Source organism: Bidens hawaiensis, unplaced genomic scaffold, assembly GCF_021521415.1.
Source record: "Bidens hawaiensis isolate Kalapana, Puna unplaced genomic scaffold, B.hawaiensis_p1.1 tig00028565_1, whole genome shotgun sequence".
Lineage (NCBI taxonomy): Eukaryota > Viridiplantae > Streptophyta > Magnoliopsida > Asterales > Asteraceae > Bidens > Bidens hawaiensis.
This window is the reverse complement of record NW_027494681.1, coordinates 208,158-277,978: the sequence shown is the minus strand read 5'-3', so window position 1 is coordinate 277,978 and position 69,821 is coordinate 208,158. Positions and strand designations below refer to the sequence as shown.

The following is a 69,821-nucleotide window of genomic DNA, read 5'->3' as shown; positions in this document are numbered from 1 at the left end:
CAAGCTAGAAAACCCTATAACTCGTTTAACCGAAAAGCCTACTTAGACTTCTCCAACGGACCTAAAATTTTGTGTGTGACTTATAAATGTTATAAAAATATTATCTGCAATTTTCCAGAATTTTTCATGATATTTAACTATTTTTCACCATTTTTGGCCAAAACCGAGCATTAAATTCACCTAATATTCATCCTTTGTCCAAAAATTACCAAAAATTCACAGAACTCATATTTTCATATATCTAACACCTCTGTAAAATTTCATGACCTATCTCTACACGTATCACAATCTGTCCAAAATTCATAAACCATACAAAAACCGAACTACCTTGTGTTTCTAGCTTCAAATCGCAAGAATCTCACTTTCTAGCCTTTGCTAGCAACTAGATACAACACCTACAAGTACAATAACACCAAACCAAGCAAGTTACACACACAATCAAGCCATTTCTTTTATGGTTTCGGTTATGATATAAAAACAACGATATAGCCGTAAAAATTCGCTTTTGGTTCGTTTAACTCCTTTCTTGGACCAAGATCCCTTGTATAACCCGTATACATCACTTGATCATGCAAGAATCGGTTCCATCTCGGGTTTTCACCCTTTTTCACTTTGAAACCTCATTTCCTTGCAAGAAAACTCAAGAAACGAACATAAACACGTACATAACACGATCTTTACCTCGGTTTTTCTTGCTAGAGTCTCGGGTTTTAGTTCAAGAACTTGAGAGGAATGAAGATTGTTGAGTTGAATTGGATGAAAAAAGAAAATAATAATTGGGTGTGGACATTAAGTCCGATCGGCCTAAAGGGAGGGGTGGGGTGGGACCCACCTCTTCATTTCTAGCCACATATTCCGATTTCCGAAATCTGGATAATGTTTTGGATAATCTGGTTCAGTTCGTTTTTCGGTTAAACGTTTAATCTGGCTTAAAACGAGGCTAAAATGGTCGTTTTTCGGCTTAAAAATGAATTTTATATAAAACCGATTTAAAAACTTAAACCATGACGTTTATTAACTTAAAACATCATAGTATTAATAATTGTGCATCTTTTTCGGCTTGATCGATCGTCTCTTGCTTGGTTTGGTATTAAAGGTTTCGTTTAACGTACCGACGTATCATTAAATCGAAATCCTTTTTCTGTGCTTTAATTCACTTATCCCGAAGCTTTAATACTTCGCAAACATCACTAAATATTATATATTTCGTCTATAATGCAATCCCCGATCGTTCGGGCTTCAATAACCGTTAATCGGTTAATCGTATTTCCAATACGATTAACTGTATAATCGAGTATAATTCGTACTATGAATCATACATACTCGTATAAATGCATCATAATTCACATATTCATTATTAAATAACACATAAATAGTATATACCGGTTAGGGTATACCTGATTTTGCCGGAATCGTTACACTATTCACACGAATGAGATGTATACGAATGAAGCAATGACGAATGTGATCAACGAATGAATGCTACTGTTCACACGAATGAACAATAACGTGTGAGTATAGCAAATGAGGTTTTATGGCGAATGAGGAACTGTAGCAAATAGGTTTTTATAAATGTTGAACATCTGTCAAAAACAATTACAACTACTTAACGAATGAGCCATTGAATGAGCTCAATAAAAGAACACATAAGCATTCAAATCGTCAAATCTTCAAACACATTTCCAGATTCAAACTCAATACAAACCAACAGTAAATCATTATAAAATCACTCAAACCTCAACCTATTCACCTAATTAACCACTCAATCAACTCGTCAGTTCATTCCGAACATCATCGAACCAATCCAAACCACAAACACAGCCCAAATGTTGTCCAGTTTTACCAAAAGCTCATCCAAACCAAACTCTTTTCTCGTGTAAACTCAAAACATCAAATTACGAAGAACTAATATAATTAACCTCTATCAAATGTTCACAACATCATCATGAACAATCATAGAGTCCAATTCATATTGATTATGATCAATTCAATACCTAATTGAATGATTCTACACTGTTAACAGTCTGAACTTAATATTCAATACATATAAACACAATTAACAATCAAAAGATGATTCAGTTGTGTTTACGAAGAACTAATATAATTAACCTCTATCAAATGTTCACAACATCATCATGAACAATCATAGAGTCCAATTCATATTGATTATGATCAATTCAATACCTAATTGAATGATTCTACACTGTTAACAGTCTGAACTTAATATTCAATACATATAAACACAATTAACAATCAAAAGATGATTCAGTTGTGTCGTAAATAATTTCTAATCACAATTCAATCACACGGTGTCTCTGATACCACTTGAGAAACCACTGATTCTGATTCAATACCTTTATGACCTAGTCTATTATATGATTTACTATTAGGATCTGGTGATTACGTTAACTGTATCTGTTGGTGTGAGTTGAGTGAGTATTTGGACAGAGTAACAAGGCTCAATTGGTAATAATTGTAACAACTGTGTTATAGATAATGAATAATTACAGGGTATATATAGAATACGAGCTTATTCGTTAGACAGGTCTAACGATCATTCGTTAACATATATAACGAATGAGGACAAACTAAATGGGTCTCTTTCGTTAGGCAGGCCTCATGAATGAACATTTACATTAATTACCAAAATACCACTACGTATTATATCTATTAACCAAAATACGTTATACAAAGATCGAGACATAGCAAAATCGTGTATCAACATTGTTCCTTAAATGATACCAAATTATGTGACATTAAATTTGAGACATTAAATTGTTATTTTAATTCAAATACAAAAACATACAAAGACTAACAAAGATAAATAAAGAGTTAAAACATCTTTATAACGTATTACGTGAGAACAAAAAACACATATTAATTAATACTTAATCATCAGATTAAATTAACATCCAAAATGTCATGTCTCATACGCAATAACTGAAATACAACAAAAATAAACATTATGTAAATTCAATAACTTAGAAAAAGAAAATGAACAATTAGTGATAAGGAAATTAATTAATAAAAAGTAAAATCTAAATAAACATAACTGAAGAAAGCATACATTGATGGTGTTTGTGTTATCTAAGCAGTTAGGAACCGATAAATTACCCAAACCTATGAATACACACCTCAAATTAGTTACAAATTCAAACAATACCGCAAGTTATATTCTAAATTAATGCAAAATTAATAATAATGAAACATGTATTTGAATTAGTGACAAATTAAATATTTTGTTAATTAAATTGCATATAGAAGCTTTTTTAAAAGATTTTGATTTTAATTATTTCTATAAATAATTTCGAATGAATATTAATAAAAGTTTTCATTCTATTTTAAGAAAATATTTATTTTATGGTGATATTGTAAAACAGAAAAAAAACTTGTATAAAAGATATCACTTTTATTTAATAGTTATAATAAAGTCACAATAAAACTCAACTTAGAAGATAACCGTAATAAACTCCAAAACATAAAACACGATGATTCAAAATAAACTAATATCCAAACTCAAAACATGAATATTTAAAAAGAAAACAAACAAAGAAGTTCTCAATCACTAAGAAAAAAAACCGTCTCTAATTAAAAAAAAATGACAATGAAAACAAAGTCGTGTCTTTATTCATCACTAAATAACGATTAAGCATTTATTTTTCAAACTTCTCCGGCTAACTTAAGAAACAATTGATATAAATTTGTCAAAAAGATCATAAAAAATTAGAAACAAACAAAAAACAAAGATTAAAAATACTACTGATTCAAAAGTGAAAACCATTTCAATAGAGTAGTCCTCACTGGTTATATTTACAATCCTTCACGGTTCTCATATTTTAGACTCGAACCTTAATTCCTTAATGATGCATGAAGATTTTATAAGGACGTATATTTCATTATGCATTGTGATGTTTGATTCTCCATTGACATGTGAAAATGATAAAATGATTGCCATAAGAATTATTGGTATTTCATATTGTAAAATTAATATTGATAGAACTAATCACTAACTATTTGAAAAATTGGGTTAAAAACTTACATATTTGCATAGAGTGGCTTTTTAATATTGATAGAAATAATGGAATTGATGTGAAGAGTGTATTTTGACCATGTAATGTTATATATGATGTAAGTAGTAGTTTATTTTTATTAAACTTGATAAACATAGATATTATTCAAAATGTATTTAGATTTAAAGAGTAATATGCATAAGTTAAGTGTTGGGTCAAGAGTTTGACCCAAAGGAGGAGATTTGACCTAAAGGAAGATTATGGAAGATTGGAATCTTCTCAACCTCCTCAGAAACTACTAAGTATTGAATCCAAGCACACCTTGGGTTCCGAGCAAGCTTTTACTTAGCCGAGTACGAGATTTTGCCTCCCGGGCAAGGTTTACTTCAAATAGTCTTCTTAAGTGGATATCCGGGCAAGGTATGCTATTTAGTGCATTCCCGAGTAAGGATCACTGATTTGGTATCTCCGAGCAAGGTTCACTTTGTCAAGCAGGTTTGTTCTTCAAGAACAAGTATTTTACTCTTCCGAGTAAGGGTTGGTTAACCAAGTCCAAGAAGCCAAGTAATTGGAAGACCGGGCAAGGTATTTATCAACAAGTATGGTCCGAGTATACTTGATGAGTTAAGGGAATATATATCGAGTAAGGTTCAACTCAAGCAAGGTACAGTGATTCCCGAGTACACTTTGCTAATAAGTTATTCAATGACAAAGAGTCGAACAGGATCATAGAAGAACAGGGTTACTCGTAAGGAGTTGTCGGGCAAAGTCTGATAAATTCAAGAAGATTGAAGTCTACTCGGTGAGTATTTTACTTGGTAAAATATTCTTTAAGTAAAGTCTACCCGGAAACCGATCCCAAGTACAACTCTATGTTTACCAAGTCTGAAGGAAGGCCGAGTACACTGCGTACTCGGAGACTGAAGATTAATGAAAAGCCTACCCGGAAGACTTGTTTTACACTTAGTTTATTTTTGAATATGTAATTTGAATATGTATTATCGGATAGGGTTTCTAGATGGAATGACAGCTGTCCTAGGTTGACAGGCCTATAAATAGAATATTTAGGGCACATCGCCGAAAAAGGGACATGGGAGGAGAGGCAGAACACACAATACGGATAAGACTGACTTATTTATTGAGAGAATATTGTGTGACGGCTGTCTTAGGATTCCTAGAAAACCCTAAATCGATTATCCGTCTGTATGATTCTAATATGATATAAATGGAAATCCTTTGAGTGAATCCTGAGTGTGCCTTTCTATCTTTGATTATTCATTGCAACCGTATGTTTGTTATTGATTCCGCCTTTAACAAACGAATATCTTTCTAAATATAGCAACCCGTCATTAACTCTCTTGTCAACACGGTTAATCTGTGTGAGTTATGACATGATTGATTAAGATCCAGCTGAGTGTTGAGGGACCGACAAGTGGTATCAGAGCTGTGTTACTGCTATTTTAGAAAGATTGTTGCTGATTGAAGATTTGAAGAAGAATGACGTAAGCAGACCACTGTTCGATTGATTTGTGACGTCAGCAGCCCTGTTTTTTCATTTTTCTTCAAATCTACAGTCAACCGGTGTTTTCTCTTCCTTATTTCAATTAAAGTTTTAATCTTTATATCTAAATCTTGTTCTAATCACATCAGACACATCAGATCTGAGCATTCGGTTTTCAGATCTGATTATTTTGAATTTTTTTTAAGGAAATTGATTTTTAATTTTTTTAAAATGTCTGGATATTAGGAACAAGAGGTGTCTACTAACAAGATACCTAGGTTGTATGGACAGGAAAACTTTAACAAATGGAAGGTACTTTTTGAAGCAGCCGTATGCTACAATGATATTGACATGTGGAACTCCATCAAGAATGGTCCACAAACTACTGTTGAAGAAGGTGCAAATGCTAATACAACTGCTGCTGTAAGGGAAAAAATGAGAAAGGTGGATGACAAAGCCTTAGCTATGATTAAGCTAGGTTTGTCTTGGAAGATTCTGACCAAGGTGGCTCATCACACAACAGCCAAGCAAATGTATGATGCCATCCGTGAAATGTATGAAGGGAATACTGAACAAAAGAACATAAAGAAGCAAAGATTGAAGCAACAGTTGGAAAGGTTCAAGTATAGAGATGGAGAAAGGTTGAAATCAATACTAGAACGGTTTCTAAGTATTGTGAATGAGTTGAGAACAACTGATTATGTAATGACTGACTTTGATTTGAATACAAAGTTACTCAACTTAATTCCAAAAGAATGGTATACTGCCTGCAAATTCATCCTTCAGAAGCAAAATTTCAATGAATTGAAATTGGATGATGTAGTATGCTTTCTTCAGGCAGCTGAACTTGAAATGATTGAGAATGAGACGATCAAAGAAGATAGACCATGTTTCAATGTTTCAAATGCATTGATTGCACCAATGGGAAATCTGTCTACCAAGAACCAACAGCAAATTCCCATTATTGAAGAACCAGCTGAACATAATGCTGTCACTCCAAAAACTTTCATTGGGGGTAGCACAAGTAATCAAGGAAATCAGCAGAGGTTCAATGTGCAACTGATTGATGATTCTGATTCTACCTCTATGTAAAGTGGAAATGTTCCTAACACTGGAACAGGACATAGTCAAAGCAATGAAACACAAGCCTTGTTTTCTATGTTTACTGAGTCATATAATGCATTTGTTGCAAAGAACCTAATTCACACAAGTGTGGTACAAGATGATTTGGAACAAATTGATGCAGATGATTTGGAAGACATGGATTTGAAATGGCAAGCTGCCATGTTGGGTTTGAGAAGTAGAAGGCTGTATAACAGAACTGGTAGGTCTCTAGTTTCAGGTCCTAATGACAGGATTGGTTTTGACAAGTCAAAAGCAATATGCTACAATTGTCAACAACCTGGTCATTTTGCAAGAGAATGCAATCAACCAAGAAACTTTCAAATGAATCAATTCCAGAATCAACAACCAGGAGGTCAGCATCAATATCAACAGAATCAACCAAGAGGTCAACAGAACTACCAACAAAATCAACCAAGATTCAACAACAACAGCAATCAATTGAACAACTTCAATAACAACAACTACAACTACAACCCAAACTTCAACAACTTTCAGCCTCAAATGAATAATCAACTACAAAGTATGCAACAGAATCAAGGTTTTCAAATGAATAACAATCAAAACCTTTAAGCTGTTCAAAATGTTCCAAACAACACTATTCCAGCAAATCAAAATCAGATCAGAAATCAAGGAAATGTAGCAGTGACTACACAACATGAAGGAAATTTTGATTGGAGCAATCATGAAGAGGACATTGCAGATGACATCAGGAAAGCAAATGTGGCATTCATGGCCATAATTGATAAAGAAAAGGGATCATCATCTCAGGTACACTCTGCTCCTACAGTTGATTTCAGAAAACAAAGTATCAAAAATGAGTATGAGGCAAGTGAGATGATCAGTGATGAAAAGATTAAAACCCTTGAAGATGATTGCATGATCATTTACAGAACTCAAACCAGATACATCACTGAGATTGATGGATTAAAGAAGATGTTAGTCGAAGAAAAGGTGCAAAACACAAGACTAAAGGTTGAAACTGAATTTCTGAAGAATTTAGTCTCAACTGGCAACATTTGTGGTATACTGAATCAGGCGAAAGAACAAGACAAATACAAAACAGTTCCACCTCCATTCAACAACAATTTTATACCAAAAGTTGACAAAGAGAAAAGAGATGCATACTTTCAACAATTCAAAGATGTCTTTCAAGACAGGGAAGAGGTTGTTGATTTGTACAAAAAGGTAGAAGTGAATAAAGAAGGAGAATTTGTGATTAAGAAAGAAGTAAAAGAGGATAAGTCAATTGGAGTTCAAGTCTCTGAGGATGACTTTGATTCGGTTGAATTGGATCAAGATGATTTGAGTGATTTGAGTGATCAAATTACTGAAAAGGAAATCAAAGCTGCTGAAAGAGGAAGAAAATATAAGAAACCTGAATCTGTTGATAATCTTCCAAAGTATCCACCAATCCCACCAAAATGGAAGAAACAGAATGACAAAATGAAAAGAGAACATGTTTCTTTTGATATTTGTGAAAGGAGGAAGATAGACTACAATGCAGTCAGACCTCCAAGCAAGGCTGTATTGAGAAGGATAAAACTGAACAACAAGAACAAGAAGGTGAATAAAAAGGTTGATACAGAAAAATTTATCCCAGTTTATCCAATCTTTTCTAGTCATGAGGTGCTTGATGTTGGAGAAGTGGAAACTATGAAAGAGTATGAGAAAATACTGACAAGGGTTAGAGAAAGAAGTGATGAAGAATCTATGATTATGAAGGAAATTTTCTTTGTCAAAGGCAAAGTTGAAAGACAGGACATCAAGATTGAGGAATTTGTTCCTTTTTCAATTGATTTTGATGGTTTAAAGAATCAGAAGACTCTAGGAGTCAAGACATCTAAGCCAAGTGAAAGATACAAGAAACCAAAAGAACATGAAATATTCAAAGAAAAGGTTTGGTGCAAAAGGTGTGATGAATATGTTCACCACACAGATTCATGTAATGAAAGATCCAAATTCAAACCATTTCATGTACCAGATGGAACAAAGTATGGGCAAGACTTTGTCCTGTACAAACAGAAGTATGATGAATATCTGGGAAAAGGAAAGGTGTGTGGTAATGAAACCATGAACAAAGAGAAGAAGAAACCTGATGGTTCTCAAGGATCATCAAGCAGTGAGAAGACAAGAAGAAAAGATGCACATTCTAGAATTAAACCAACAGAACTCACTGGTGATGAGAAGTTTATACTAAGACATGGATATGAACCACATGGGTTCCTTTGGAAACCTAAGACTGAGACTAAGGTTGAACAAATTGCTGATGTAAGAGACTACTCTGAGATGAATGACTATGTGATACAGGAGTATGTCACTGACTCAGCTGAATACCTGTGTCCAACCTCACTTGTCAAAACTTCAAGAGAGTGTGATTATGTAATTGATCATTCAGACAATTTAGAATTGGCTAATGAAGATCATAAACCAACAACACTTACTTCCCAAGCTGTGACTAAAACTGAATCTGATGAGATGCAAGTTGATAAGACTTGCACTTCATCACATAACTAATCAAATTTTCTCTGTATGTGCAGGAACAGTCCACTCCTCTTAATGACATATGGTATATGGATAGTGGTTGTTCTAGGCACATGACTTATGTCAAGAGGTCTCTTGTCAACTATGAAGAGAAGTATGAAGGTCCAGTAGCTTTTGGGAGTGATGAGAATGGTGGAAAAGGAATCTTAACAAATGGGAAAGTCTCATTTGATAATGTATTTCATGTTGAAGGTATTCAGTACAATCTGCTGAGCATATCACAAATGTGTGATAAAGGTTACAAAGTTAGTTTTGATGATTCACACTGTTTAATTTTAAAACTTGAGTTTGTAATTCCACCTGAAATGATTATGATGATGGCACCAAGAAATGGAAACTTGTATGAGTTGAATATGAAAGAAGCCATTTCAAGAGGAGGAGCATGTTTTGTTTCCAAAGCCACTAAAAATGAATCTAAATTGTGGCATAGGAAACTGTGTCATGTAAACTTGAAGAACATGAACAGACTGGACAAAGGTGAACATGTGATTGGTTTACCTACAAGAGAATTCAAGTTAGATGATCATTGTGAGTCATGTCAAAAGGGAAAACAACACAAGTCTACTCATAAGACAAAGCTCATCAATTCAATTGATCAACCACTTATGTTACTTCACATGGATCTCTTTGGTCCTGTGAGTGTGCCAAGTATTGGAAAGAAGAGATATTGTCTGGTGATCATTGATGACTATTCAAGATATACTTGGGTTTATTTCCAAAGTACCAAAGATGAGACTGCTGAGTTGATTAAAGGTTGTGTCACAATGATTGAGAACAAGCTGAATAAGAAAGTCAAGATGATGAGAAGTGACAATGGTACAGAGTTCAAGAATGGAGTTATGGAAGAATTTTGCACACAGAAAGGGATATTTCAGCAATTTTTAGCTCCTAGAACTCCTGAACAAAATGGAGTGGAGAAAGAAGAAACAGAACTTTGATAGAAGCTGCCAGAACCATGTTGGCAGATGCAAATTTGCCTGTCACTTTTTGGGCTGAAGCAATCAATACAGCATGTTATGTTCAAAACAGGGTGCTTGTAAACAAAAGGCATAACAAGTCTCCATATGAAATTTTCAATTATAGAAAGCCTTACATAAAGTTTTTCAAGCCCTTTGGTTGCAAATGTTTTCTTTTGAACACTAGAGATTATTTGAACAAGTTTCAAACTAAGTCACTAGATTGTTTCTTTGTTGGATATTCTACTCACTCAAAGGCATACAGAGTATATGTGAAAGATCACATGAGTGTGATAGAGTCTTCTGACATCATTTATAATGAGAATCAGTTCAACACAGTCAGTGGTGCAGAATGGCTGTTTGATCATGAGAAATTTATAAAGTCATTCAAGATTTATTCTGAAGACTTTGATGATTCATTCTACAAGACCAGTGTACTTGCAGAGAATAAGAAGAAAGAATTGGACTTAGAAGAATTGTGGAAAAAGGTTGCTAGAAAAGAAAAGGAATACACTTTTGTGAACAGCTCCTCCAGCAAGGTCATTGAACAGGATCAGGCTATGAACAATCAAGACAGTCCATATGTACAGAATGATCAAGTTCAGAATGAGAGTGACACAAGCAACCAATCAAATGAAGAAGCTGTCACCACAGAAAGATTTCAAGACTTATTCCAAATTTGAATATGGGAAACAATGGTGCATCTACTTCTGGACAACACAATGAGGAAGCACCACAGTTTCATGATGCATAAGCTGATTTGATCATTGAAGAACCTGAACTCAATGAAACAAATCTTGACACAAATTTATCTACAAATATGATAATACAAACTCCTACTGTTGAAAAGAATCATCCTGCTGAAAATATCATTGGTGACTTGCATGAAAGAGTTACAAGGAGTCATTCTGAGATAGCAAACATCTGTCTGTACTCTTGCTTTCTATCTCAAATAGAACCAAAGAACATTGCTCAAGCTTTAAAAGACAATAGTTGGGTAGAGGCAATGCAAGAGGAATTGGCACAGTTTAGAGATCTACATGTGTGGGATCTTGTAGAAAAGCCATATGACAGATATGCAATTGGAACCAAGTGGGTTTTCAGAAACAAAAGGGATGAAAGGGGTTTAGTGATTAAAAACAAAGCTAGACTTGTAGCACTGGGATGTCTTCAAGAAGAAGGGATAGACTTTGAGGAAGTATTTGCACCAGTTGCAAGACTGGAAGCCATAAGAATTTTCCTTGCATATGCTGCCTCAAAGAACATTAGAGTATTCCAGCTTGATGTTAAATCTGCATTCCTAAATGGAAAGATTGATGAAGAGGTGTATGTAGCTCAGCCACCAGGTTTTGAGGATCCCATGTATCCAAACAGGGTGTACAAGTTAAAAAAAGCCCTTTATGGACTGCATCAGGCTCCTAGAGCATGGTATGATGAGCTATCTACTCATCTACTTGAAAATGGTTTCACAAGGGGAGCCATTGACAAGACACTCTTCTACAAAAGAAAGGGGTCAGATTTGTTGTTTTTACAAGTCTATGTTGATGATATCATCTTTGGATCTACAAATGAAATTATGTGTTTGGAGTTTGAAGGGGTGATGAAATCCAAGTATAGCATGAGTTCCATGGGTGAAATGAACTTCTTTCTGGGACTGCAAGTTCTACAAAAGGCTGAAGGGATCTTCATTCATCAAACTAAATATGTGCAGGACATTTTGAACAAGTTCAACTGTCATGATTACAAGACTGCTTCAACTCCAATGGACACCAAATAAAAGATGATTGCTGATGAAAAGGGGGAGTCAGTAGATGAACATGAATACAGAGCCAAGATTGGATCTCTGATGTATCTGACTGCAACAAGACCAGATATCATGTTTGCTGTGTGTGTATGTGCAAGGTTCCAGTCAAATCCAAAAGTCTCCCACATGAATGTTGAGAAAAGAATATTCAGATATTTGAAAGGAAGACCAGACTTAGGAATTTGGTATCCTAAGAATCAAACCTTTGATCTGCTTGCTTATACAGACAGTGATTATGATGGGTGTAACATGAGCAGAAAGTCAACCTCAGGGGGATGCCAGTTTTTAGGTGAAAGGCTAGTGTCATGGCAATGCAAAAAACAGACTATAGTATCAATCTCCACTGCAGAAGCTGAATATGTTGTTGCATCTGCCTGCTGTGCACAAGTTCTCTGGATTCAAAATCAGATGCTGGATTATGGTTTGAATTTTCTAAACACCCCTATTCTGATTGATAATACTGCTGCATATTTTACTGTTAAGAATCCTGTGCAACATTCTAAGACTAAGCACATTGAAATCAAACATCACTTCATCAGAGATTGCAGTGAAAAAGGTCTGATTGAAATGAAAAGAGTTGATACAAGTGATAACTTGGCTGACCTATTCACCAAACCACTTGACAGAACCAGGTTCAACTTTCTTTTGAAAGCCCCGGGGATGATCAACTCTGATGAAATCTGATTAAGGATGTGTGCTTGGTTGTGTACCTCTATGTGCTATCTGAAAAATTTAGAAGCGGTCACACTTGCTGAATATGTTGCTGAATATGTTACTGAGTACGTCACTGAGTATGTCACTGAATATGTTTTGAATATGATTGAATATGTTCTGAATATGTTTCAACTGAATGTTGATTGAATATGTTTTGAATATGTTCTGAATATGTTTCAACTGAATGTTGATTGAATATGTCTTGAATATGTCACTGTTTTGAAGTTAATTGATAGGTGCTTAAGTAAATATTTCTGCAATTTGTTTGAAATTGATGATAATTCTTGACTACCATGTTAACTGATCTGATGTTATGATAAGTAGTTTGATCTGTTTGGGTGAAATTAAATACTTATCTGATGTCATAAGTAATTACATGTTTATGGTTACTTGAATATGTGCTTCATCTGATCTTCTGATGTTGTTAAGATAGGATAGACATTGAATGTTAGTACAGTCTGTTTTCTTGATGATGTTAAGAATGATTAGATTTGATTATGTGATTCAACTGTTTATGCCAAAATGTGTTTTATGTCAAAATTAAGTGATTCAATGAATTTTATAATGAATTTTGCATAAATACTTTATTTTGATCAAAACATGAGCAAGTTGATTAATGGTGTTGAGATATGATAAGATTATTCAGTTCAAGCTTTCAAGAAGCTTAAAAGAATGATTTTTTTTAAAAAAAAGTCTCAAGTAGTTGTTTTTGCTGAAAACTATGTCATTTGCCCAGTTGGAAGGACATGCACTTGTGTATGTTTGGTCCTTAAATCTCTATAGATTCAAAGGATAGCCATTGACCTGAAAACTGAATGCATTTTGGGCAATTATGACTTGTTTCTTATTCATTCACTTAAAACTATGTCAATAGCTTTGACTTTGAAAGGACATATATTCACATGTATGTTTGGTCCTGTTGACCACTTTTGGTCAAACAGGATAGCCATTAACCTGACAATGAAGAGATATTGGGGTGATTGAATATTAAACTGGATTTATGGGAAATGATAGTACATTGACTACTTAGCTGATCATATGGAATTATTAGGCTAAAAAGACCTTAGTATAGTCATTAACATGCATGGTTGCTTTCCCATGGTGATGTAAAATCTAAGGTGATATAAACATAATGAATATGCTAATCTTTATGTGGAGATGCATAGTTGTTTTTGCATGTCTCAAGATAAATCTCTCCGAATTATATGGCAGAAAAGTGATTACCCAGTCATACACGAGCCTGTTGTTATTTGGTCAACCAAAAATGAAACATCTTTAAATATGACAAGGAACATACATTAAGAAAATTTGAGAAAATATCAAAAACAAGGGGAAGAATGAATAAATCAACCAAAAGTTGATAAGTGTTTTAAATATTTTATCAAACAAGAGGGTTACAACAAGAACTACAAAGATGTTGACAAAATCTGTCTCATCTTGAATGAAAGGCATGTTTCTAACTGTAAGTCCAACGTTCAACCTCTAGATATGTTTGAATCTAAAAATACAAAAAATACAATAAGTTCTGTCATACAAAAATATTTTTGACCAAATACAGGAGGTTGGAGTCAAATTGGGGTGATCTGGGGAAAGCCAAATAAGCTTTGAGGCGAGATATGAGGCATCATTGCACAATGTTGACCATTAATGCATTATGCTTTAAATGAACCTAAATTATATCACCAAAGAGATGAAATTCATGCTAAGTTTATACATGCTGTTAACCTATCTAAGTTGTCATAATAATGCTGAGAGTGAATTATTGAGATAGCTACTTAGTCAATATGATCCCATTCTTGAGATCTTTTCAGTAAAAGGAAGAAATTGTTTTGAAAAGAAATATAACTGAAATTTGATCTCTAAATGCACCATTTGCTCTTAAACTATGATCTGAAATGAAAAATATATTTTGACAAAGTGGTTTAAGTCAAAAAGTGTTGCATTTAGCCTAAAAAGGTTGAATATGTAAGTTCGGTTAAGGTTTAATGCTTTATAACCTTCCCGAGCACAAACTGTTTGAATATGTATTTTCGGGTAAGGTTTAATGATTTACAACCTTTCCGAGTACAAAACAGTTGATTATGTGTGAATATGTTGTTTCGGGTAAGGTTTGATAATTGTCAACCTTTCCGAGTAAGTCAACCTTTCCGAGTAAGCTTAGTCATTTTTTGACTTGTTTATGTGTGAATACGTTGTTTCGGGTAAGGTTTGATAATTGTCAACCTTTCCGAGTAAGCTTAGTCATTTTTTGACTTGTTTATGTTTGAATACGTTGTTTCGGGTAAGGTTTGATAATTGTCAACCTTTCTGAGTAAGCTTAGTCATTTTTGACTTTTCTATGTGTGAATACGTTGTTTCGGGTAAGGTTTGATAATTGTCAACCTTTCCGAGTAAGCTTAGTCATTTTTGACTTGTTTATGTGTGAATACGTTATTTCGGGTAACGTTTGATAGTTTTCAACCTTTCCGAGTAAGCTTAGTCATTTTTGACTAACTTTATGATTTTCGGGCATGCTTTGAAGTGGTTACACTTACCGGGTAGAGTACACTGTTGTACTCATCTCCCGAGCAGGCTTGAAGTCTTGAGATGATTATGTGTTGTTATAATTAGCTTTTAACAAGTAATTCTTGTTTCGGGCAAGCTATGCATGTTATTTGCTGATTGTGATTCCAAGCAAACCTTGTGAACTTAAGTTAGTACACCGAGTAAGCTTTGTAATTTGTGTGAATACGTTGTTAAGAAAAGTTTGTTAATCTTTCCAGGCACGCTTAGATGTTACTTTTTAAGTCTGTCATTATTTATTTATTTTTTTTCGGGTATACTTTGAATAAGATTGATGTTCGGCATACCTGATGATTGAATGTGTTTATCCTAGCAAGCTTAGTGCTAACATAAGATTTTCGGGCAAGCTCTATGAAATTTTAGACTATAGCACACTTAAATGTTTATGTGTTTAATTTCATTCCGAGCATGCTCTGTGATATGTGTATGATTTCTTTGAAATTACAAGTGTTTTTGGGCAAACCTTGTTTTCCGAGCACACTTTATATTTCGGGCACACTTGTGTTCCTTCAATATACTTGGTAATTTCAAAAACTTAATTTTCCGAGTACACTGTCTGCTAGAATTTCTTTCCGAGCACACTTTGTACTATATGAAGGTTATTCGGGTATACTTTGCATACGATTGTTGTTCGGGCACACTATTCTCCAGAAAGATTGCTCGAGCACACTATGTTTTCAAGCATACTTGAATGAATGTGTTGATTGAATATGTTAATTGATTATGATTCTTATGAGGGTTCATGGTAGATAAGTTTTAATTTGAAATTGAGAAATCTATGTGGGAATCTTAATTGATTCTTAGTAAGGATGTGTATTTGATGATTATACTTGATTATTTGCCTTGTGATTAATTTCTCAAGAAATCTAGTATTTCGGGTAAGCTTTTCTTCATTATTGTCTTAACTTTAAATTAATTTACTTGATCGAGCAAGGTTTATAACTAGACGAATTCGGGCAAACTTTTTATATTCAAAAATGAAAATTTTCAAGCAAAGTTTGACCGAGTAAGGTTTGTATGTGGAAGTATACCGAGTAGACTTTGGATATATTAATGTTTCGAATAAGGTCTTATGAACTTAAATGAAATTAAAAGTTTTAATATATCAAGTGGATAATGTTACTGGTTGACAGCTAAGATTTCACAAAATGACAAAAAGCATTTAAAACCCACTTTCAAAAGGTATAAAAGAGGGAGTTAGGCAAATTTTTCAACATTATTTCCCTCTCTCTCCTTCCACTGCAAATCTGGTATCACAAAGCAAATCATTCTTGAATTAGATAAGAAACTTATGAGATAAAAGACAAAACACTTTTAAAATCTCTCGCTTTATCTGACATGTTGAAGAAAAGCAAAATATGCAGACCTTTATTCATAACTCTTTTCTGATAAAGCTACAGATATGTACCTTACATTTGACTTAACTCTCATTAAATGAAGACCTACATATGCTATTAAAATTTTGAAACTTCACATTTCAAGAGTAACTCACATTTGTGTTTTTGTGCAGATTTCTATATCATTCAAGACAACGGTTTGAATTGACATATTATTTGTACTTTAATATTTTTTTTGGATCTAATTGATAATTGTGTGTTCATTGATATAATAGAAAATCAACAATGGATCCAACTCCAAGTAATTACAATTCCTACAAACATCATCTTTTTGAAGAACTGAAGAAAGCATTGCAACGAGTTCAAACCCTAATTACTGAGGTTGAGAAGATCTCAGCTGCCCCAAAACAGGGGGAGAAAGTACTGAATTAGGGGGAGAATTCGCTGAAGCTTCTCTCAATTTATAAAAAGAACAGCTCAGATGATGAAGCTGACAATGTTACAGAAGATGAAAAGAAAGATCTTGAGGAAAGAAAGAAATTGAAAGGGAAATAAATTGCTCAAGAGGATGATAAAGTTCAGACTTTAAATTCTCAGAAGGAAAATACAATGGACTCAGAAATGAATGAATCTGAATCAGAAGCCAAAAGAGTCTATGTACAAAGGATGACAGAAATTCATGACAGAGAATTTCTGAGTCAAATGATGTCTGATAAAGACTTTGAAGAACAAGAAAACTTGCTGAAAATGTTTGAAGATGAGAAAAGGCTAAAAGATGAAGTGAAGAAGGTTAATCAGAAGGATGTGCCTCAAGAACTGATTGAAAAATGCTTGAATGATCAAGAAATTCCAAATGGTGTGGTAGTCTCTATACTCAAACTAATTAAGCAAGAAGAACCAGAGAAAGAGATAAAGGAGAAACTAGACATTGTCATTGACAAGATTTCAAAGGCTTTAAGTAAAGAAAAGAATATTCAAGAAAATGAACTAAAAGGTTTGAAATTGAAAGATGATTTGGAACAAGAAGTGGAAATTCAAAAATTCTTAAGCAAATATGGTGGTAAACCAAAATTTTTGGTTAAGAATGGAATTCCTTTTGATTATGTAAAAGTGATGACAAGAAGAGAGATTTTGAGCAACTTCAAGAAAATGAAAGAACAACAGCTGAACTTAAAGAAGGAAGCCGCTCAGTCTCTGGTTGGTAAGAACAAAGGAATATCCAAAAAGATGGTTGATCTATCAAGGATGACAATGAAAGGGAAATCCAAAGTAGAGGAATTCTGCGAACAGACAACATCCTTGATCTCAAAACAGAACAAAACAAAGAAAAGGAAGATGTCTGTGACTACTCAGGAAAAACCAAAGCAGATGCACTTGAAGATGGATAAACCCTTTGTCAAGGTTGCTGTAAAAGCCAAAAACCCTTCAGTCAACCACAATGTTATGCCAAGTGGAATATTCTATGATTCCAGGACTGAACATCTGAATGTTATGATGGAAAATGGAGAGATTGTGAAGATCTTCTCTAAAAATAACTTCAGAAAATTCAATCTATGGCAATTGAATGTGATTGCAGCACTGTATCTCTCTGATTACAAAGAAAGGCAAAGGCCTACAAGTCCTAAGCAATCAGAACTTTTAAGATTCTTGGTTGAGCAAGAAAATTAAACAAGCATCTCTGGCTGAAATGAAGAATTTCAAGATTAGGCTTTGTTTTGTAATGTCTTCGGACACTTTTGAATATGTAATTTTGTTTATGTAATTTGATTATGAAATTTGACTTTTAATTTGATGTGTATTTTGCTGAGTGTAAGTAACCATAGAGTGTTTTGGGCCAGCTGAGGTGTTCCAATCTAGGGGGAGATTGTTGGATCAAGAGTTTGACCCAAATGAGGAGATTTGACCTAAATGAAGATTATGGAAGATTGGAATCTTCTCAACCTCCTCAGAAACTGCTAAGTATTGAATCCGAGCACATCTTGGGTTCCGAGCAAGCTTTTACTTAGCCGAGTATGAGATTTTGCCTCCCGGGCAAGGTTTACTTCAAATAGTCTTCTTAAGTGGATATCCGGGCAATGTATGCTATTTAGTGCATTCCTGAGTAGGGATCACTGATTTGGTATCTCCGAGCAAGGTTCACTTTGTCAAGCAGGTTTGTTCTTCAAGACGAAGTATTTTACTCTTCCGAGTAAGGGTTGGTCAACCATGTCCAAGAAGCCAAGTAATTGGAAGACCGGGCAAGGTATTTATAATTAAGTATGGTCCGAGTATACTTGATGAGTTAAGGGAATATATCTAAGTTATATCGAGTAAGGTTCAACTCAAGCAAGGTACAGTGATTCCCGAGTACATTTTGCTAATAAGTTATTCAATGACAAAGAGTCGAACAGGATCATAGAAGAACAGGGTTGCTCGTAAGGAGTTGTCGGGCAAAGTCTGATAAATTCAAGAAGATTGAAGTCTACTCGGTGAGTATTTTACTTGGTAAAATATTCTTTAAGTAAAGTCTACCCGGAAACTGATCCCGAGTACACTTCTATGTTTACCAAGTCTGAAGGAAAGCCGAGTACACTGCGTACTCAGAGACTGAAGATTAATGAAAAGCCTACCCGGAAGACTTGTTTTACACTTAGTTCATTTTTGAATATGTAATTTGAATATGTATTATCGGATAGGGTTTCTAGAAGGAATGACAGCTGTCCTAGGTTGACAGGCCTATAAATAGAATATTTAGGGCACGCCGCCGAAAAAAGGACACGGGAGGAGAGGCAGAACACACAATACGGATAAGACTGACTCATTTATTGAGAGAATATTGTGTGACGGCTGTCTTAGGATTCCTAGAAAACCCTAAATCGATTATCCGTCTGTATGATTCTAATATGATATAAATGGAAATCCTTTGAGTGAATCCTGAGTGTGCCTCTCTATCTTTGATTATTCATTGCAACCGTATGTTTGTTATTGATTCCGCCTTTAACAAACGGATATCTTTCTAAATATAGCAACCCGTCATTAACTCTCTTGTCAACACGGGTAATCTGTGTGAGTTATGACATCATTGATTAAGATCCAGCTGAGTGTTGAGGGACCGACATTAAGGAAGAATAAGAGTCAATGGTTTTAGTTGTAATAGTAATATGTATAAATTAAGGCAAAACGTATTTTAATTTGAGCAACCATTGTTTTTTTTTACAATTACATTATTTGATGTAAAGTCTTGTAGTTAAGAATTGATTGAAACCAACATACTTGAATTAAACAAGTTATTGAATATTTAATGTTAGTATTAGTGTCAGTACTCAATTTTTTTTTTGTTAATGTTACCTAAATAAAAAAATGACTTAAATTCGATATTTTTATTCAAATTCAATCTAAACCCTAAACAAACAATTAGGGGATAACCAAGTCAACGATATAATCAAAACTTACAAAGCATTACCAATCGATTTCATGATATACTTCTTCTTAGACACCATATACCTGAATCACCGATACACCGAATTCATGAAAGAGACATACTTTATACCCTAAATCGATTGAATCCACAAAGCCTAAATTGTGATAAAAAGATTTTTGGATATAGAGTAATCTTCATATACACGAAATCGTATAATACGATAAAAAAACTAATAATAATAATAAATAGCATATCAACAATCACCCGTTTCAAATCAATATTCCTTTTATTTATGATTTAATCAATAGAATCTACAAACCCTAAATAATCAGAAACATATTGATGGATTTGGAGTAATCTTGACATAGAATTAAAATGTAGGTTCGGAATTAACGTGTTTGCGATTGAGATGATAGGCGACTCAGACCGTCAAAGATAAAAACCATAGAGTGTGTGAGATTAGGGTTAATGGAGATGGAATTAGAAAAGGAAACATGTCGGAAAATAATTTGTGGTCTAATCCGGTCAGTGTTTCTTTGGCTATTTTGATGAATTTTAAATAAAATAAAAAGACAATTAGGTGAAAATTGTATTGTATTTTAGAAAAATTAATGAAGTGACAACCAAGATGGATAAACTAATTAAATACCATTTGACAATATGACAATATTGGGTTGCTTTAATAGAGTAATGAAATATTTGAAGGAAAGCTTTAAAGGTGATATTCTACACTATGTCATGTATGTTAAAAATATATGTATGTTTATACCACCTGCAACAAAATGTGTATACTCACTTATTTCAGAATATGTTCTCTTTCTAGATCCAGTTATAGTACTTCTGCTGATAAACTTGTATAATACGCTTCTGATATTGTACGGAGGTCTGTATGTAATGGTTTTGGGTATGGTAAAGAGAATGTAATCCTTGTACTGCTCAATATAAAGAGCCATCAACTCTCATGGAATTCTCATTCTTCATAAATCATAAGTTTTAATTTGTTTTATTTTGAATGGTGGAATTAGTGTTTGGGTGGTCAATTGAGAACTTAGATTATTTAAATTTTAATTTTGATGGCTTCATCTCAACTTTAGGAGGTTTGCACAATCACAACCATCAAATCATATAACCTTCTTGTTCTTCGGTCGTCAGGGAAGAGATACCGGCCCTCGCGTGTTGCGTTAACGCCCCGCCTTCATCTCTTCCCGCCACGGAGCCATTTCCCCGTGTCGTCGTTAGAAACCTTTGGTCACCGGGTCGCTCCGCGGGTGTGTACCGCATAAACGGATGGGGCGCGCCTTACTTTTACGTCAATTCCTCCGGCAACGTGGCCGTTTGTCCGCATGGAACCTCAAACATGGACCATCAGGAGATTGATCTCATCAAAGTTTAGAAAAAGGTTTCGGATGACGGAGGCCTCGAGTTACCGCTTCCCTTAATCATCCGGTTCCAGATGTTTTCAGAAACCGCCTCGAGTCGATCAAATTCGTGTTTAATACCGCGTTAGACGCTCAAACTTATGGCTCAAGTTATCAAGGTGTTTATCCTAAGAAATGTAATCAGGACCGGTTTGTTGTGGAGGACATTGTTAGATTCGGATTACCGTTCGGTTTCGGGTTGGAAGCTGGATCGAAACCGGAGCTACTGCTAGCTATGACCTGCCTATGCAAAGGAAGTTCTGAATCTTTACTGATTTGTAATGGCTTCAAAAATGAAGAATACGTCTCCCTTGCCATTATCGCTCGTATACTTTAATTAAACACGGTTATTGTTCCCCAACAGGAGGAAGAACTGGATTATGTTATCGACATGAGTCGAAAACTCGGCGTTCTTCCTGTTGTTGGTGTTCGGGCGAAGCTCCGTACCAAACATTTGGGTCATTTCGGATCAACTTCGGGCAAAAATGGTAAATTCGGCCTTACAACAATGCAAATTCTTCGAGTCGTGAAAAAGCTCGAAAAATTTGGTATGTTCGATTGCCTTCAGCTTCTGCATTTCCATATAGGTTCTCAGATCCCGTCCACCGCTTTGCTTACGGACGGGGTCGCAGAGGCACATATATACACCGAACTGCTCCACCTCAGCGCTTCGATGAAAGTCATGGGATCGACTACGACGGTTCAAAGTCCTTCGATTCGGATCTCTCGGTTATTTACACTCTCTACGAGTACACAGCTGCGGTTGTTCACGCGGTTAAACACGTTTGCGATCAAAAGTCCGTTAAACATCTAATTATATGCAGTGAGGGCATAACTGAAAACTCATAGTGACTATACCGAGTTGTGAATGTCGTCTTTGAAATGTCTTCTCCGCGCACCCTTAATTGATGGTAACCAGATCTCATGGACCTCATGAACAGATTATACAAGGCGTACCTCGACAAGTTTGTTATTGTTTTCATTGATGACATCCTCGTCTACTCCAAGAACGTGACCGACCATGAAGAACACCTGAGGTTAATCCTAGAATTACCAAAGAAGGTACAACTGTACGCTAAGCTCTCGAAATGCGAATTTTGCCTTCGTGAGGTTCACTTCTTAGGACACGTGATCAATGAGGATGGTATCCATGTCGATCTAGGCAAGGTAGAGGCCATCAAAAACTGGGAAGTACCTAAGACTCCGACTGAGGTGCGACAGTTCCTAGGAATAGCTGGCTACTACCGATATTTCATCGAGGGATTTTCGAAGATTGCTCAACCCCTCACCGCACTGACACACAAGGGTACTAAGTACAATTGGGGTGATGCGTAGTAGTCTGCCTTCCAACTTTGGAAAAAAACTCTGTAGCGAGCCTATCCTAGCCCTCCCAGAGGGAACAGAAAATTTTGAAGTACATTGTGATGCATCGCTACAGGGTCTCGGCTGCGTGCTAGTGCAACTTGAGAAGATTATAGCCTATGCCTCTCGAAAACTATGGGTACACGAGAAGAACTATACGACCCATGACTTGGAACTAGAAGCTTTGGTATTTGCCCTTAAGATATGGAGACATTAATTGTACGGTACCAAATTCACCATTTACACCGATCAAGTACCACCCTGGCAAGGCCAATGTAGTGGCCGATGCTCTCAGCAGAAAGGAAACCGTTAATCCTTTACGGGTGCGAGCATTACAACTCACAATTCATGCCAACTTGCCTGATCAGATTCATGATGCTCAACTCGAAGCTGTGAAAGACGATAACCTCCCATAAGAAATCATGCGATTCATGGATAAGCAACTTGAAACCAAATCGGACGGGGTCCGATATTTCGAAAACCAAATTTGGGTCCCTCGATACAGAGACTTGAGAAATCTGGTGATGGACGAGGCACACAAGTCCCGATATTCCATTCACCCTGGCTCAGACAAAATGTACCATGACCTGAAGGTACTTTACTGGTGGTCGAACATGAAAGCCGACATTGCCACCTACGTGAGCAAATGTTTAACCTGTACAAGGGTCAAGGTGGAATATCAGAAACCATTTGGTCTGTTACAGAAACCGGAAATTCCAACGTGGAAATGGGAACACATTTCCATGAAGTTCATCACAGGCTTACCCAAAACACCGACGGGATGCGATACCATCTGGGTGATTGTTGACCGGTTGACTAAGTATGCGCATTTCCTAGCGATCAAGGAATCAGACAAAATGGAATAACTAACTCGCGTTTACATGAAAGAAGTAGTGTCTAGACATGGAGTTCCTGTCTCAGTCATATCTGATCGAGATTCCCGTTTCACTTCAAACTTTTGGAAGTCACTACAGAACGCACTAGGCACCCGCCTTGATATGAGCACAACATACCATCCTCAAACGGATGGGCAAAGTGAACGCATCATTCAGACTTTGGAAGACATGTTTTATGCATGCGTGTTGGATTTCGGAAAGAGTTGGGAACCCCATTTGCCCCTGGTAGAGTTTTCGTATAATAACAGCTACTACGCCAGTATTAAAGCGGCGCCATATGAAGCATTGTATGGATGAAGCTTTCGATCGCCTCTTTGCTGGGCAGAGGTGGGTGATAGCCAAATCATTGGTCCCGAATTAGTACTTGAAACCTCAGAAAAGATTATCCAAATCCGGAATCGCATGGCAGCAGCACGGGATCGCCGAAAGAGTTACGCCGAAAAGCGCCGAAAACCTCTTGAATTCCAAGTGGATGACAAGGTTTTACTATAAGTCTCACCTTGGAATGGTGTAGCTCGTTTTGGGAAATGAAACAAACTAAATCCACGATACATTGGCCCATTTCGAATAACTGAACGTATCGTCCCGGTAGAGTACCGATTGGATTTACCAACAGAACTCAGTGGCGTAAACAATGTTTTCATGTATCCAACTTGAAGAAATGCCTTTCTGACGAAACACTAGCAGTCCCTTTGGGCGAGTTGCAAGTTGATGAACAGTGGGCTAGTTGCAAGTTGATGAACAGTTACGCTTCATCGAAGAAGCAGCCGAAGTTTTGGATTGGGAAACCAAAACACTCAAATAAAGCAAGATTCCTATTGTTAAAGTTCGTTAGAACTCAAGATGTGGACCAGAGTTCACGTGGGAACGTGAGGATCAAATGATGAAAAATATCCTCACCTTTTTCGAAGGGGTGACCATGCACAGAAAACCGCAAAAACTGACAGCCCATCAGAAAACACCAAAGGTATGAGTTAAATTTTGAGATGAAATTTCTTTCTACAGGGGGATGATGTGACAAACTGAAAATTTTTGCCTTTTTCAGACAGCCATCGCGACGTGACACAAATTTTCGGGACGAAAATTCTGTCAACATGGGAATGATGTGACACCCAAAGTGACCAGGTGTGACACTCGTCAATTTCAGGTTAACGGACGAACTCCGTTAATTCAAACGCAAGATCACACGAACTATGTCATTCTAGTTAACGCATATCTCATTACATTTAATTCGGGTTTAAATAACGCATGAAAATCGTTACACAAGAAGTCTTTCGGAGTTTCACCGAAACACACAAGAGTCGACTCAAACCGTTGGTGAACAAATAATAAATATAATAAACAAGTATTTGATAATTATGTGTTACGTTTATGTGTTACTTGATGCTTACATGTGTAACCTCATATCATGAAGAAAATAAACAAGTTATGCTAAAATTTCACAAGATAAAAGTTGAGGGTGCTAGTTGTAACTTGTAATTATTTAATCATTATATAAAAAACTTAAAATAATAAACCCTAACCTTTCCCTCCCTCCCTCTCTTGGTCAACGGATGCCCCCCCCCCAATCCCCTCTCTTGATCGATCGAACCCACACACACATACATACAAGGTGTTTACAAGTTGTTTTGAAGATCCAAGAGGCTAACTAGGTAAATTAAACACTATATCTAATCTATTCTACCAACTAATTGCATGATTGAACATGATGGTCATAAACCCTAATTGTTAAACATGTTGATTATTGATATTCTAGGGTTGTATGCATGATTGTTAGTTCATAGGTTAAAAGTTTGTTGAGTTTTTAATGAAAACTGATGCTGGACAGATTCATAATTGCATGTTAAAAAGGCTATAACTCAATGTAATGATGTTTTTTGAAGTAATTAGTGATTCTATGATGTAGTAAGTCGAGTATAGTTTCTAAAGTGTCTGAGTTTGAAATTTTTAGACGTGTGAAAGTTAGTTTTTATTAATTTACAAATCTGTTGTGCAAGTCTAATTCGGGAAGTCTTCTGGTAGGCTGTTTTCTAATTAATGTATCTCACAAATGACAAGACCAATTGAGTTGATTCCACTTCTGGAAGTTAATAACTTGAGTGAGGAATCTAACCCAATTGGCCTTGCACTAATTGGATTAGCCATCCAACGGGAATAGTAAATAACATTCTGTTGCGCATGATAATGACTGCGGTGTGCTTAGTGTGTCGTTTTGATCATTGTGAGAAAACCGTATGTGATAAAAATATAATAAAAATATTTTTAGAAATCTAACTCAATTTTGCTTCTGTGATGAGTTTTGGTGATTTTATTTACATGATATTACTTATTAATTAGAGGAATCTTGACGTGTTAAAATCTGTCTCGGTAAACTTAGCTGTTGTATTCCTTGAATTAACATGAAAGGTGGTTAATTGATCGATGTTTGCTATGTGTTTGACATATTTGCCCTTATGGGAGATAATTTGTTGATAATGTACCATGGTAACACTAAGCACTATACCTGTTCACACATGTAACTTATCACCAACGTGTTTGTCGAGTCACACGTGTTCACAAAAGAACACATCTCATGCATAACTTTTATGTGTCGAGTCTAGAGACTCACTTGCAGTTCAAACACTTAGAAATCTCATTCTTGTTTTTAGAGCACTAGTGAGCATTTCTGTGACGCACGCTTTTATCGGATCTTTTTTTTAACTACGCAAACAGTGAGTTTCACGGCCCCTTCTACTCTTTAACGTTTTTATTAGGGGGGATAACATACTCCAACGCTTTAGATTTTGTTAGTCTATATATATCACTTGTAAGGCTAAGTGGCAAACAAACCAACTAAGTCCTTCTGAACATCGAACAGGTTAATATTGGATAATAGCGAGTCACCTTTGAGTAGTAATACAGGGTTTGACAAACCCCACCCAACTCTAAACTCGACTGTAGGTCGAGTGGGTGTAATTTTGGCTAACCCATTTACCATGGTCGTGGTTGACATGGTGGCAAGGCAATCGTATAAACAGTCAGCTTCAGTGTTGAACACTTAGTAATACATGCTTGATAGGTTAGCTACCTATTGATATATAATTGACTTAACACTATCTGGTATAGCTAAAACGCAGCGCTTAATTTATGTAAACCTGTGAACTCGCCAACCTTGTGTTGAAACTTTTAGATAGTTTATCTCAGGTAGCCGAGGCGGGCGAGCGGTATAGGACATGCATTCTCTGAACCCTATTGTTTTTAACTTCTTTTAAATTTTATCATGATAACTGTGTTTTAAGTCGTCATGTGAACTCACCAATTATTTACTTTACAATATTACGCTTCTGCACTTTTACTTAAGACTTGTTTATCTTGGTGGTTTTTTAAAACTGTAAATATGATGTTTGATATTACTAATGATTCCGATCCTGTAAGTTCACACCCTCTGACGTTAAAACTCCGTTAGTGGTTTTTGAGGGTGTGACACCAGTTGTTGACAATTGTAACAAATTTCCTTGGATTTATCAAATCCAATCATGTCATTTGAACTAGAGAATGTAGACCTTTCACTCATGTTGTACAACCTCTTACTTCTCCAAGCTAACATGACAACTTGCCATTTTAAATCTATATCTTCAAGATAATCTGCATCAATTTGTTCCAAATCTTCTTGTACAACACTGGTGTGAATCAAATTATTGGCCACAAATGAATTATAGGATTCATTAAACATAGATAACAAGGCTTGATATTCATTTCCTTGACTTGAGTTTCTAGGAACATATGGAGCATGTCCACTTGTCATAGAATATCTATCACCATCATCTATCATTTGGTCATTAAATCTTTGTTGTCCAGATTGGCTCCCAGATTGGCTTGCCACATAAACCCTTGGAGTTTTAGAATTAAATTCACTAAGCTCTTCAATGATAGGAATTTGTTGTTGATTCTTGGTTGGCAGATTTCTCATTGGAGCTCTTAGGGAATTTGCAACTTGAAAACTTGGTTTCTCTTCATTAATCATGTGGTTTTTCAATAATTAAATGTTCAACAGCTTGTAAAAAACATATGAAATCATCAAGCTTGAAGTTGGGAAAAACTGTCTTTTCTTTGATAAACTTGCTTGATGTATGCAATTCACCAGATAATAAGCAAAGCAGTTTCTTGTTTAGATCAAAATCAGTAATAGCAAGATCAGTTGTTCTAATTTCATTGACAATTGCTACTAATCTTTGAAAAACTTATTTCAACCTTTCTCCCTCCTTTAACTTGAATCTTTTAAGTTGTTGCTTCAGCCTATCTTTCTTTATGTCTTTTAATTTTGTTGCCTTCAAACATTTATACCACTGCATCATACATTGCCTTTGTAGTTGTGTGATGGTACGCACTTGTCAATATTTCCCATGACAAACCCAATTTCAACATAGAAAGGGATTTTTCATCCATTTTCTTCATTTGTCTTTCTAGAACCTGATTGTTGTTTGCACCTTCAGTGGGAACATATGGACCAGCTTTGATAGAATTCCACAACACAGTGTCATTATAACAAAAAACAACCTCAAACAATACATACCACTTGATATATTTTTCTTGACCTAACAGTCTTGGAATTTTGTTAGTAGACAATTCTTGGTCATCCATTTGTTCAAAAATATTTTTGGTATTTTTATCAAGCTTTTAAAATAAAAAATTACTTCAAATTTTGACAAAATTTAAGAAATATTCAGATCTGAGAATAAAATTCTTGAATCTGATGAATACAGATGGATTAAAGCAAGATCTAGACTCAAAACAAACAATAATCAAAGTGAATATGAGATTAGAAAACTTTTAAACCTTAAAATATTGTATATCAGAAAAATGAAGAACAGAACAGCTGTAACGATTCCGGCAAATTCAGGTATACCCTAGCAGGTATATACTACTTATGTGTTATTTAATAATGAATATATGAATTATAATGCGTTTATACGAGTATGTATGATTCACAATACGGATTATACTCGATTATACAGTTAATCGTATTGGAAATACGATTAACCGATTAACGGTTATTGAAGCCCGAATGAATCGAGGATTACATTATAGACGAGATATATAACATTTAGCGATGTTTACGAAGTATTAAAGCTTCGGGATAAGTGATTATAAGCACAAAAAAATAATTTTCGATTTAATGGTATGTCGGTACGTTAAACGAAACCTTTAATACCAAACTGAGCAAGAGACGATCGATCAAGCCGAAAAAGATGCGCAATTATTAATAATATGATGTTCTAAGATAATAAATGCCATGGTTTAAGTTTTTAAAGTTTTTAAAGTGGTTTTATAAATTTCATTTTTTTTAAGCCGAAAACGACCGTTTTAGCCTCGTTTTAAGCCGAATTAAACATTTAACCGAAAAACGAACTGAACCAGATTATCCAAAACATTATCCGGATTCTCAATATCCAAACATGTGGCTAGAAATGGAAAGGTGGGTCCCACCCCACCCCTCCTACATCCCGATCGGAACAAGGGAACCTCCCCAAGCCTCTCATTTCTTTTTTACATCAAACCATTGCAAGATCTTTCCTTCCTCTCCACTTCATGAACTAAAAACCGAGATTTTAGCAAGAAAACCGAGGTAAAAAGTCGAGTTATTTACGTTTCCATCTTCGTTTCTTGAGTTTATTTGCAAGAAAATGAGGTTTCAAAGATGAAAACCGATTCTTGCATGATCAAGTGATGTATACGGGTTATACAAGGGATCTTGGTCCAAGAAAGGAGTTAAACGAACCAAAAACGAATTTTTACGGTTTAAACTTTAGTTTTGAAACAATAACCGAAACTATAGTGTAAGAGGCTTTATTGTGAGTGTAACTTGCTTGGTATTGTAGTATGTTGGTTGTAGGTTTTGTATTTAGTGGTAGATAAGGCGGAAAGACGAGTGTGTAGCTTGTAGTGGCGGAAAACAAAAGGTATATTCGGTTTATGTTCGGTTATGAGTGTTTTGGACAGATTGTGGTACGTTTAGAGTTAGGCTACGAAATTTCACAGGGATGATCTACACATAAAAATAAGAGTTCTGTAAAATTTTGGTAATTTTTGGACAAAGGATGAATATTTGGTGAATTTAATGCTCGGTTTTGGCTAAAAATGGTGAAAAATAGTTAAATATCATGAACAATTCTGGAAAATTCCAGATAATCTTTTTATAACATGTAAAAGTCACACCCAAAATTTTAGGTCTGTTGGAGAAGTCTAAGTAGGCTTTTCGGTTAAACGAGTTCTAGGGTTTTCTAGTTCGGTTTTAGTGAAAATGGCATGTAAAAAGAGATTTTGGTTCTGGAAAAATTACAGGGGACTATTTTGATGGTAGGGGTCATCCAGGAAAAATTTGGGATTTTTTTAAGATCTTTTGGTATTTACGACATATTTAGTGTTTAAATGGTGTTTAAAAATAGATAAATAAATTTTAAATATAAAAATTAATTCTGGAAATATTTTTATAAAATTCCCCACTGTCAAAAAGTGATTTGTGCAAAATTTCAAGATCCGAGACAAAACGGATAATTATTTGTGCTAAAAAGAAAATAAAAACAAACTTTTAAGGTTTAAAACGGGTAAACCGGTAAAGTTCGCCTAAACGAGCTGACCGGTGTATAAAAACCCTAAAAATGAACTATTTTCATATAACTGAGTTAAACAAGTAAAAATAAATCATCCGAAAATAATTCGGATGATTTGGGTAATTTTATCCGATAAAACGGTTTCCGGTGCACTAAAGACGGAAACGGGTCCCGCGGCCAATCGGGGCGTCTAAACCGAGCTCTAATTTCACAACTTTAATTAAATTATCAGTCAAAAACTATTTTCGGGTCGCGTGTGACCAAACTCATTTTTGAAACGTAAAAACGGATAACCGTGCTAGACACGCAAAACGGGGAAAACAAACTAATAGTAATTTTGACTACTGAACTCTAAACAATATCACAATCTGAGTCCGGAGAAGTGTTTCTGGGTTAACATTGCCCCGGAATGGGTACAGTACTGTAACATCCTAAAATTTATAATGTTGAATAAAGGAAGTTATGTTTAGTGATTTCGCGTAATTAATTAATATCGGGTAAGGAGCGGATCATGGACTTGGATTAATTGAGATGGGTTAAATGAGAATGGGCCTTAGGTCCATGGGATTTAAGGGATATAAATACCCCCTAAACCCAAAAATATCTTTCATTCTATCACTTTTCTAACACACTCCAAAACACACACACACCACACAACTTCGCCGCCGGCCGAGGGAAGAACCGGGCAGATCCGAGAGAGAGAGAGAGAGAGCGATTAGTTGTGATAACAAGTAAACGAGATCCAAACAAGCTCAAAAAGGTATGATTCTTGATCTTTGAAGTTTAAAGATCCGAGCTTTATAGCGTATATACGACCGAAAATGGTTGGGAAATGTAGTGGGTGATGTCGAACCATAACAAGGGTGTTAAAATCGCCCAAAATGCTGGACAGAAATCAAAGCCGTGGCTGATCTGGGCAACTTCGCCTGCAACTGGGCAACTTCGCCTTCAAAGCGATAACTTCGCCTTCAAAGCGATAACTTCGCCTGAGGCTAAGTTCGCCTAATTGATAACTTCGCTTACGGCCAAGTTCGCCTAACTGGTAACTTCGCCTAAAGCCAACTTCGCCTGATAACTTCGCCTAGAGCTAAGTTCGCCTGAGGTTTAACTTCGCCTAAAGCCAAGTTCGCCTGATAACTTCGCCTAGAGCTAAGTTCGCCTGAGATTTAACTTCGCCTAAAGCCAAGTTCGTCTGATAACTTCGCCTAAAGCTAAGTTCGCCTAAGGTTTAACTTCGCTTAAAGTCAAGTTCGTTTAGAAAATGAATTAAAAATCTAATGAAAAATGTGTTAAGACAGTTAATAGAAATAAAATTTTTCCAAGCTGACCTGGCAGCTCGACCCTAGCTAGGGGCTCTGCCCCTTGGACCCTGCTAGGGGCTGCCGCCCCTAGACCCCACTGCCAGGGGCGCTGCCCCCGGACCCCCCGTTCGTTGTGGGTCATATAAAGATAGAAATACATTATGAGAAGTGATAGTTAATTGATACGTATACTTGTTATACAGTCAGCCGTGCCCAACTGAAGAAAGGGATTACGATTAACGGTGAACGTAACCGTGTTCAGGTGAGTTTCTAGCCCCATTTACGTGTTATGTTTTCGGGGCTGTGTGCATACTCGATATGTTTGTTAATACGCTTATCCTAAGAGATAAGTGTATGCCTTATGTGAATGATGTGATATGTATGAATGATTGCTTGATGGTACGTGAACGATCTTCGGATATTGCACGTAATGTCAGGTTGTAACGCTAAGTATAAGGTATGTATGATATGTATGCTTATGTGTATGAATGTGATAAAGTTAATAAAAGAAGGAAAGGATGGTTGTATGGTAACGAAGAGGGAATCGAACCCTACTAATATTCGAGAACTAGGGAACCGAACCCTACTAATATTCGAGGAAAGAGGGACCGAGCCCTAATAATACTCGAGGAAAGAGGGTACCGAGCCCTAATAATACTCGAGGAAAGAGGGACCGAGCCCTAATAATACTCGAGGAAAGAGGGTACCGAGCCCTAATAATACTCGAGGAAGGAGGGTACCGAGCCCTAATAATACTCGAGGAAGGAGGGTACCGAGCCCTAATAATACTCGAGGAAGGTAGGGCGTAATGCTCTTTATAACGTAAGATATGAAAGTAAGTTAATACAAAAGAAAGTATGAAAGTATGAAAGTATAAAAGTATGAATGTAAGAATATAAGTTTATGTGTATTGTATAGTGTATGATTAACTAGAACTCACTCAGCGTAGCTGACTTTTAGTATGCACGCAGGTGAGTAGGATGAGGCAGCTCGCTTGAGGAGACACGTGGCACTGAATAAGAGTCTGGCATCTGAAGACTTATGATGTTTTAATTTTAATGCTTTAATGTTGAAAGACAAAGGATGTTTTGAGACAAGTTATGAATTATGTAATGTTTTATGAAAGTTTTATATTCCGCGTAAATGTTTTAATTAACTCTGATATTTAGAACTGTGTTTATGAGTAAATCCAACACGAAAGTAGGGCTACCGGTAACGGGGCCTTACAAGTTGGTATCAGAGCAAAGTTCGAGAGATTTAAGCATCCTACATGCATAGACTCGAACAGAGAATGGGATTTAACTAAGAAAGGAAAGAAGATGCCAGTCCAAGAATGCCATGTGTCGCTCAAGCAAGATCAGTAAAGGTAAATTGTATGATTAAATGATATATGTTAATGAGAAAGAAAATATATGTGAACGACAGGGATAGGAATAATTGATTGTTTGATTTGACTAATTGCTTAAGTAGAACAAGCACAAATAGACTCATAAAGGGAAGTGTATAGGACACGGAAAGCAACGTGATCAGCTAGTCACAGCTGGCCACTGTTATTACCTGTTAGCCTTGATATCCTTGTACTAAATAGTTCCTTGAGTGATGATGTTAGTGTTTTCCCTTTTAGAATACGATGGCTGGAGCTGGAGACATTGTTGGAGCTGGAGGTCGCACTGGGCGACGCGGCAGGCCTCGTCGTGTCCAGCAACCTTCGGTTGAGACAGCTTCCAACACCGAAGCTGAAGGAAGCACAGCGGGAAGAAACCCGGAAAACAATGAAGGAGTTCAACTGGATCCCGCCATTCAAGCAGCTATTGTTCAAGCTGTGGCCACTGCTGTGAAGAATATTACCCCGGGAAGGTCTGCTGGAAGCCGTGAAAGAACTGTTGAAGGGGCAGGTGGTAATGATAGAAAGGATGACGAGAGGGAAAGTGGTGACTCAAGTGAGGTAAGGTCTGTGAAAGATAATGATAGGAAGAGGGGCCGAGGCGGTTGCAACTATAAGTCCTTCAAAGGTTGTGACCAGCCTAAGTTGACTGGTTTAGGAGACGCAATCGCTACTCTTCAGTGGATAACCGCCATGGATAAGGTTATCCGCATTAGCGAGTGCCGTCCCGATCAAGCGGTAGGTTATGCTACTCAATCATTTGAAGATGAGGCTATGTATTGGTGGGAGAGTGTGGAGCAGAGGAAGACCCATGAAGAGATCAAAGAGATGAAGTGGGACTATCTGAAGGAGTTAGTGATGATGAAGTTCTGTGCTGACGCCGAGGTTGAAAGGGCGGAGATGAAGTTCCTAAACTTGAAAGCTGGGACAATGGCACATCGTGAGTACACCACCGAGTTCAATCGAATGTCTAGGTTGGTGCCCGATATGGTCAACACTGAGGCTAAAAGGATCAAGTGTTACGTGAGGGGATTACCACAGAGAGTCCGCATGTTAGTCAGGACAAGTAAACCTGCTACTTTCGATTCTGCTGTCGAACTCGCAGAAATAGTCTATGCGGACTTGGCTGCGGATGATGTGGTGGTGGGAGACGAGAAGAAAGAGAAGAAATGGGTCGCTCCTGCTAAACGACCCGGTACCCAGATGTTGAACCCTAAGAACAAGCAGCCGAGAGTTTGGGAGAACAGGTCGTGCAAGACCTGTGGCAAGGCACACAGTGGTGAGTGTAGGTGGGGAAAGGGTTCGGATACATGTCATTAGTGTGGAAAGATTCATGCCGGAGAATGTAGATTTGGTTCGAATGTTTGCTACAAGTGTGGGAAGGCAGGTCATTATGCTCATGAGTGCAGAGCCTGCATGCTACAAGTGTGGTAAGACAGGTCATTTTGATAGGGAATGTACCGAGAGTGAAGCTGGAGGTAGTAGAAGGAAGGATGCCGATCAAGCAAGGCCAAGAACTAGAGCCTACATGCTGACCCAAGAGCAAGCTAGACAGATTCCTGATGTTGTGACCGGAATGTTCTTAGTAAACGGCATTTCTGCTGCTGTATTAATTGATTCGGGCGCAAACAAAAGTTTCGTAGCCACACCATTTAGTAAACTAGCTAAAATGAAATGTTGCCGAGTGTCTGAGACTCTTATGGTAGAAACCGCTAGTGACACTTCGGTTAAAATAATGAAAATGGTTAAGGACTGTAGGATAGAATTGGAGGGACATGAGTTCACTGTTACCTTGTACGTTATGACCTTGGGAGGGTTCGATGTGGTTTTGGGTATGGATTGGTTGTCTGAGTTTGAGGCTCAGATAGTGTGTAAGAATAGGATGATACGGTTAAAGTCATTGGATGGTAGTGCGGTGACAGTTTATGGTGATAAGGAAAGTTCTGGGCTTAATGTCATTTCGATGATAAAAGCCGAGGGTTTGCTAAGGCGAGGGTGTTGTGCCTACCTGGCGTATGTCGTCAACGTTACGGCCGAGACGAAAGAAATGAAAGATGTTCCTATTGTGCGCGACTACCCAGAAGTATTCCCTGAGGATCTTCCGGGGTTGCCACCGGAGCGAGAGATAGAATTTCAGATAGATTTAATACCAGGAGCCCAACCTGTCGCGAAAGCGCCTTACCGTCTAGCACCGTCGGAGATGAGAGAATTGATGTCCCAACTGCAAGAACTCCTCGACAAAGGTTTCATAAGACCGAGTGTTTCCCCGTGGGGCGCACCAGTATTGTTCGTGAAAAAGAAGGATGGAAGTATGAGAATGTGCATAGACTATCGTGAGTTGAATAAGCTTACGGTAAAGAATAGATATCCGTTGCCAAGGATTGATGATCTGTTTGACCAACTGCAAGGTTCAAGTTGGTTCTCACGAATAGATCTCAGATCAGGCTACCATCAGCTGAAGGTGAAAGAGGCAGACATCCCTAAGACAGCGTTCCGAACGCGGTATGGACACTACGAGTTCCTCGTAATGTCATTCGGTCTAACCAATGCTCCTGCAGCATTTATGGACATGATGAATAGGGTGTGTCGACCGATGTTGGATAAGTCGATTATCGTCTTCATCGATGATATATTGATTTATTCAAAGAGTGAGTCTGACCATGCTGAGCATCTGAGAGAGGTATTGGAAGTTCTGAAGAAAGAGAAGTTGTAAGCCAAGTTTTCGAAGTGCGCGTTCTGGTTAAGAGAAGTGCAATTTTTAGGTGACGTGGTTAATCCGGAGGGGATTACCGTGGATCCAGCTAAGATTGAAGCGATAACGAATTGGAAGACTCCGCAGAATCCGACTGAAATACGAAGCTTCCTAGGGTTAGCTGGCTACTATAGGAGATTCATCGAATGTTTCTCCAAGATAGCCGCACCGCTGACCGGTATGACCCGAAAGTCGATAGTATTCAGTTGGGGAAAGTTTCAGGAAGAAGCCTTTGAAGAATTGAAGAAGAGACTCACGCAAGCTCCCATCCTTACTCTACCTGATGGCGACGAGGATTTCGTTGTTTGTGCTGATGCCTCGCATCAAGGGTTAGGTTGCGTGTTGATGCAACGAGGGAAGGTGATAGCTTACGCATCTAGACAGTTGAAGGTCCATGAGAGTACTTATCCGACGCATGATTTGGAGTTAGCAGCTGTAGTACATGCCCTTAAGATATGGAGGCATTATCTGTACGGTACTAAGTGTATTATCTATACAGATCATAAGAGTTTAAAGTACTTCTTCGAGCAGAAAGAATTGAACATGAGGCAGAGAAGATGGTTAGAATTGATAAAGGATTACGACTGTGAGATTAAGTATTACCCCGGTAAAGCTAACGTGGTCGCTGATGCGCTAAGTCGTAAGAATGAGGAAGTCCTTGCAACAGTGAAGTCCTACAAGTTGATCATGAACCCAAGTCTTTTTGAAGAAATCATCAAGGTGCAGTCAGAGGTGTTAGTAGATGAAGGGTTAGTAAAGAAAGAAAGGATTTATGGCCAGCAAGATGAGTTGGTGGAAAACGCTCATGGAGTTAAGACTAGGTTCGACCGTATGTGGATCCCACGCCATGGTGATCTTAGAAGTCGAATCTTAGATGAAGCTCATAAGTCAAGGTACTCAATTCATCCTGGAGCTACAAAGATGTATCAAGACTTGAAAAGAGATTACTGGTGGCCAGGAATGAAGAATGATGTAGTGGATTATGTTAGCAAGTGCTTAACTTGCTTACAAGTCAAAGCCGAGCAGCAAAAGCCTTATGGGAAAATGCAACCGCTAAAGATACCTGAGTGGAAATGGGAACACATCACCATGGACTTCATAACTAAGCTACCTCGTACAGCTAAGCAACATGATACTATCTGGGTGATTGTGGACCGTTTGACCAAGAGTGCTCACTTTCTGCCCATACGAGAGGCTATCTCGTCAGAAACATTAGCAAACTTGTTCATTAAAGAGGTTGTGGCTAAGCATGGAGTACCGTTATCAATCGTGTCTGATAGAGATACACGGTTTACTTCTAGGTTCTGGAAGAAATTCCATGAAGCTATGGGGACGAGGTTGAACATCGGTACGGCGTATCATCCTCAAACCGATGGACAGTCTGAAAGGACGATCCAAACCCTTGAGGATATGCTACGTGCTTGTGTTTTAGATTTTGGTGGAAGTTGGGATGATCATCTGCATCTGGCAGAGTTCTCCTATAACAACAGTTACCATTCAAGTATTGGTATGCCATCGTTTGAGATGCTTTACGGTAGACGATGTAGAACCCCGGTGTGTTGGGGTGAGATTGGTTAGAAAGAAAAGGGAAGCCTAGAAGTGGTTCAAGAAACGTCTTCAAAGTTTGATCAGATCAAAGCAAGAATGAAAGCCGCTCAAGACAGACAAAAGTCTTATGCAGATAAGCGGCGACGACCAATTGAGTTTAACGTTGGTGACTATGTGATGCTCAAGGTCTCGCCTTGGAAGGGGATTATCCGTTTTAGGAAAAGAGGAAAGTTGAGTCCGAGGTACATTGGACCGTTCAAGATTGTAGATCGTGTGGGTGAAGTAGCTTATAAACCGGATTTACCCGATGAGTTAGAAGGAATTCATTCAACCTTCCATGTTTCTCATCTGAGGAAGTGTCTAGCTGATGACACGTCTCACGTGCCATTGATGGACATTGAGGTTGATGAACAATTGAACTACATCGAGCAACCGATAGAGATCGTTGACCGCAAGGAGAAGCAGCTTCGTCACAAGATTATACCTTTGGTAAAAGTGATATGGAAACACCGCAAGGGATCAGATGCTACTTGGGAGGCCGAGGATGAGATGCGCAAGTTTTACCCTAGTCTGTTTATGTAATAGTTAGGTTTCGGGGACGAAACCTCTTTAAGGAGGGAAGACTTGTAACATCCTAAAATTTATAATGTTGAATAAAGGAAGTTATGTTTAGTGATTTCGCGTAATTAATTAATATCGGGTAAGGAGCGGATCATGGACTTGGATTAATTGAGATGGGTTAAATGAGAATGGGCCTTAGGTCCATGGGATTTAAGGGATATAAATACCCCCTAAACCCAAAAATATCTTTCATTCTATCACTTTTCTAACACACTCCAAAACACACACACACCACACAACTTCGCCGCCGGCCGAAGGAAGAACCGGGCAGATCCGAGAGAGAGAGAGCGATTAGTTGTGATAACAAGTAAACGAGATCCAAACAAGCTCAAAAAGGTATGATTCTTGATCTTTGAAGTTCAAAAAGGAACCGAACCCTACTAATATTCTAGGAAAGAGGGACCGAGCCCTAATAATACACGAGGAAAGAGGGTACCGAGCCCTAATAATACTCGAGGAAAGAGGGACCGAGCCCTAATAATACTCGAGGAAAGAGGGTACCGAGCCCTAATAATACTCGAGGAAGGAGGGTACCGAGCCCTAATAATACTCGAGGAAGGAGGGTACCGAGCCCTAATAATACTCGAGGAAGGTAGGGCGTAATGCTCTTTATAACGTAAGATATGAAAGTAAGTTAATACAAAAGAAAGTATGAAAGTATGAAAGTATGAATGTAAGAATATAAGTTTATGTGTATTGTATAGTGTATGATTAACTAGAACTCACTCAGCGTAGCTGACTTTTAGTATGCACGCAGGTGAGTAGGATGAGGCAGCTCCCTTGAGGAGACACGTGGCACTGAATAAGAGTCTGGCATCTGAAGACTTATGATGTTTTAATTTTAATGCTTTAATGTTGAAAGACAAAGGATGTTTTGAGACAAGTTATGAATTATGTAATGTTTTATGAAAGTTTTATATTCCGCGTAAATGTTTTAATTAACTCTGATATTTAGAACTGTGTTTATGAGTAAATCCAACACGAAAGTAGGGCTACCGGTAACGGGGCCTTACAAGTACTGGGTTAACAGTGTCCCCAGATGTCCCTAGAAGTGTTTCTGGGTTAACATTGCCCCCGGAATGGGTACAGTACTGGGTTAACAGTGTCCCCAGATGTCCCTAGAAGTGTTTCTGGGTTAACATTGCCCCCGGAATGGGAACAGTACTGGGTTAACAGTGTCCCCAGATGTACCGGTTGATACGGTTAAAGATTATATAAACAATAATTGTATAATAACGATCGTAGGAATCATATTACAGATTGGACGTGTTAACTGATAATGATTGTTGTTACCTGCTTGCATGTGCTAAGGTGAGTTTCACGAGCCCCTTTTTCTGAATTGTTTTTAAATATTTTCTCGGGGCGGAAGCATGTTACTACTGAAACGTTTAAGTACATACTGAACTCATGGATTTGCGTGGATTTATATATATTTTATTGTACGGGAATCGTACGGAAATGTACTAAGATGGTAATAGTCTGAGTTGCTAACATTCTAAGGCCCCGGAACACGAGTGATTAACTGAAAGCCGGTAGAGTGTGAATAGTACTATTGGTCTGACAAACCCAACTGGTCCGGCATGGATTTGCTGATGTTTCCCAGCCAGTTGCACATGTGTATTTTGTTGTTATATATATTTTGCTATGTAAAGTTAGACATAGCGGTTTGGGGCAGGTCCGTGGGCGGAGTATGCCACGGGGTTGTGTGTGGATAGTCAGAGGTTTCTCTTGTGGGCTCAGCATAATTACATCGATAATATTATATTTTGATAATGATTTATCATGGTTTACTCGAATTGTGAAACTCACCAACTACTCGTAGTTGACCCGTTTTCTCACATGCTTTTCAGGTACAATTAAAATGAAGTGAATGCTTACGTGCTAAGTGCTTGATGTGTGTAAGATTTGCGTGCAGGATGTTACGATACGTTATATTAAATAGAATTAGGTATCATATTGTACGATGTGTGCATCACCTAGACGATAATGAATTATGAGATAATGTAATTTGAAGTTTATTAATGTATTCAGTTTTCTTTATAAACAATGTGGTTGATATCAGAGGTGTCTGTTGCATCCCGTTTACGTTTCCGCTGCGGTTGCGGGGTGTTACAGAACTTGGTATCAGAGCCATTGGTTATAAAGAATTAGGATGTCTTTAAAAGATACCTAAAATATAACCAGTAGCTCAAGTATTATAGGATCTGAATATCAACTAATAATATATAGTGACGGGATCTGGATGAACTTGGATGGACAAGTGAGTTATTATGGTCCGGAACATAATAACAGACTTTTCCGCACGAGGGAATTCAGGGGAAGTCACTGGGTACATTAATAGTAAAAATGGCAACATATGTGTAAAGTATATAATATTATTCATACGTGCTAATGTGTATATATATATATATATGTACATATCTCGTGGGTACATGTATTGAGAAATAGGACCCGGATAAGGAACCGGGGGATGAAATAATAAAAGTACTGAGGATGCTGAAATTTCTAGAGCATCGGTTGATGATAAGTCTGAATTATCGGGTCATAGTTATGATAGTACCAAGTTAGATCTCCTGTTTGACATTAACCAGAAATATCTAGTAACCGTCACTCCCAACCAAAATTGATAAATCCCTTACCCTACCAACACCGGTACCGTATATCTTAATAACCCCTATGTTCACCCGAACCGCCGACCCTCACGTACGGACGGACCTGTACATGAACCCATTCTTATTCCATTAAGGTAAAAAAATAAATAAATAAATAAATAAATAAAATAAAAATAATAATAATAATAATAATAAATTTGATAATAAATGAGCAGATAAAAATAATATATAGAAATATATATGTGTATTTCTCACTCTCAAACATATGAGACATACCACCTCCAGACCGAGAATTACCGATTTTAGCGAACCTAGAACGCCTGAGGACATTGACTGAGCAAGTGATAGAGTTTCCCATAATAGTAATTGATAATATTTGAAGGCAACGTGGGTTGCGCGATTACTTTGAACCTTGCAACTCCCTATGTTATCCTTACGTCCGTTAGATGCCTATACCCATGTATACTAGAATAGAATGATTACCCATACACAAAGAGGTGTTGGAATCATTATGACATAGTTGGTTGTTCGTTCGTAGGTGGTATACCGTGTATGCTGGATATACAAATAGACACGGATATTATAACTCCGTGGTACGTAATCGTTTGGTGCTCACGGTGAGCATGTATCGGTTATGCTGTCATGCAGAAGGATATTGAAATCAAGTATATTAAACATTAATCTTTGTTGAGAAAGATCTATATGTCAGTTGGTGACAAGAATTATGAAACATATTTAAACGTTAACCGACGTCAAGTTAAGTCCATATGCTATTATATTTGTGGGACATATATACTAGATACTGGTATGTGTAATATGTATGATAATATTTGGTGTGTATGTGTACCTGTTGTTATGATTGAGCTGGTAACGAGTTATACGGTGAGATTAATATTGATTACTGCGTACGGGATGGGTACAGCAGAATGACATAAAAAGAGTAACTCCAATTATGGAGATTGATATGATTCAGTTGGTTGCTCAAAGATAGCAGATGATGATACCGAATGTCGTATCACAGATCACTGCTAGTGTTGATGCAAATGTGATCGCAGAATTATAGATCGAGCAATCACATGAATATGAATATTTCAATTCTTAGTGGTATTACTAAGAGTGATAATGTCCCACCGAATACTATTATGACTACAAGTATTAGTTATAAACTAAACATGAATAGTAGTCGTAATGAATTAGATCAGGTATAAGGATATGTTTGTTGGTTGTGTTAAGGAAATTATTAATAGTTTACTGATGGTAAAGGGAGGAATAGATTAGCAAGTGGATAGAAAAGATCGAAATGGTTAAGGATATTGGTAAGAGTCTAGAACATTGTGTAGTGAAATATGCTACAGATATGTTGGTAGATTATATTGTATCGTGATGGAACACGATGGTACAATTATAGTTAGAAAATTATTACTTAGATGATATGGTCGGAATTTAAAATTCTTGGGCTAGAGCACTTTTATTCGAGTAATTAAGTTCAGAGATTGGAAACTGAGCTATGAAAGATAGAAATGTTGTGTGCTGATCACTTAGAACACGCTAATCGTTTGAAGGAATTGTCATGTCTGGTAACATGGCTAATTACTCCTGGAACTAAGCGAAGTGAGCGCTATATTGGGGACTAACTCCATCGATAAGGAGTATAGTCAATCCTGTAAAATATACAACCTTTGGAAGGGTTGTGTCACAAGCCAGCATTGATATATTTGACTCGATGGGAAGCGGAATGGAAGGACGTTAGGTGAGATGTCGAGTGTTAAAGAAGAGAAATGATAAAGGTATAGTGCAAGATAGGCTTTTGAATAAGTAGGTATGTCCTACAACCCAGAATTATACTAAGACTAGTTCTGGTGTGAAAACATGAACCGCATGAAGGGTCCTTCCCTAAATGTGGAAAATATGGTTATCGGCAGGAAGAAGAATGTCGAGTGATAGTAGGCCACAGGTGTGGTAAAGATGGATATAATGCCCCAATTGTAGAACCAATTGAAGCCATGTGAACCGGCAACCCCAACCCATTCGTGTACAACCACTCCGAACCCAACAGCTTCAATAACAATCCATCCAAAGAAATTAAATTATGCCAAACAGTTGTACTTGCTATGAATGTGGCAGTACAGAACGTTTCAAGAGAAATTGCCCAAAGTTGAACTAAGGTGTCGTTGGAAGACGAACCTCATGACAAGCATCAACCTCTGATCAAGCAAGGAGCCGTGCTTTTGTGAGTAATTCGAATAAAGCACGTCATGATCCAAAGGTGGTATTAAGTATGTTGTAGTTTTAAATCAATAGGCTTCAGTGATATTTTTACGGTCGCCGATAGAAGTTAGTTCCTGTTAACCTCCTATCATTTGGAAAGATACCGATTAGTGAAACTATAGAACCCTATGCTGTAGAATCGCTAACGGTAAACCCCTAATGGTTAACTAAATTGTTCGGAATTGTCCTATTATTCAGAACGATTAACCTTTCCTTATTGACCTACGACCAGTAAAGTTAAGAAGTTTTGACGTAATAGTTAACATGGATTGGCTAACTCAACATGAAGCTGAAATCAAATATGAAAAGAAGATGATTAGAAGCTCTCTTTCGGTCGATGAAGCGATTAGATACAGAGAAAAGTGTACGGTATTATGTTACCACTCTAATCTTATCTTGAGATGTTATAATATTTACGCCAAGAAGACATGGTGTATTTAACAAACGTGACTGCCTCAAATTTAAAAGAAAACATACAGAAGATGTTCCGGTGATACGTAAAAATCCACAAGTTTTCCCAGAAGAACTTCCTGGATTACCGCCAACCCGACAGGTCGAATTCAGAATCGATTTAATACCTCAAGCTGGCCCTGTTGCTAAAGCTCCCTACCGACTTGCACCGTCCGAGATGCAAGAATTATCCAATCAGTTGCAAGAATTGTTGGATAAAGGATTTATACGTCCTAGTCATTCCCCATGGGGTGCACCTGTATTATTCGTGAAAAAGAAGGACGGGAGCCTTAGAATGTGCATTGATTACAGGGAGTTGAACAAGTTAACAATCAAAAATAGGTACCCTCTTCCCCGAATTGATGATCTGTTTGACCAGCTGCAGGGTGCGAGCTATTTCTCAAAAATCGATCTTAGATCGGGATACCATCAGGTTAGAATTCAGGAAGAAGATATCCCAAAAACCGTATTCCGGACTCGATACGGCCATTACGAGTTCTTAGTTATGCCTTTCGGGCTAACAAATGCGCCGGCAGTGTTCATGGACCTCATGAATCGAGTCTGTAAACCTTACCTCGACAAATTCGTCATTGTGTTTATTGACGATATTTTGATCTACTCGAAGAGTAGAGAAGAGCACGAGCAACACTTAAGAATAATTTTAGATCTTCTAAATCAGGAGAAGTTATATGCAAAATTCTCCAAGTGTAACTTCTGGTTACAAGAAGTGCAATTCCTCGGTCACGTTGTAAACCATCAAGGAATACACGTTGATCCGAGTAAGGTTGAAGCAATTAAGAATTGGCAAGCGCCTAAATCGCCAAAGGAAATCCGCCAATTCTTAGGCTTAGCTGGATATTATCGTCGGTTTATAGAGAACTTTTCCAGCATCGCCCAACCTTTAACTCTCCTGACTCAAAAGGATCGAAAGTATGAATGGGGAGAAGAGCAGGAAACGGCATTTCAAACGCTAAAACAAAAATTGTGCCAAGCGCCGATTTTAAGTCTCCCCGATGGAGACGATGGTTTTGTCGCGTATTGTGACGCATCGCGTAGAGGGTTAGGATGGTGTTGATGCAGAATAATAAGGTTATAGCCTATGCTTCCCGACAGTTAAAAGTACACGAGAAAAATACACTACTCACGACTTAGAACTGGGAGCGGTTATCTTCGCACTTAAAATCTGGAGACATTATCTCTACGGTACGAAGTGCACCATCTTCACCGATCATAAAAGTTTGCAGCCCATATTCGATCAGAAAGAACTGAATATGAGGCAACGAAGATGGGTCGAGTTGTTAAGCGACTATGACTGTGACATCCGTTATCACCCCGGCAAGGCTAACGTCGTAGCCGATGCCTTGAGTAGGAAAGATCGGGTTAAGCCATTGCGAGTGCGAGCACTGGGGATGATAGTCCAGTCTAATCTTTCGGACCTGATTCGAGTCGCACAACGTGAGGCGTTGAAAGAGGAACAATTGGAAAAGGAGGGACTTTACGGAAATGAGAAGAATTTCGAACAGCGCGTGGACGAAATTCTCTATTTCAAAAATCGGATTTGGATCCCGACCCTCCATGACCTTCGTGAATTAATCATGGACGAAGCGCATAGATCGAAATATTCCATACATCCGGGATCGGATAAGATGTACAAGGATGTGAAGGAGTTCTACTGGTGGCCGGGTATGAAAAAGGATATAGCAACGTATGTCGGCAAGTGTACGACTTATGCGAGAGTTAAGGCGGAGCACCAGAAACCCTCGGGGATGTTCCAACAACCGGAAATTCCCGAATGGAAGTGGGAGCAAATCACGATGGATTTTGTGACACATCTCCCTAAGACGTCCCGAGGACATGATGCAATTTGGGTAATCGTGGATCGATTAACCAAATCGGCACATTTTATCCCGATTAGGAATAATTATAACACTGAGAGACTTGCGCAGATTTATATAAATGAAATTGTGTCTCGTCATGGGATACCCATCTCAATCATCTCCGATCGGGATAGCCTTTTCACCTCCAATCTTTGGCAAGCTGTGCAAGAAGCGCTGGGAACGCGCATTGATCTAAGCACAGCTTACCACCCTCAGACCGATGGTCAGTCTGAGAGGACCATCCAAACCCTGGAGGATTTGCTTCGTGCATGCGTACTAGATTTTAAGGGAAATTGGGATCAACATCTCCCACTTGTTGAATTTTCCTATAGTAACAGTTACCATGGCAGTATAAAGGCAGCGCCTTACGAAGCATTGTATGGTCGGAAGTGCCGATCACCACTCTGCTGGACTGAAGTGGGCGACACTCAGGTTATTAGATCAGACCTGGTCCAGGAAACGACCAGCAAAATCCTTGAAATTAGGAACAATCTAAAAGCCGTGCGGGATCGGCAGAAGAGTTATGCCGATACCCGTAGAAAACCGTTGTCGTTTGAGAAAGGTGATAAAGTGTATTTGAAAGTATCACCTTGGAAGGGTGTAGTCAGATTTGGAAAGGCGGGGAAGTTAGCCCCGAGATATATTGGACCATTCAATATTACTGCAAAACTCGGTCCCGTAGCATACCGATTAGAACTACCCGATGAACTGAGTGCAGTTCACAACGTGTTTCACGTATCGAACTTGAAAAGATGTCTGGCGGATGAGACATTGGTGTTACCTTTACAGGGTGTCCAAATAAGTGATAAGCTCAATTTCGTAGAGGAACCCATAGAAATAGTAGACGGGAAAATCAAGCAGCTTAGACACAATAAGATTTCGTTGGTCAAAGTTAGATGGAATTCGCAACGAGGCCCAGAATATACATGGGAACGAAAGGACGAATTCCGGAAGAAATACCCCTATCTATTTCCTCAAAAGGAAGTAGTCGACGCGTAAAATTTCGAGGACGAAATTTCTTTTACGGGGGGAGAATGTAACGATTCCGGCAAATTCAGGTATACCCTAGCCGGTATATACTACTTATGTGTTATTTAATAATGAATATATGAATTATAATGCGTTTATACGAGTATGTATGATTCACATTACGGATTATACTCGATTATACAGTTAATCGTATTGGAAATACGATTAACCGATTAACGGTTATTGAAGCCCGAATGAATCGAGGATTACATTATAGACGAGATATATAACATTTAGCGATGTTTACGAAGTATTAAAGCTTCGGGATAAGTGATTATAAGCACAGAAAAAGAATTTTCGATTTAATGGTACGTCGGTACGTTAAACGAAACCTTTAATACCAAACCGAGCAAGAGACGATCGATCAAGCCGAAAAAGATGCGCAATTATTAATAATATGATGTTCTAAGATAATAAATGCCATGGTTTAAGTTTTTAAAGTTTTTAAAGTGGTTTTATAAATTTCATTTTCTTTAAGCCGAAAACGACCGTTTTAGCCTCGTTTTAAGCCGAATTAAACATTTAACCGGAAAACGAACTGAACCAGATTATCCAAAACATTATCCGGATTCTCAATATCCAAACATGTGGCTAGAAATGGAAAGGTGGGTCCCACCCCACCCCTCCTACATCCCGATCGGAACAAGGGAACCTCCCCAAGCCTCTCATTTCTTTTTTACATCAAACCATTGCAAGATCTTTCCTTCCTCTCCACTTCATGAACTAAAAACCGAGATTTTAGCAAGAAAACCGAGGTAAAAAGTCGAGTTATTTACGTTTCCATCTTCGTTTCTTGAGTTTATTTACAAGAAAATGAGGTTTCAAAGATGAAAACCGATTCTTGCATGATCAAGTGATGTATACGGGTTATACAAGGGATCTTGGTCCAAGAAAGGAGTTAAACGAACCAAAAACGAATTTTTACGGTTTAAACTTTAGTTTTAAAACAATAACCGAAACTATAGTGTAAGAGGCTTGATTGTGAGTGTAACTTGCTTGGTATTGTGGTATGTTGGTTGTAGGTTTTGTATTTAGTGGTAGATAAGGCGGAAAGACGAGTGTGTAGCTTGTAGTGGCGGAAAACAAAAGGTATATTCGGTTTATGTTCGGTTATGAGTGTTTTGGACAGATTGTGGTACGTTTAGAGTTAGGCTACGAAATTTCACAGGGATGATCTACACATGAAAATAAGAGTTCTGTGAAATTTTGGTAATTTTTGGACAAATGATGAATATTTGGTGAATTTAATGCTCGGTTTTGGCTAAAAATGGTGAAAAATAGTTAAATATCATGAAAAATTCTGGAAAATTTCAGATAATCTTTTTATAAAATTTAAAATCACACCCAAAACTTTATGTCCGTTGGAGAAGTCTAATTAGGCTTTTCGGTTAAACGAGTTCTAGGGTTTTCTAGCTCGGTTTTATTGAAAATGGCATGTAAAAAGAGATTTTGGTTCTGGAAAAATTACAGGGGACTATGTTGATGGCAGGGGTCAACCAGGAAAAATTTGGGATTTTTTTAAGGTCTTTTGGTATTTACGACATATTTAGTGTTTAAATGGTGTTTAAAAATAGATAAATAAATTATAAATATAAAAATTAATTCTGGAAATATTTTTATAAAATTCCCCACTGTCAAAAAGTGATTTGTGCAAAATTTCAAGATCCGAGACAAAACGGATAATTATTTGTGCTAAAAAGAAAATAAAAACAAACTTTTAAGGTTTAAAACGCGTAAACCGGTAAAGTTCGCCTAAACGAGCTGACCGGTGTATAAAAACCCTAAAAATGAACTATTTTCATATAACTGAGTTAAACAAGTAAAAATAAATCATCCGAAAATAATTCGGATGATTTGGGTAATTTTATCCGATAAAACAGTTTCCGGTGCACTAAAGACGGAAACGGGTCCCGCGGCCAATTGGGGCGTCTAAACCGAGCTCTAATTTCACAACTTTAATTAAATTATCAGTCAACAACTATTTTCGGGTCGCGTGTGACCAAACTCATTTTTGAAACGTAAAAACGGATAACCGTGCTAGACACGCAAAACGGGGAAAACAAACTAATAGTAATTTTGACTACTGAACTCTAAACGATATCACAATCTGAGTCCGGAGAAGTGTTTCTGGGTTAACATTGCCCCCGGAATGGGTACAGTACTGGGTTAACAGTGTCCCCAGATGTCCCTAGAAGTGTTTCTGGGTTAACATTGCCCCTGGAATGGGTACAGTACAGGGTTAACAGTGTCCCCAGATGTCCCTAGAAGTGTTTCTGGGTTAACATTGCCCCCGGAATGGGTACAGTACTGGGTTAACATTGTCCCCAGACGTACCGGTTGATACGGTTAAAGATTATATAAACAATAATTGTATAATAACGATCGTAGGAATCATATTACAGATTGGACGTGTTAACTGATAATGATTGTTGTTACCTGCTTGCATGTGCTAAGGTGAGTTTCACGATCCCCTTTTTCTGAATTGTTTTTAAATATTTTCTCGGGGCGGAAGCATGTTACTACTGAAACGTTTAAGTACATACTGAACGCATGGATTTGCGTGGATATATATATATTTTATAGTACGGGAATCGTACGGAAATGTACTAAGATGGTAATTGTCTGAGTTGCTAACATTCTAAGGCCCCGGAACACGAGTGATTAACTGAAAGCCAGTAGAGTGTGAATAGTACTATTGGTCTGACAAACCCAACTGGTCCGGCATGGATTTGCTGATGTTTCCCAGCCAGTTGCACATGTGTATTTTGTTGTTATATATATTTTGCTATGTAAAGTTAGACATAGCGGTTTGGGGCAGGTCTGTGGGCGGAGTATGCCACGGGGTTGTGTGTGGATAGTCAGAGGTTTCACTTGTGGGCTCAGCATAATTACATCGATAATATTATATTTTGATAATGATTTATCATGGTTTACTCGAATTGTGAAACTCACCAACTACTCGTAGTTGACCCGTTTTCTCACATGCTTTTCAGGTACAATTAAGATGAAGTGAATGCTTACGTGCTACGTGCTTGATGTGTGTAAGATTTGCGTGCAGGATGTTACGATACGTTATATTAAATAGAATTAGGTATCATATTGTACGATGTGTGCATCACTTAGACGATAATGAATTATGAGATAATGTAATTTGAAGTTTATTAATGTATTCAGTTTTCTTTATAAACAATGTGGTTGATATCAGAGGTGTCTGTTGCATCCCGTTTACGTTTCCGCTGCGGTTGCGGGGTGTTACAACAGCTGACGTCACTATTCAGTGAAACAATGTTATGCTAACGTCATCATCTTCATCCTCAAAATCAGACAATATTCAGTAAAAAGCTTCTTAATCAATCTTCACAGCAACATGTCGGTCCTCACAAGAGCATAACGAAGCACTGATACCAATTGTCATAATTAATTTTATTTCTTAATCAACCTCGTAACCAACAACTTAATGTTGACAAGACGGTTACGAATAAGCTAATGTAAAGACTCAATGATTACTAAAGGCGGAATCAATAGTAATCAAGATGTTGCTAAAATAACACTAAGATGACAAACACACAAGAGACTCAAAAGATTTCCATTGATATTAATCAATAATACAAGGAATAACTTTAGGGTTTCTAGGTAGATTGTCAGGTGTGGCTACTTTCCATAAAAAGATATTATGTCGGCTAAGAAAGTGTCTAATCAGCAGTCATTCACCATTTTCATAAATGTGACATAATATATTCTTAAATAGGCACACCTTACACCTTCTAGAAACCCCAATGATTGTTAAAACATGTTTAAATGTATTCAAAATTATTACAAGTGTCAAATAGATCTTCGAGTAAGCTTTTGCCTTTATCGAGCAGACCTTGCAATCCATAAGTGTACTGGTACAGTTCTCCGAGCAAGCTTTTACTTTGAATATTTTCCTTAGAAATATTCTTCAGACGGACTTCATTCTTCATGATATAATCAAACTTTGCTCGATAATATCCTACGAGCAAACTTTTTCTTCATGATCTCTTCAACCTTTTTTTATAACTTATTCAAGCAAACTATGTGTGCTAGTGGTATTGTATCTTGCTCGAGGTTGAACCTTGCTCGTAAAAGTCCTTTGTAAAATTCCCTTAACATCCTACAAGTGTGCTTGAGATCACCATTATTGAAACATTGCTCTACCCACCAAATTACTTGGTTTAAGTCAATGGTTTGCAATGAAACAAACCTTGCTCGACAGAAGAACAAACTTGCTTGATGAAGTGTAATTTTCTCGAATTAAACACTTAGAATAATTCTAGAAGAAAAACTTGCTCGATGTAAGTACCTTGCTCCAATAAGTGTTGGGCTTGCTCTAATTGCCTAGTTTACACGTATTCCATACTTAGCATATTTCTTGAGAAGGTTGAGAAGATTCCAATCGTCCTTGATCATTTTTTTATCCCAACTACACCGTACATCATTGAAGTGTTACAATTAACTAGAAGCTTTATTCAATTAAATTTGAAACAATTTTGGTGATCAAACAGATTTATGGCTTGAGTTTGGCAGGTTGTTACATTTCTGCCATCATCACCAAGACTTTGCAAGAGACTAACACCTCTTTCAATTTGCCAAGATTTATGTTTACATCACATACTCTTCCTTACCTGTTAGTATAAGATATACCAATGCACTAATACAGTTATGCACACAGTCTTTTTAGCCTATTTTTTACTAGATTTAGAATATAAATTATCAATGTACTATCATTTTCCCTTTTTGCTACTAAACTCATTTTGAGGGGTAATATTTCATTGTTTTTGATATTACAAATATATGAATGTTTTTTTTTAATTTTATCTGTACAAACTGAAAGAACAATGTTTTTGCATTTTTCCCATTTTCTCCCCCTAAAAACCAAAACATTTAAAGAAAGAAAATAACCAACACAAAAAAGTATACAAATATAAAATAAAATGATTAACCGAGGTTTTGATTTTCAGCAAGTGATTTTAACCCATTTAAACCAAGAAAAAAAAGTTAAATATTGTTTTACCAAAGACTTTGGTTAAAAGGTTTGCCTTCTGACGATACGTGTGAATTTTTTCAATATCAATTAATTTCTTTTCATAGCAATCACAGATGAAATGATAATGAATTTAGATATGTTTCGTTTTTTAGTGGTGCACGGGGTGTTTCATTATGCAAATAAAAGCAGACTTATCAATAAAAATTGGAGTAGTAAGAAACTTCAAACCCTAATCCTGCAAGTCTTGTAGGATCCAAACAACCTGTGAGCAGCAACTCAAGGATGCCACGTTTACGGCTTTGGCAGATGAAGTAGAGATCATTTTCAGCTTCTTCCACTACAGGAAACAAGTCGGTTCCCATGAGACATCCTGTTGCTGTAGACTTGAACTTGATCTTGAACCCTCCATAATAGGAATTTAAAAAGGCAGTAAGATCAAAACTGTCATCTTGGGATACCATAACCCAATGTCAGGATTACCCCTCAGATAGTAGAAAATACGCTTTATAGCCGCCAAATGAGTCACTCGGAGACTCGATTGATACCTGGCACACAAACCAACAACATTATATCAAGACGTGATGTAGTCTAATACATTAAAGAACCAATCATAGCTCAATATAGAGTTAGATCAAAAGTATCTTTCAATTCCTTCGGTGAAAAATTATAATCCATCGGACGAGGAGTAAAATGGAATTTTCCGGCAGTTATCTTGAATCGGCTCAAGACATCGTTCACATATTTGGTCTGATGAATAAAGATTCCCTTATCATATTGGTGAACCTGCAACCCTAAGAAGAAACTTATCTCTCCCATCGCACTCATCACGAACTTGGTTTGCATCATCTTCTCGAAGTCCTTACATAACTTGTCGTTTGAAGAGCCAAAAATGATATCATCCACGTATATATGGACTAGAAGGAGATCATCTTCCACATTCTTGTAAATTAGGGTACAATCCAGTACCTCATTTGAAGCCACTATCAATCAAATGGTCAGCAAGTATGCTATACGAAGCTCTTGGGGCTTGGTGAAGACCATATGGAGCTTTATTTGAACGGTAAACACGCTCAGGATAATCTAGATCTTCAAAACCAGGAGGCTGCTTCACATACACATTTTCATGAATTTCCTTGTTAAGAAATGCACTCTTAATGTCCATTTGGTATACTTTGAAATTCTTAAAGGCAACATAGGCTAAGAAAATGCGTATAGCCTCCAAACATGCAACCGGATCATATACTTCAGTGTATTCCACGCCTTCTTGCTGATTAAAACCTTGAACAACTAGCCATGCCTTGTTTCACCCAATACCCCACGATCATCTTTCTTACACTTAAATACTCATTTTGTCGGGATAGCCTTTTTAATCCGATCTGGTTTATCAATAAGATCACAAACACCCAGCCACAAACTGTTGCAACTCATCTTGCATTTCTTCTACCCAAGATGAATCGTCCAATGCCATAGGAACACTCGTTAGTTATATTTGAGATAATAAACAGGTTTACCTTGTGATAGTCATGATTCCCGATGCATGCATGTCCGCATATGCGCACAATACATTATCGTCACCTACATTAGCAACTTTTCGTCCCATATGAACACCTTCAATCACATCACCAATGATATTTTCCTGAGGATGATAAGAACTTCGGATTCTCATGAAGTACAACATTGTCTTGAATATTGGTGACGTTTTATTTAGTCGATTGATCATTCAAAGGTTGGGAAGATGCTTCAACGTATAACTCAAGAACATCTTGAGTTTCAACAAATAGCGGAGGAAGAATCTTCACAGTCGGCATCATCAGAAGATATAGAAACCTCTTCTTATGCTCCGGTTGATCTTGTACAAGATTGTCGACATAATTATAAGATCTTTGTATGGAAAACTATTGTTCTTCCAAATAAGCATGAACCAAATATTCAACTTGTACTTCAACCGAAGGTGTGAATGAATTAAATAGACCCTCATAGTCAAACATCAAATCAGGTCCCTTGCAAGTAGATGGTGTAGTATAACATTAACAATCAACATGATATGATTCCTTTACACATCCAGAAGAGAAGTTAAATACACGTTTCTTAGGTGACGAATACCCAACAAAGTAACCCTCAATTGCTTTCTCTTCAAATTTACCCGCATCTCATTTTAACATTGTGCAAGGACACCCAAAGGGTTTGAGAAATTGAATATTCGGCTTTTGGTTAATAAGAAACTCATAACTTGTTTTCTTGAGCTTCTTAACCATTAGAACACGATTCAATGTATAACATGCGGTATTCACGGCCTCGTTCCAAAATTGAATGGAAAGCTTAGAATACGTCAACATTGTTCTAGCCTCTTCAATCAGCGTTCTATTTTTCCTTTCAGCTACACCATTTTGTTGTGGCACATACGGAGCACTATATTCACAATGAATACCTCTTAAATACAAAAAAAATCATGAACTCTATGTCGTTATCAATTCAAATTTGTCTCACTTTATGGTTATAAAGCGATTCAATCGTAGTGATCAAATTTTATACTAGAACTGGTGTCCAATATTTTGTACTCATAAATAACACCTATGAGAATCTTGTATAGTCGTCAGTTACAACCAAACAACAAAGATCTCTTGCAATACTCTGACGGTTCACTGGACCAAACAAAGCGATATGAAGTCGTTCCAAAGGAGTATCGATAGAATTAATTTGCTTCAACGGGTGTGATTTCTTCTATTGTTTACTCCTTTTGCATTCAACACAGTGATCAGTCAATTTGAAATTCTTTAATGATACACCATCCACCAAATCATTTGCCATCAAATTATTCATTTTACGAACATGGATGTGACACATCCTTTTGTGCCATAAGATCGTGTCCTTCTCGGTTGCTTTAGAGACTAAACATGTTGTAGTTGAAGAAGATAATACTTGATAAGTCACATCCAGCACATATATATCACTTGATTGAGGTGATTGCATGACAACCATGGCCTCGGGAATAACAAATCCCGATTTAAGAATGAAACATTCTTTATCAGTGAATAAAGTGGTGTACTTCTTATCACAAATTTGTGACACACTCAATAGATTATGATACGCGTTATCTCAATAACTAACTTTCTCGAATGTAATACGACCATTCCATACTTCACCCTCTTTAGTAATCAATCCACCTTGATAACCCGCAAACGCCACATATCCCCCCTTGAATATCTTTCACATTAGCAACTAGATTAGATTGCTGGTAATATGCCTAGACATCCACTATCCATGATCCATTTGTCTCCTAAAATAGTCTTGGATGAACTCTGACTCTATTTACTTTCAGCATGCTTTAATTTTGGATTTAGTTCATAAAGGCAGCCTAGGCCTCAGTATTGGGCTCTGCCTCCGTTTCCTTTCTGCATACATTAATTTTGGGTTTACTTGTTGGAAGATCATCAACAAGAACCGTACTCATAATTGATTCCTTTTTGTTGATATTCTGATGTGACCTATGATATTGCTGATAAGTCAAAGGTCTCTTTGACTTACATTTTAGGTACTCATCACGGATCACACCCAAATCCACATTCTTACAAATTGGTTTAACAATTGCAACCTGTTTGCAAGTTACTTTAGAATCATTTACTTTAACATTAATAATCTTTCTTCGATGAATGTCATTGGACATTATTTTTAGTATCATCAAGCTCGACTTGTGAAGGCTATTGTTTTAAAATACTTTTAATCAAAGGAACTTTTTCTTTGACCAAAGGTGTCTTGATTGGTTTAACCCTAGTTCCACATTGTTTTGCCACATGACCACGTTCACCACACGAGAAATAAGTTCTCATATCCAAAAACATTTGTGGTGACACTAAAGGTATGTTTGAAACTTCAGGTTGACTAAAAATTGGTTTTACATTAGAAGACTTTGTTAGTTTGCACGTTTGTTTTTGTAAAAATCCATATTTGAACAATTAGAAAAGCTCTAAAGTGAAATAGTTCCAGTTGAATTTACAATATGCATTGGTTTTAAAAACTGATGTTTCAATTTTGGTTTAATTCTATACTTGTTAACCAATTTTGACTTTTCAAAAGCCATCTCAATTTCATTCAAGCTTGAAGTCTCGTTCTTGATTAAACTCTCAATTAATTCAGATTTGATTAAACTTAAAGGGATATCTTTTTCATGAAACACTTTATCCACCGTTTTTATTCCACCCTATCATTCATTACTTTAATTTCAACAAGTTTTATGAATCTCATCAAATTCTCATCAGAAATCACGGGTTTCTAGACTTAGTCTCACTTACATTAGAAGTGTGTGACCATACACAGCTTTCTCAAATGATACTGTTCATAAAGAATATGATTAGAAAGTGAAATATTCTTTTCTTTATGTACCACATCTTGTTCAACAACATCTTCTACTAAAACTCGACCATCAGTTTCAGAGAAAAGCGCATTACTTTTAACATGAGATTCTAGAGTTGGCTTTTAAGAATTATCTTTTTGGGTTTTACATGTTTAGCTTGTTATTATTTGATTACTTTATTCTCATTAATGGGAGGATCAATAGTCAAAGGACTTTATATATCAACTTCCTCACGATCTCCCATGATTGGAATCTTAGTATAATCTTCTTGAAAAGGAGGAGGAACTTTAACAAACCCCAAACCATTTTTAGTTTTTTTTGTCAACCACTAACTTCCATTATTTCATTCAACAAAAAGGATGAATCCCTAAATTTTCCCAATTTGCTCTTCAACTCTAGAATTTCATTTTCCAGTTCAGTAATCTTTGTTCTCAATTTTAAGATCTCTTGAAACTAATGATCAATAAGAATTAACTAGACAGAAAACTATGCTTCAAGTCATGATTACTATAAGAAACGCGTCAATTTTTAAATTGATTTTTGTTCAGTCTCAGTTTCTTGTTTATAGTTATCATGAAGAATAGTCAAATCATGCACTAATGTCTCATTGTGCTAACGAATAGCCTCAAGTTTAGACTTGTTGTCATCACATTGAGAACATTTCATGTTCAGAGGTTCATCAACAACAAATGACATTACATTAACGGAATTAGCTGACATATAATCAGTAGAGTTAGAACTAACCTTATCAATATTACCCATGCAGGTGAAAGCTTTTGACTGCTCTATGCTTGAATCATCCGAATTAGTCTTAGTTTCTGAATCTTCACTTTCATTAGTTAGCTTGTCTCCACTTGCATCTTCAAAGTGTTCAGCTTGCTTAAACATTGCCAGATTCGCTTTGTTACCCTCAGAAGATGTATTCCACAAAAGCCTTTGAGACCAGTCAATCCTTTCTTGTGCAATCAAGGCTTGTGACCCAGTTGTCAAGACTGACACAACACTTTTTGTCTTTTCCTTTGACTCATAGTTGCTATACTTCTTGTTTGAGTTTCTATCTTGAGTACTAGGGCGTGAATACCCCTTCTTCGGTTTATCACACTCTTTAGCAAAATAACCGAGTTCCTGGCAATTGTAACATTCGTTACTTTTCAAATCCGAAACCCGACCCGTTTATTTTCTTTTGCCTCATTTATTATTTGAACGGTCGTTACTAAATAAATTACCGCCCTCGTTTAAAGATATATTTTTCGTTTATTTATTTATTAACAATAACTATGAACAATATACTATAATACCCCCTAACTAACTTATCCAATCTTTCATCCAACACCATAGATCAAGGACCAATAAGCAATAAACAAAATCATATTCTTTCTCTCCTTTTCTCCACCACCACCGACGACCATGACCCCCCCTTTCTTGTTCCTCAATTTTCGGACAAATTGATCTTACCAAATCATTAGCTTACCTTAATCCGATCCTACCGACACCTTAAACATGGTAAACTATTAAAAATTGACATCTAACCTAACAAACACGAAACGTGACTCTTTTGACCTTGTAACACTATAAATACTCAATTATATTTCAATTAAACTTTCCCACACCACCTTCACTACATTTTGACCTAAACCCCTAAGCTAATTACAGTAAACAAAGCCGTCAATACTCGTTTAAGATCAAAACAGATTTGTGCCTCTTGTTCTTCGTTCCCCGTCAATTCCGTCACCATAATAGGTAATTAAACTATGCATTGAGATCGGTTAGCCCAGAAACATTAACCCTAAATCAATCTTAACAAACCTTAAATGATTTAATCAATTTAAAATACTAGGGTTTGTGTTTGAAATTGGGGAAGAACTGAACCTATGTATTTGTATTTGCAGCTCTATGTTGTTACCAAATCTAAGCGCTGGACTGATGGTCAGCGCATGTTTCTCAAAAACGTATACCGGCCTGGGGCGCGGGTTCGAATCCCCCAGGCCCGGTTTTTGTATATATTTTATTAAAATGTTCTTACTACCAATTTCTTAACATTTTTATGTATATAAATCATTAAATAAACATTATCTTAATAAATCGAACCTCGGGTTATTGTTTTCTTTCACACATTAATTAATCATATTTATATATAGGTATAATAATACGTATAACAAAGATGATATTAATATTTTTTTTATACCGTTCGTTTAATAAATCGAACAAATTAGTTATTAACGATCGAAGAATAAACTTTCTTTCCCCATTAATATACCTATTTATATTAAAAAATAATGGTTATTCATCAAAGATTAATCAAACCTAAAAGTTATAATAATAATAATATTAATAATAATAATAATAATAATAATAATTTAGCTAAGTAATTTATAAACGAATGACATTTTTATAAATATATATTGTTATCGCTTTAATAATATAAGTACGAATATTTTATAAACAATTATATTTTATACAATATTAATTTATAAGTAATCTTTATTAATCATAAACTTTAAATAAAATATGTTATACTTTCAATACTCGTTCATACCTCGTTTCTCTCTTAATCCTTTTGTTAATTTTTAGTATTTTCCCGTTATTACACTTGTTAGGATTTGACTTTGCTACCTCTCGAGCGCGACGCTTATTCTCCTGCCAATCTTAACGTATTTATTTTCTTATTATCTAAGGTGAGTTTACATATCCCCATTTTCATCTTTTAAATTTTGGGGATGGCATGTAAACCCTATTTAAATTACTCAATTTTATTTATTCATCTATTCATAACACAATTCAATATATGTTTATGTGTGATTATTGCATGCTCTATGATAATGCTCTATGTGCTTAATTATTTATTTTATGTTTGGTGGTTGGTATCTCATCCTCATCTATCCTCATCTAGTTTGATCATACACTTACCCAAGTACTTTGATTTCGTATCAATAGGAATGGGTCCACATCTATTTAGTTGTTTTCATTTTTCATGGGAATTATGATGCTCAACATTAACATATGAATTATGGTTTTTATCTATATATGTATCTCAACTAAAACTTATGTATTCTCACCAACATTCGTGTTGACAAACTTTATTTTTATACATGCTACAGGTACAAGTAATTTACATTGATCAAGATTGAAGATATTAGTTTTTATCTTAGGATATTTATCCAAACAATAAATATGACGTAATTGTTTTGATTATCATAATTGTGTACTTGTTTTGATATTAATGAATTATATAATTATCGTCACTTTAATTAGTGTCTTTTACGCTACTTTCCAATCAATACGTTACGCCCCGTCATGTTCCGTCTTTGGTCGGGGTGTGACAGATTGGTATCAGAACCGAGGGCTATAAGATATGTGGTTAGATATAACGACCTAGTAGCATGCTTAGGGTCCCTATACGTGATATGTATTTACGTGTTTGCACCCTGAATTATATTATTGATTGCAGTAGCTTAAATACTATTTGATGGTTTAATATTATTCTTGTACACAAAGTCACACACTTAATCTGACGCTATGCCTCACTCTCAAAATTGTTTTCAAAACTTTAGGACGATATTAAAAACAATGGGAAATTCCTTAAGAAATCCCACCTTTTCACTCCCCTCTCCTTGAGGATGATTCGTGGGATGGATATGTAGTAACTGTAAGAGGGAGGCACTTGTTTACCGAACCCTTGACACCAAGGCTTTCGAGCCTAAGGAAGTGCAATGCACATAAATCTCAATCAACCGCGAGACCTGGTTGCCTTCCTGGAGTGTTCGGTAAGGGTGTGAAACTTATTAGGCCAAAACATATCACACCAAACGTACACGAATCTGTTACCCTCATTCTATCAAGCATGGTCATGTGACGATCACACTCTTATATCAACGATGAGATTTTGTTTAAATTTTTCTATTTTGTTAAAAATGAATATTTTCTCAAATTATCAATTTCATCAATACTCTAAGTTAAGGTTATTAAAATTTTATTTTGTATTCTCATGAATTTTCACAAAACTCTAAATTTCAAATAGATATACAAATTTTTTTTCCCAAAACATAATAAATTTCTTCACGTGTCGTCATTGTAGCAAGTCTTCTTCCCGCCTTATCAACCATAACCGTCGCCGTAGCATGTCATCCCGCATCGCCAAAAGAATCGTGGAAGCCCTCCCAACGATCATCTCTCAATTGCAAACTGTGAATGCTTCTTCATTATACACAACTCCAAACCCAATTGCTTACCCCCTCAAACATGTCAAGAGTGCCAACCCGCCCGAATACTTCGGTATCGACAGTGCCACCATTCTCCTCCAATGGTTCGAAGAAATGGAGAGCATATTCCTCCGTTGTGAATGTCTTGAGGACAAGAAAACCACTTACACCTCAAGCATGCTCAAGAAGAATGCCCTCAGTTGGTGGAACGGTGAGAAGCGCACTCTTGGCGCTGACGTTGCCATGGCCTTGCCATGGGATGACCTCAAGAAACTCATAATCAAGAAGTTTTGCCCGAAACATGAGCTTTGGAAGTTGGAAGAGGAATTTTGGAATTTGAAACAAGAAAGTGAAAATGACGCCACCTACAACGATCGTTTCCATGAACTGAATCTTCTCATCCCTCACATGGTCACTCCCGTTGAACGTTCAATCGACAAGTACATCTCGGGTTTGCCTATGAAAATCCAAGATTTCGTCCTAAGTCGTGACCCTCAAACCCTCCATGATGCTATCACCTTAGCCGGTACCCTCACCGAAAACCATGTTAAGGCGGGGACCTTGACGTGGGAAAATTCCAAGAAGCCCACATCCGAGCCCACCAAAGAACCCAACCCCGAATCTTCCAAACCCGAGTCTTCCAAGCCCGAATCCCTCAAGCACAACAACTCTCCTCATTACCGCAACAATAAAAGAAAGTCCAATTCCCATAATTATGTCTTGGCCCAATCGCAAGCCCAACCTACCAAGAAGCCCTACACAGGACCCTACCCATTATGTGATACGTGTAACTTTCACCATTCGCCTAACCTCAAGTGTCGACAATGCACCCATTGCAATCGATTTGGTCACCTCTTTACCACATGTCGTGAACGCAACAAACTCATGATGAACAATTTACCTCGCCTCATACCCAACCCCAAACTTTAACTTATGCTCAACCGTTTTTTCAAGCACCCTCAACTATTAGAGCTTGTTACAATTGTGGAGACCCTAGCCATTATCACAATGCATGCCCAAGACTCGCACACATGAACCAAATTCAATCCTACCCAACCCAAAGGGCTCAATATCAAGCTTACCAAGCCCAAGTAAATCAACTTAATCAAATCCAAGCTCAACCCATCCAAGCAATTCAAGTCCAACCCATTCAAACAATTCAAGTCAACCAAACCCCTATCAACCTATCAACCTCAAGTGACCAAGCTACTCAAGGACAAGTGTGTTACATCAACGGTTCCCAAGTTTAAGCCTAACCCTTTATGAAGACATGCTACGCAAAAGTTGTTTCTTTTATTTAGTTCTTTTCTTTTAAATATAATGTATTGACTTCATTAAATCTCCAATTTTGCTAGGAATGAGAATTATGGTTATTTATAATGGTATTCAATCTCTCATTTATTCCTATTTTGTCATTTATTGCACTATATATTGTTACACAATTTATTATTATGATTTAAGTGGTCTATGACCGGTTATTTACCGGGACTATGTGTATGGTGATGTTCATAGTTATCTAATAGTATCATATTTGTATAATAAATTACCTATGACCGATTTCCTACCAACGTTGTGGAAATTGGAACTATGAACATGTGTTGTACATGGTTATCTAATAGGAGTCACATGTAAAAATTTATTTCGATATTTTAATACATGGCTACCCAAACCCCCCCAAACTCACCACATTCTCATGGTACTCTTATCTCATCCCATCGATTTTATAATCTTGATTTCAACCCTCAACTATTATTATATTCATAAGTCATGTGATTTGTTTGTTGTGTGAACTGATTATTGCGTGAATTTTGTCATCGTCACAAGTATTTTCTTTACATCGTATGTGTAAGTTACTTATATAATTTCCCTCTATCTATTTATTTCATTTTGTTGTTATCACTTTCGATGGTTAACTTCAACAATTTCGTTAATTTTTATTTTATTATTCTTAAGATTATTTACTAGTTGTTTATGATTATTAAATTTCCCATATTTATATATATATGTTCATTGCTCTCAATCAAATGATTCTATTTAAATATAAAAAAAATGGAGTTTTATTTTACCCATGTTTTCAAACCCGCACAACAGGACGAACCATGTGCATCATGCGACGAGCTAAATAATTATGAGTTGCACGCATAATTATCGAAATCCTCGCATGGAACTCATGGTGAATACGGTTGTGTGTCATAACTCGGAACGCAGGGTGAATTTGGCTAACGGTATAAATATCGATGTGATAAGGGCATGATGGATACGCCGCTGGTACATCCTATATAAAAGTATCCTTATCATGCGTTCCGTTTGTAGCGTTATTTGGGTCACCTTAATATTTGTGTTATTTTTTTATATTTAAAAAAATCATCATTTCTTTCTTAGACTCTTAATTTCTTTCTTTATGTTATGTTTCCTCTAGTTTTGGGACGAAATTTCCAAAAGTTGTGAATCCTGTAACATTCGTTACTTTTCAAATCCGAAACCCAACCCGTTTATTTTCTTTTGCCTCATTTATTATTCGAACGGTCGTTATTTAATAAATTCCCGCCCTCGTTTAAAGATATATTTTTCGTTTATTTATTTATTAACAATAACTATGAACAATATACTATAATACCCCCGAAATAACTTATCCAATCTTGCATCAAACACCATAGATAAAGGACCAATAAGCAATAAACAAAATAATATTCGTTCCCACCTTTTCTCTACCACCACCGACGACCATGACCCCCCTTTCTTGTTCCTCAATTTTCGGACAAATCGATCTTACCAAATCATTAGCTTACCTTAATCCAATCCTACCGACACCTTAAACATGGTAAACTATTAACGATTGACAGCTAAACTAACAAACACGAACCATAGCCCTTTTGACCTTGTAACACTATAAATACTCGATTATATTTCAATTAAACTTGCCCACACCACCCTCACTACATTTCGACCTAAACCCCTAAGCTAATTGCAGTAAACAAAGCCGTCAATACTCGTTTAAGATCAAAACAGAGTCGCGCCTCTTATTCTTCGTTCCCCGTCAATTCCGTCACCATAATAGGTAATTAAACTATGCATTGAGATCGGTTTTAGCCCGAAAACGTTAACCATAAATCAATCTTAACAAACCTTAAACGATTTAATCAATTTAAAATCCTAGGGTTTGTGTTTGAAATTGGGGAAGAACTGAACCTATGTATTTGTATTTGCAGTTCTATGTTGTTACCAAATCTAAGGGCTGGCCTGATGGTCAGCGCATGTTTCTCAAAAACGTATACCGGCCTGGGGCGCGGGTTCGAATCCCCCATGCCCGATTTTTGTATATATTTTTTTAAAATGTTCTTTTTACCAATTTCTTAACATTTTTATGCATATAAATCATTAAATAAACATTATCTTAACAAACCGAACCTCGGGTTATTGTTTTCTTTCACTTATTAATTAATCATATATATATATATATATATATATATATATATATATAGGTATAATGATACGTATAACAAAGATGATATTAATATTTTTTTATACCGTTCGTTTAATAAATCGAACAAATGAGTTATTAACGATCGAAGAATAAACTTTCTTTCCCCGTTAATATACCTATTTATATTACAAAATAATGGTTATTCATCAAAGATTAATCAAATCTAAAAGTTATAATAATAATAATAATAATAATAATAATAATAATAATAATAATTTAGCTAATAATTTATAAACGAATGACACTTTTATAAATATATATTGTTATCGCTTTAATAACATAAGTACGAATATTTTATAAACAATTATATTTTATACAATATTAATTTATAAGTAATCTTTATTAATCATAAATTTTAAATAAAATATGCTATACTTTCAATACTCGTTCATACTTCGTTTCTCTCTTAGTCCTTTTGTTAATTTATAGTATTTTCCCGTTATTACACTTGTTAGGATTTGACTTTACTACCTCTCGAGCGTGACGCTTATTCTCCGACCAATCTTAACGTATTAATTTGCTTATTATCTAAGGTGAGTTTACTATCCCCCTTTTCATCTTTTAAATTTTGAGGGTGGCATGTATACCCTATTTAAATTACTCATTTTTATTTATTCATCTATTCATAGCACAATTCAATATATGTTTATGTGTGATTATTGCATGCTCTATGATAATGCTCTATGTGCTTAATTATTTATTTTATGTTTGGTGGTTGGTATCTCATCCTCATCTATCCTCATCTAGTATGATCATACACTTACCCAAGTACTTTGATTTCGTATCAATAGGAACGGGTCCACATCTAATTAGTTGTTTACATTTTTCATGGGAATTGTAATGCTCAATATTAACATATGAATTGTGGTTTTTATCTATATATGTATCTTAACTAAAACTTATGTATTCTCACCAACATTCGTGTTGACAAACTTTCTTTTTATACATGCTACAGGTACAAGTAATTTACGTTGATCAAGATTGAAGATATTAGTTTTTACCTTAGGATATTTATCCAAACAATAAACATGATGTAATTGTTTTGATTATTATACTTGTGTACTTGTTTTGATATTAATGAATTATACAATTATTGTCACTTTAATTAGTGTCTTTTGATCTACTGTCCAATCAATACGTAACGCCCCGGCATGTTCCGCCTTTGGTCAGGGTGTGACAGCAATTGTAACACTTGACTTTTAATTTATCAAAGCCAATTATTTTTCATCGCAGGAAAGCCGTTTCCCGTCTTTTACATGAACTTCTAGACTTTCCTTACAATCATGGCCATATTCCATTTGAGAACCATTAATTCAAGGTCCTCTGGATCTATCTGATCGTAGTCCTCATTAGTCAAATCACTCGTAGCAATCTGGCTACCCACCAATTGTTCTTTTGAAGTCATAAAGGTGAACTATTTTTCTACCTCTTTCATGTTCACCTTTGGTGGTTATGAATTCTGAGGAATTGTACCAAATGAAGAACCAGGTCTAGAAGCCTAAAAGATACATTAGGAATAGTTTCAGCACTTTGAGGAATCTCTTAACTTGTTTCAGAATAAAATGTTGTGATTAGTACAGATGTACTACTTGAAGGAAGTGCTCCCTCATTAAGAGTTGATTATTGATTATCTTTTGAAGAATTTTGACACTTCATGTCAAACTCTCTTTCTTCTATTTTCTGAACGAATTCCATATTTGTGAGTTCTTCATTCCCAAAGAAATCATTTTATTTTAGCACAAGCAAGTACGTGGAATATGAAGCACGTAAAGCATTCTTCATAATATCAATCTGATCAATATCACTTGGTGACATCTTAAAAATACTCATCTCAGCAATCAAGTAATAAAACCTTGTCAATAATTCAGTCACAGTTTCTCATTTTAACAAACATAAGTTTCTGAACTGAAACTCTAGCATCGATTTCTTGATGTCTTTAGTATTTCCCATGCTCCTATTCTCAAGTGTTGAAATAAGGAAGCACATACTTTAATGTTTCTTACTTGATGAAAGATGTTTTCAGGTAAAGCCATGGTCAATGTAGAATAAGCCTTTGTTTCGATCTCGTAAGTTTTCTTTTCTTCATTGGTCATATCAGTAAACATTTTCTCAGTCTACCCAACAGAATCCCTTTCAACCAACACAGGTTTATAGACAACATCTCAACTCTGCATACAATCCGGATGAGACGATACCAAATAAGCTTTAAACATTGGTTCCCATTTCCGGGAATCACATAAATTCACGAGTCTCGGGAGTATGTGACCCGATCTCAGAATCTAGGTTTAGCATTTGTTGCATTAAAGCGTTATGGGACGCAAATGCATAAAAATTTGCCATTTTGTAAATTCAAAGGTTAAAACTGTCAAATTTGAAAATATGAGGTGAAAATTGACAATCTGTTAAAGTCAAGGATACTTTATGTAACGAATGTGGTATACTTTTGGTGACAAATGAAGAATTTTTGTGTATCGAATGAACAATAACGAATGTTACTATTCACACGAATGAGATGTATACGAATGAAGCAATGACGAATGTGATCAACGAATGAATGTTACTGTTCACACGAATGAACAATAACATATGAGTATTGCAAATGAGGTTTTGTGGCGAATGAGGAACTGTAGTGAATAGGTTTTTATAAATGTTGAACATCTGTCAAAAACAATTACAACTACTTAACGAATGAACCATTGAATCTAATGAATGAGCTCAAGAAAAGAAGAAATAAGCATTCAAATCGTCAAATCTTCAAACACATTTCCAGATTCAAACTCAATACAAACCAGCATTAAATCATTACAAACTCGCTCAAACCTCAACCTATTCACCTAATTAACCACTCAATCAACTCGTCAGTTCATTCTGAACATCATCGAACTAATCCAAACGACAAACACAACCCAAATGTTGTCCAATTTTACCAAAAGCTCATCCAAACCAAACTCTGTTCCTGTGTAATCTCAAAACGTCAAATTACGAAGAACTAATACAATTAACCTCTATCAAATGTTCGCGACATCATCATGAACAATCCTAGAGTCCAGTTCATATTAATTATGATCAATTCAATACCTAACTGAATGATTATATTCTGTTAACAGTCTGAACTTAATATTCAATACATTTAAACACAATTAACATACAAAAGATGATTGAATTGTTTCATGAATAATTTCTAATCACAATTCAATCACACGGTGTCTCTAATACCACTTGAGAAACCACTGATTCTGATTCAATACCTTTAAGATCTAGTCTATTATATGATTTACGATTAGGATCTAGTGATTACGTTAACTGTATGTGTTGGTGTGAGTTGAGTGGGTATTTGGACAGAGTAACGAGGCTCAATTGGTAATAATAACAACTGCGTTATAGATAATGAATAATTACAGGGTATATATAAAATACGAGCTCGTTCATTAGCATATATAACGAATGAGGACAAACTAAATGGGTCTCATTCGTTAGGCAGGCCTCATGAATGAACATTTACATTAATTACCAAAATACCACTACATATTATATCTCTAAACCAAAATACGTTATACAAAGATCAAGACGTAGCAAAAACATGTGTCTAAAATGTTCCTTAAATGATACCAAGTTATGAGACATTAAATTATAGACATTAAATTGTTATTTTATTTAAAATACAAAAACATACAAAGACTAACAAAGATAAATAAAAAGTTAAAACATCTTTATAATGTATTACATGAGAACAAAAAACACATATTAATTAATACTTAATCATCTGATTAAATTAACATCCAAAATGTCATATCTCATACGCAATAACTGAAAAACAACAAAAATAAACATTATGTAAATTCAATAAATTAGAAAAAGAAAATAAACAATTAGTGATAAGGAAATTAATTAATAAAAACAAAAATCTATATAAACAAAACTGAAGAAAGCATACATTGATGGTGTTTGTGTTATCCAATGTAGTTAGGAACCGATAAATTACCCAAACCTATTAATACAACACCTCAAATTAGTTAAAAATTCAAACAATACCGCAAGTTATATTCTAAATTAATGCAAAATTAATAATAATGAAACATGTATTTGATTAGTGACAAATTAAATATTTTGTTATACAAATTGCATACAGAAGCTTTTTTAAAATATTTTGATTTTAATCATTTTTATAAATAATTTCGAATGAATGTTAATAAAAGTTTTCATTCTATTTTGAGAAAGTATTTATTTTACGATGATATTGTATAATAGAAAAAAAAACTTGTATAAAATATATCATTTTTATTTAATTGTTATAATAAAGCCACAATAAACCTCAACTTAGAAGATAACTATAACAAACTCCAAAACATAAAACACGATGATTCAATATAAACTAATCTCCAAACTCAAAACATGAATATTTAAAAAGTAAACAAACAAAGAAGTTCTCAATCACTAAGAAAAAAAATGTCTCTAATTAATAAAACATGACAATGCAAACAAAGCCTTGTCTTTATCCATCACTAAATAACGATTAAGCATTTATTTTTCAAACCTCTCCGGCTAACTTAGGAAACACTTGATATAAATTTGTTAAAAATATCATAAAAAATTAGAATCAAACAAAAAACAAAGAGTAAAAATACTACCGATTCAAAAGTGAAAACCATTTCAATAGAGTACTCCTCACTGGGTATATTTACGATCCTTCACAGTTCTCATTTTTTAGACTCGAACCTTAATGCCTTAACGATGCATGAAGATTTTATAAGGACGTCTATTTCATTATGCACTGTGATGTTTGATTCTCCATTGACATGTGAAAATGATAAAATGGTTGCCATAAGAATTATTGGTATTTCATATTGTAGAACTAGTATTGATAGAACTAATCACTAACTATTTGAAAATTGTTAAAAACTTACATATTTGCATAGAGTAGCTTTTTAATATTGATAGAAATAATGGAATTGATGTGAGAGTGTATTTTGACCATGTAATGTTATATATGATGTAACTAGCAGTTTATTTTTATTAAACTTGATAAACGTAGATATTATTCAAAATGTATTTATATTTAAAGACTAATATGCATAAGTTAAGGAAGAATAAGAGTCAATGATTATAATTTTAATAGTAATATGTATAAATTAAGTCAAAACGTACTTTAAATTTAGCAACCATTGTTTTTTTTTTTACAATTACATTATTTGATGTAAAGTCTTGTAGTTAAGAATTGATTGAAAGCAACATACTTGAATTAAACAAGTTATTGAATATTTAATATTAGTATTAGTGTCAGTACTCAATTTTTTTTGTTAATGTTACCTAAATAAAAAATGACTTAATTCGATATTTGTATTCAAATTCAATCTAAACCCTAAACAAACAATTAGGGGATAACCAAATCAACAATGTAATCAAAACTTACAAAGCATTACTAATCGATTTCATGATATACTTCTTCTTAGACACCATATACTTGAAGCACCGACACACAGAATCCTTGAAAGAAAGATAGTTTAATCCCTAAATCGATAGAATCCACAAAGCCTAAATTGTGATAAAAAGATTTTTGGATATAAAGTAATCTTCACATACACGAAATCGTAAAATTTGATAAAAAAAAAACTAATAATAATAATAACAAATAGCATATCAACAATCACCTGTTTCAAATCAATATTCCTTTGATTTATGATTTAACCAATAGAATCTACAAACCCAAAATAATCAGAAACATATTGATGGATTTGGAGTAATCTTGACATAGAATTAAAATGTAGGTTCGGAATTACCGTGTTTGCGATTGAGATGATAGGCGAATCAGACCTTCAAAGCTGAAAACCATAGAGTGTGTGAGATTAGGGTTGATGGAGATGGAATTAGAAAAGAAAACATGTCGGAAAATAATTAGTGGTATAATCTGGGTCCGTGTTTCTTTGACTATTTTGATGAATTTTAAACAAAATTTAAAGACAATTAGGTGAAAATTGTATTTGTATTTTAGAAAAATTAATGAAGTGACAACCAAGATAGATGAACTAATTAAATTCCATTTGACAATATGAAAATATTGTGTTGCTTTAATAGAGTAATGAAATATTTGAACGAAAGCTTTAAAGGTGATATTCTACACTATGTCATGTCTGTTAAAAAAAAATATGTATGTGTATACCACCTGCAACAAAATGTGTATACTCTCTTATTTCAGAATATGTTCTCTTTCCAAATCCAGTTATGGTACTTCTGCTGATAAACTTGTATAATACGCTTATGATATTGTACGTAGGTCTGTATGTAATGGTTTTGGGTATGGTAAAGAGAATGTAATCCTGATAAACTTGTATAATACGCTTATGATATTGTACGAAGGTCTATATGTAATGGTTTTGGGTATGGTAAAGAGAATGTAATCCTTGTACTCAATATAAAGAGCCATAAACTCTTATGGAATTCTCATTCTTCATAAATCATAAGTTTTAATTGGTTTCGTTTTGAATGGTGGAATTAGTGTTTGGGTGGTCAATTGAGAACTTAGATTATTTTAATTTTAATTTTCATGGCTTCATCTCAACCTTAGGAGGTTTGCACAATCACAACCATCAAGTCATATAACCTTTTTGTTCTTCGGTCGTCAGGGAAGAGATGCCGGCCCTCGCGTGTTGCTTTAACGCCATGCCTTCATCTCTTCCCGCCACGGAGCCATTTCCCCGCGTCGTCATTAGAAACCTCTGGTCACCGG

At 36.1% G+C, this 69,821-nt stretch overlaps 1 pseudogene; it reads left to right on the top strand.

The window, feature by feature from the left end:
- Positions 1-17,663: 17,663 nt before the first annotated feature.
- On the top strand, positions 17,664-22,217 carry LOC143577413 (arginine decarboxylase 1A, chloroplastic-like; annotated as a pseudogene).
- The last annotated feature ends 47,604 nt before the right edge of the window (positions 22,218-69,821 follow it).